Source organism: the organism of the source record quoted next, unplaced genomic scaffold, assembly GCF_019419815.1.
Source record: "Pyrus x bretschneideri cultivar Hongxiangsu unplaced genomic scaffold, Pyrus_bretschneideri_v1 Contig8, whole genome shotgun sequence".
Classification (NCBI taxonomy): Eukaryota; Viridiplantae; Streptophyta; class Magnoliopsida; order Rosales; family Rosaceae; genus Pyrus; species Pyrus x bretschneideri.
This window is the reverse complement of record NW_025999820.1, coordinates 10,770,317-10,831,282: the sequence shown is the minus strand read 5'-3', so window position 1 is coordinate 10,831,282 and position 60,966 is coordinate 10,770,317. Positions and strand designations below refer to the sequence as shown.

General features: G+C 38.2%; 10 protein-coding genes across 15 annotated transcripts in view; 4 read left to right on the top strand and 6 right to left on the bottom strand.

Moving 5' to 3' along the window:
* The first annotated feature begins 276 nt into the window (after positions 1-276).
* LOC103951954 (ras-associated and pleckstrin homology domains-containing protein 1-like) lies at positions 277-2,017 on the top strand. Its single transcript, XM_048575251.1, has 2 exons — positions 277-1,225; positions 1,284-2,017. The coding sequence occupies exons 1-2, from the start codon at positions 277-279 to the stop codon at positions 2,015-2,017; spliced, it is 1,683 nt and encodes a 560-aa protein (XP_048431208.1).
* Positions 2,018-3,091: 1,074 nt separating this feature from the next.
* On the top strand, positions 3,092-5,072 carry LOC103951903 (WD repeat-containing protein VIP3-like). Its single transcript, XM_009363385.3, is given in 3 exon segments — positions 3,092-3,502; positions 4,258-4,698; positions 4,700-5,072. Coding segments are annotated over 3 exon segments (954 nt in total). The 5' UTR covers positions 3,092-3,163; the 3' UTR covers positions 4,874-5,072.
* A 15-nt stretch (positions 5,073-5,087) lies between these two features.
* On the bottom strand, positions 5,088-6,855 carry LOC103951904 (threonine synthase, chloroplastic-like). Its single transcript, XM_009363387.3, has one exon. It carries the CDS (start codon positions 6,798-6,800, stop codon positions 5,208-5,210), a length of 1,593 nt encoding a protein of 530 aa, XP_009361662.1. The 5' UTR covers positions 6,801-6,855; the 3' UTR covers positions 5,088-5,207.
* Positions 6,856-11,074: 4,219 nt separating this feature from the next.
* On the top strand, positions 11,075-23,437 carry LOC103951905 (myosin-17). Its single transcript, XM_009363388.3, has 39 exons — positions 11,075-11,499; positions 12,894-13,022; positions 13,211-13,354; positions 13,461-13,606; positions 13,706-13,862; positions 13,989-14,047; positions 14,411-14,570; positions 14,686-14,835; positions 14,910-15,046; positions 15,141-15,287; positions 15,439-15,540; positions 15,615-15,672; positions 15,768-15,869; positions 16,053-16,090; positions 16,291-16,417; positions 16,503-16,673; positions 17,055-17,186; positions 17,310-17,419; positions 17,521-17,581; positions 18,011-18,188; positions 18,313-18,518; positions 18,654-18,773; positions 18,861-18,959; positions 19,068-19,289; positions 19,682-19,821; positions 20,467-20,584; positions 20,674-20,724; positions 20,821-20,901; positions 20,985-21,155; positions 21,278-21,433; positions 21,543-21,749; positions 22,006-22,143; positions 22,238-22,308; positions 22,420-22,519; positions 22,617-22,673; positions 22,765-22,821; positions 22,919-22,999; positions 23,093-23,175; positions 23,276-23,437. Exons 1-39 carry the CDS (start codon positions 11,497-11,499, stop codon positions 23,397-23,399), a joined length of 4,593 nt encoding a protein of 1,530 aa, XP_009361663.2. The 5' UTR covers positions 11,075-11,496; the 3' UTR covers positions 23,400-23,437.
* A 572-nt stretch (positions 23,438-24,009) lies between these two features.
* Positions 24,010-26,974, bottom strand: LOC103951906 (glycerophosphocholine acyltransferase 1-like). The gene is made up of 8 exons (XM_048575208.1): positions 26,773-26,974; positions 26,530-26,649; positions 26,305-26,362; positions 26,091-26,191; positions 25,386-25,481; positions 25,206-25,298; positions 24,701-24,939; positions 24,010-24,617 (listed from the first exon to the last, which is right to left on the bottom strand). Exons 1-8 carry the CDS (start codon positions 26,857-26,859, stop codon positions 24,257-24,259), a joined length of 1,155 nt encoding a protein of 384 aa, XP_048431165.1. The 5' UTR covers positions 26,860-26,974; the 3' UTR covers positions 24,010-24,256.
* Positions 26,975-35,080: 8,106 nt separating this feature from the next.
* LOC103951907 (protein PLASTID MOVEMENT IMPAIRED 1-RELATED 1-like) lies at positions 35,081-39,477 on the top strand. Its single transcript, XM_009363391.3, has 3 exons — positions 35,081-35,410; positions 35,546-37,802; positions 37,910-39,477. Exons 2-3 carry the CDS (start codon positions 35,602-35,604, stop codon positions 39,066-39,068), a joined length of 3,360 nt encoding a protein of 1,119 aa, XP_009361666.2. The 5' UTR covers positions 35,081-35,410; positions 35,546-35,601; the 3' UTR covers positions 39,069-39,477.
* A 6,295-nt stretch (positions 39,478-45,772) lies between these two features.
* LOC103951908 (ankyrin repeat-containing protein At5g02620) lies at positions 45,773-48,140 on the bottom strand. The gene is made up of 2 exons (XM_009363392.3): positions 47,504-48,140; positions 45,773-47,055 (listed from the first exon to the last, which is right to left on the bottom strand). Exons 1-2 carry the CDS (start codon positions 48,080-48,082, stop codon positions 46,183-46,185), a joined length of 1,452 nt encoding a protein of 483 aa, XP_009361667.2. The 5' UTR covers positions 48,083-48,140; the 3' UTR covers positions 45,773-46,182.
* Positions 48,141-49,646: 1,506 nt separating this feature from the next.
* LOC103951909 (PHD finger protein ALFIN-LIKE 4) lies at positions 49,647-52,051 on the bottom strand. The gene is made up of 5 exons (XM_009363393.3): positions 51,843-52,051; positions 51,616-51,648; positions 50,650-50,878; positions 50,318-50,453; positions 49,647-50,163 (listed from the first exon to the last, which is right to left on the bottom strand). Exons 1-5 carry the CDS (start codon positions 51,952-51,954, stop codon positions 49,903-49,905), a joined length of 771 nt encoding a protein of 256 aa, XP_009361668.1. The 5' UTR covers positions 51,955-52,051; the 3' UTR covers positions 49,647-49,902.
* An 835-nt stretch (positions 52,052-52,886) lies between these two features.
* Positions 52,887-56,309, bottom strand: LOC103951910 (alpha/beta hydrolase domain-containing protein WAV2-like). Of its 3 annotated transcripts, none has more exons than XM_009363397.3 (8): positions 55,908-56,309; positions 55,457-55,492; positions 55,210-55,288; positions 55,002-55,056; positions 54,794-54,910; positions 54,488-54,652; positions 53,874-54,117; positions 52,887-53,411 (listed from the first exon to the last, which is right to left on the bottom strand). In XM_009363397.3, the coding sequence occupies exons 1-8, from the start codon at positions 56,143-56,145 to the stop codon at positions 53,395-53,397; spliced, it is 951 nt and encodes a 316-aa protein (XP_009361672.1). In that variant the 5' UTR covers positions 56,146-56,309; the 3' UTR covers positions 52,887-53,394. The 3 variants fall into 3 exon arrangements, with proteins under 3 accessions (XP_009361672.1, XP_009361670.1, XP_009361671.1); XM_009363395.3 differs by having other exon boundaries at positions 52,887-53,318; positions 55,908-56,308; XM_009363396.3 differs by having other exon boundaries at positions 52,887-53,312; positions 55,908-56,307.
* A 1,600-nt stretch (positions 56,310-57,909) lies between these two features.
* LOC103951911 (nuclear transcription factor Y subunit A-3) overlaps positions 57,910-60,966 on the bottom strand; it is a 3,484-nt gene continuing 427 nt past the window's right edge. Inside the window, exons 2-7 of one of the 4 annotated variants that reach the window (XM_018648589.2) lie at positions 60,843-60,910; positions 59,799-60,084; positions 59,503-59,594; positions 59,339-59,410; positions 58,855-59,016; positions 57,910-58,639 (exon numbers count right to left, since the gene is read on the bottom strand). In XM_018648589.2, coding sequence (XP_018504105.1) covers positions 58,274-58,639; positions 58,855-59,016; positions 59,339-59,410; positions 59,503-59,594; positions 59,799-60,009 — 903 coding nt within the window. In that variant the 5' untranslated portion in view covers positions 60,010-60,084; positions 60,843-60,910 and the 3' untranslated portion in view covers positions 57,910-58,273. Of the gene's footprint in view, positions 58,640-58,854; positions 59,017-59,338; positions 59,411-59,481; positions 59,595-59,798; positions 60,085-60,842; positions 60,911-60,966 lie in introns of all 4 variants that reach the window. The other 3 variants (XM_048575755.1, XM_048575756.1, XM_009363398.3) reach the window with 3 other exon arrangements.

Genomic DNA, 60,966 nt, shown 5'->3' with positions numbered 1-60,966 from the left:
GCCATAGTTAAACCACATCAACATTTTATATTACTATTTATTTTTGTCTTATTATCTCTATAAAAAAAAACAATATAAAATATTAACGTGACTGAACCGTGACCACACAAAACAGGAGGGCACGGGAAATGGGAGGGAGAGAATCTGCCTCCCTCGTCAAAAGCAATGCAATGCAAGTAAACAAAGCCTAAAGACCCACCAAAATCACCACCCCCCACCTACTTGTCCCAACTCACCATCACCACCACCACCTCCACCGCCTCCTCCTCCTCCTCCATGCCTCCCCGCCGCTCACCATCGCCACTTCTAAGTTCACCGTTGCTCATCATCCTGTTCCCCATTATCATCTCCATCATCCTTTTTTACGCCATCCCTCAATTCCTCTCCCTCACCTCTCAACTCCTCCGCCCCACCATTTCCGTCAAGAAAAGTTGGGACTCCCTCAACGTGCTTCTCGTCATTTTCGCAATCCTATGCGGCGTTTTCGCCAAGCTAAACGACGACGCATCATCCTCTGAAGAAGATCGCATTCCCGACACTAATATTCCGCACCCTTTGGACAACATTCGTACAAACAGAGCCAACATATCGGAATCGGAATCAGCTGCATCCCTACTTCCGCAACAATGGTTTGGATATTCAGATAGGAGGACGCCTGAATCCGGCGGCGACCGGTTGAGTAGGAGCAGCAGTTCCTACCCGGATCTAAGGCCACTCGGGCAGGACTCGGTGTGGGAAACTCGGGATCACAACAAGTCGCAGTTTCACTTTTTCGACGACTTCGAAATTGGTGATTACCGTCGTGTCCCGCCAGTTTCACACCAACGGCGACCCAAGGAGTACTCTGATGTAATTAAGGAGATTCCGGTGGATACTTTTGTGCTTCACTCTTCTCCTCCGCTGCCATCCAAGCCTTCGACACCACCACCTCCGCCACCTCCTCCGCCCCGTAATCCGAAACCGAGAAGGACGTATCAGACTGTTGGACGGAGAGATCAAAAGACAGAGAAAGTAGTTAATAAAAATGTTATTAATGAGGCTGAAGAGTTGGAGAAAGTTCGAACTCCGCCACCGACGCCGCCACGTCCGGTCGCGCCGCCGTCACCAATTCGGATTAGATCAGAGTCGAAGCGTAGAAAGAGCAATGTGAAGAAGGAGATAGCGATGGTTTGGGCTTCGGTTCTGTCTAACCAGAGAAAGAGGAAGAAGCAGCACAAGGTCACCGGTACCAGAAACATTTACGAAACCGCTGCTTCTCTGCCTGAACACGAACAACAAGACAGAGAAGGGGAATATTTTTTCACAAGACAGCCACCATCGCCACCTCCTCCACCGCCACCCATCGCCACCTCCTCCACCGCCACCTCCGCCGCCGCCACATTCTGTTTTTCACAATCTATTCAAAAAGGGAATGAGCAAAACTAAGAAAGTTCACTCCGTCTTGACGCCTCCGACTCCGCCACCGCCACCACCGCCACCGCAGCCGGCATTGCGAAAACACAAGAGTTGGAATACTAGTTTCCCGCTGGCACCACCAACTCCGCCGAAACAACCGCCTCCGGCTACTTCCCGGCCGCGACACTCCCCCTCCAGTGGCCGGCCGCCGTTGCCAACAAAGGCGAACAGTTATTTATACGATGGGAAAGTGAATAGCGGCTGCCAGAGTCCGTTAATTCCGGTGGCGCCTGCGCCACCTCCATCGTTTAAAACGCCAGAGCTGAAGTTTTTTGTGCGCGGGGATTTTGTTAAGATACAAAGCGCGCAGAGCTCGCGCTGTGGATCTCCTGAACTGGAGGACGTTGACGACGTTTATGCATCTCCACGTAAGGAAGAAGACAAGAAGTCAAAGTCCGAAGTACAGAGTAAAGTCAACGCGATGGACGGCGGCAGCGGATCCTCCGTGTTCTGCCCTAGCCCAGATGTTAATACGAAAGCTGATAACTTCATTGCTAGGCTGAAAGATGAGTGGAGGCTTGAGAAGATGAACTCAATGAGGCAGAAAATGAAGATGCCCTAATCTGCATGCACTGGTTTTTTACCATTTTCTACTTTCACATTCACCTTCAATCTTAACACTTTGATTTAGAATTATGGTACGCACTGGCAAAGAAAAGATGGAAGGCAGTAGGGCTCTGAATGTGGTTTTTTTTTCGTCTTTTGGAGCACCTTCTGCGCTAATATTCTTGCATACAATCAGTGATATACGTGAAGAGAGATATAAGAAGAGGGGAAATATACTCCCGGTTATATTGAAGATCTATCGGAGGTATACGTGACTAGAGATATAGGAGTCGGCGGGATTATATTTCCGGTTACACTTCAGAATCTCTCTTATGTAGATACCGAGTGATGTGAATTGGATTCTGGGTTCATTGTGTTTTGATGATCTGTGTGTGTATAGAAGGACACAATGGGTTCTGAGTGGCTTTATTTTTTCCTCACCTCTTGGAGCTCGCACTATTTGTATGGATTGGGGGATCTAAATGTGTTTTTGTTCACCTCCTAGAGCCATTTTGTATTAAAGTACAATGTTACATGCATATTGGTTTTCAAGTTTGATCTAATTTTGTTTTCGTGTGCAATCTTTTTTACATGTTTGTATGACGAGAAATTTGCATGAAATGAATTCAGTACAATATTTTGTTTCCCTAAACATACATGTAACAAGTTGTATACAATCATCTCATCCTATTTCTTATTACATTGCAGATATAGCAATGATTGTTATGGCAGATTTAACAATTTTTTTTTATTATTGTAAGAGGAGGCGAGAGAGTTCGAAACAATTACATTAATTTAGGGAATAATGAAGTTTCGAACCCCAAATGCATATCATTATTCTATATTATGAAAGGGAAAGATGAACCAGTCTTTTCTATTGATTAACGAACTAAAGCACTTATAGAAAAGCCCTTCCGAGCAAAAGTACTTACTTCGAATCAGTCTTGAACGAACCTGACGATGGGCTCAAATAAACAAATACGTAAACAAACCCACTCAATTACGGTCCGAAAATTTCGGTAAGGCCCAATCTCAACACCAACTAAAATCTTAACCCAAACATAAAACCCAATAAACTCCCGGAAAAAGAAAATCGAAGACTGAAAAGAGTGACGAAGCAAGCAAACTAGGGTTCTTGTCGTTTCAACAAAATCAATCGCCAATGAAGCTCGCCGGACTGAAATCAGTCGACGACGCGCACGACGAGTCGGTATGGGCGGTGACGTGGGTCCCGGCCACCGATTCCCGACCTGCTTTGCTGCTAACCGGGTCGCTGGACGAGACCGTGAGGCTGTGGCAACCGGACGAGCTGGTTAACCGGGGCAAAATGACCGGCCACTGTCTCGGCGTGGCCTCGGTGGCGGCTCACCCCTCCGGCCGCATTGCCGCCTCGGCCTCGCTCGATAGCTTCGTCAGGATCTTTGATGTTGACACCAACAACACCGTGGCCAGTCTCGAAGCCCCGCCGTCTGAAGTGTGGCAATTACGATTCAATCCCCAGGTACATTTTTGCTATGTTGGAAATTCTGGATTTTATTTTCTGAGTGAATTTTGTGTTTAAATGTTGGTTTACTTGTTTTTGTATCTATGCATTTAATTCTGCTTTGTTTTTTTATTTACTTGGGAAATTATGCTAAAATTAGAATTGGGGATTTAGAATATGGTGTATTTTGTTTGGATGCTTTACTAATAGTGTCAGAGATGCCAATTGGAGACAAACTTACCTACGCGGGATGTGTCGGTATCTCAAGGCAATCACACTCCGTCACCCGTCTTTATAATGCCATGCTTCTTAAATTTCCGACGTGACATTGTGTGATTGACTTTGGGGATAATCTCTTACCTGACATTGCGTGATTGGCTTGGATACCACCAAGGTGGTATCAGCGTTCCAGGAAAGTTCTTCCCGAGAAGTTGTTGATCTCTTTTAGTTCTTCATTCTTAGACTGATATTCAAAGTGGACCAAATTGAGAACCATCTTTTATTTTTTTTCTAAATTAAGTTTGGAGGCGCTGAATTGAAGTATTAAGCAAACCCTTTTGGTTATATTCAAATGACTTTTTGGATTTGTCATTTTGTCCTTATTTAATGGAGATTTTATATGGAACGACCAAAATGATTGATTGTGAACCAATTCAAGGACCAATTCTATCGATTTCAAATCTTAGGGACCAAAGTGATGAGTTATGCAATCTCAGGAACATTTTAGCTAAAAAGCCTATTCAAATTGATGCTAACTTGTGGCTCTTGATCAGGGTACCATGCTAGCTGTGGCAGGTGGGGGAAGTGCATCCGTCAAAGTTTGGGACACTGCCACATGGAATATAGTAGCCACATTGTCGATTCCTCGCCCCGAAGGAACCAAGCCAACTGACAAAAGCAGCAGCAAGAAGTTTGTGCTATCGGTTGCCTGGAGTCCTGATGGGAGACGCATTGCTTGTGGGTCGATGGATGGAACTGTTTCTGTTTTTGATACAGATCGTGCCAAGTTCCTGCACCACCTGGAAGGCCACTTCATGCCAGTGAGGTCTCTCGTGTTTTCTCCCGTTGAGCCCCGGTTGCTCTTCACAGGCTCGGATGATGCCCATGTGCACATGTATGATGCTGAGGGTAAAACCTTGGTTGGGGCTATGTCAGGTCACGCAGGCTGGGTCCTGAGTGTGGATGTGAGCAGTGATGGGGCAGCTGTTGCAACAGGGGTCGAGTGATAGAACTGTGAGGCTGTGGGATATCAGCATGAGGGGAGCTGTGCAGACAATGAGCAACCACACTGACCAGGTATGGGGAGTGGCGTTTCGACCAGGAGGAATGCCTGGTAGACTTGCTAGTGTGTCCGATGACAAGAGTATATCGCTTTACGACTACTCTTGAAGTAGCTGGCTCGGGGAGAAATGAAATTTACCAGGACCGTGCGCTTGTAATCGGTTTGTTTGACACCCTGTTCTGATGTTCTGTGTGTAATACAAGAAACTAGTGTTGGTCTAGGGAATGCATGCACATACCGATTCGACGGATCTTTTACCGTCGAATTGGTGAAGCCTTAGAATTAAATTTGGTTTGATTGTGGTTGCTTCTTGGTTCGAAATTTCAAAATTACTTATGTGGATTAACCAAAAAGCAAACTGTTGAAATCCGAGCATCAACAGCGAAAAGGCATACTTCGTTACATTAATACAAAAAACTTGCTAAAACCCTCGTCTCTCACTTATTCCTTTGGAGCCTTGTTCAACAAATAATCCTTGAGCACATCCATCACCGCCCCGAATTCCGCCTTCACCTCCGTGGGCGGGTTAGCGAACCGGCAAGCCATGTCCGGGATGGCCTTCGAGTGATAGTCAACTTTCGCCTGAGTAAACTTCAGACCGTGAGCAGTACTGACCACCACAGTCCGATCACCGGCTCCAATGACACCACTCTTCCTGAGCTTATCCAATGCGGTTAGGGCAACGCCGGTGTGAGGGCAGATAAACATCCCTGAGGAGTCGGCTTTCGCCATTGCGTCCATCAGCTCCTCCTCACTGGCTTCCTCCACGATCCCATCGCAATTCTTCAGAGCATACACGGCTCTGTCTATGGAAACAGGGTCCCCAATCTGTATAGCAGAGGCGAATGTCGAATTCGCCTTCACCGGCTTGAAATCCTTCCACCCTGACTTGTAATACAAGTAAAGCGGGTTCGCATTCGCGGCCTGAGCACAAACCATCCGCGGAATTCGATCCACTAACCCCAATTCCTGGCACATTTTGAACCCTTTGTAAAATGCATATATGTTGCCGAGATTGCCTCCCGGAACAATGACCCAATCGGGCACCTCCCAATCGAACTGCTGCAAAATTTCAATCGCCGCTGTCTTCTGCCCCTCCAGCCTCAAACTATTCAGCGAATTCGCCAAGTAAATTGGCAATTCGGCCGTGATTTCTCTGATTAGCTTCATGCAGCCGTCGAAGTCGGTGTCGATGCTCAGCACAAACGCGCCGTTCGCGATCGGCTGGACCAATTGCGCCATTGAAATTTTGTTCGCCGGTAAGAAAACAATCGAGGGAATACCTGCGGATGCGCAATAGGCGGAGAGAGCAGCCGACGTGTCGCCAGTGGAGGCGCAGCCAACTCCGATGACGGGTCGTTTGAGCTTCCTGAGCCGGTTGACCTGGCTGATTAGTACCGTCATGCCGAGGTCCTTGAAGCTGCCGGTGTGGCTGATGCCGCAGTGCTTGACCCAGAGATCGTTCATGCCCATAAACTGTTTTCCGAAACGCTCCGCCCAGAAGAGGTTGGAGTTCCCCTCGAACGCCGAAACGATGTCGTCGTCGTCGATCTCAGGGAGGACCCACTCCTTCTTGGACCAGACCCCGGAGCCGTACGGCCACGTGGTCTTCCCAACGCGCGAGTCGAAGAGCCTCCGCCAGTACGCGCCATCAAACTTCCGCAACGCTTCCATGTCGTGCTGGACGTCGAGGAGGCCGCCGGATTGGCTGCGGTAGACGATTTCGTCGAGCGAGTAGGACTCGGGGGAGTCGAAGCCCGAGTTGAACGGGATGTACTTGGCCGAGAAGTTATGGGGGGAGCGGTGGCGGCGGGCCTCGTCGCGGATGTTCTCGTCGGCGGCGCGGCGGGTCTTGTTGGAAGGGGGCTGGGGCGAGGAGGTGTTTGATGCGGTGGAGGGATCGAATGTGGAGGAGGTGCAGGATACGGAGAGTGAGGGGGTAGGGGGGCGTTTGGATGCGAGGTTTTGGTAAAACGCGGGGAGATTAGGGGAGAGGGAGGAGAGAGAGGAGTGGAACAAGGCGGAGGAAGCCATGGCTGAGAGGAAAGAGAGGGGAAGCGTGTGAAAGGAGGCGGCGGGCGTTTGGATTTTGGAGGTGTTTGGAGTGGTGGGTGATCATAAGGACTAAGGAGGAGGAACAGGAGGAGCGAGGGGGTCCTTACTCATTAGTAGGTCCGTTTGGGACACGTGTATAAATTAGGCACGTTTTCGTTTTGTGTTTATGAAACTTATGTAATCCTTTTTTATTTTTGGATTTTTTTAAGGAAATTTTAATGAAAACTTCCGATATTATTTATTTTAACGAAAAATCATATCTTTACACTAAAAAGTCAATTTTGGTACTATTTATTTTACTATTTGTTTTGTCATTTTTATTAAAACTCAAAGTTTTCAAGTTTTTTTTTATTAGTGTTCCTTTTTTTTTTTAATGGGAAATGTATTGAAAATCTCATTTCTTTTTTTTTTTTTGGTGTGTAAAGTGTTGTCAGTATTATTCATTATGTGACTGTTCGCGTTCTACTTTAATAATATGTAATATCTTAATAGTTGAATATCTTTCTACGTAAATTCTATATTAGTAACAAGCACTCTAATGAGAAGGAAATTGGACGTTAATTCCTAGTCCAACGTCTCTCTTGTCTCCCTCTATTTTCTCTTACTCCATACTTTATTTATAACACGTTGATCGTTTCTCAAATTTCTTATCTTAACTCTTGGTCGACTAAATATATGTAAGATACATTAGAATATTAGGAAAACTAATGAAAAAGACTTAAAACTTTGAGTTTTAATCATAAATACAAAATAAAGGTAAAGTGAATAGTACCATGATTGACTTTTTAGTGTAAAAATATGGTTTTTCGTTAAAATGAACAGTACCGAAGTTTTTCGTTAAAGTTCTCTAGAATATTTACTAACTTGTTTACGGAGGGAAAAAAAAAATGAACCAAATTGGTCAATAAAACGATTGATTTGGTTCAATAATACGACTCGTTTGAACTTAAATTGAACCAAACCAGATTGAGATATTAACATTTATACGGCTGGAGTTACAAGGTCTAAAAGAACTAAAGGGCTAACCCAAATTGTGATGTTAACATTAATTTACTTGTAGTTTAGGCCTAAATAGAAACAGTCTCACCATGCTTACGTCTAATATATCAAGGGATTTCCGTTTGTAGAAATTACGTGTGGGTATGCAACAAGCAACTTATCAAATTAGGTTGTGTATGGTTTTGTTGCAACATGTTCGGGTATATAATTTGTGATACACAAAATTTTTATTCGATAATTGCTAGTGATTTTGAAAGCAGAAGAAAATCGAGTACAAAACTTCGATTACATTCGGTGAATCTTTATATATAATGAGAGAGGCAAGATTCAGTGAAACATTCAAAAGGCCAAAAATTGCCCCCCTCTTCTTAAGCTAAACAAAATATTAAAAAAAAAATCCACATGCACGACCACCCCCCACAGGTGCACTTACCAACACCCTGAATCCACCACCTAAGTACCAAATTTTGCAGAACCACCAAAGCTCCCAAAGCTCCCAAAACGCTTCAACCCATCTAGGCCTCCTCTGTACGCATTTGTAGTCACCAAATTCGAATCAATATGGCGCACTATCAAGAGAGAGAGGAGGGTTGGATGATGGGTTGGCTGTCGAGGTTGATTTTTTATTTTAGCATTATTAATTTTAATTTTATTTAGAAGTCTGTGCATGTAGGTCCTTCAAGTTCATTTTGCAAAAGTGCAAACTTGTCAACAAAATATATAATTTGATGTCAGTAGAAAAATAAGGCAAAGGGTTGGGGTTATCAAAACTTCCATCAAAACGTAGGATGCTAGATTAGTAATAATGTGGTTCATATTCGTATTTTACGAGAATCGAACCTAACACATTTTACTCACAAGTAAATAAGACTTGATCGTAGTACTAAGTGACTATTTTTGTTTATTTTAATAACAAAATATAAAAACTTATGTAAACAAAAAAAATTGTAAGTAAAATAACATGTATAAAACAAATTGCCATACAAGAGACTAGTATTTTTGTGAACATGCGAGTCAATATTTATTTATTTATTTTATGAGTCAATTGTGTAAATATTTATTTATTTTTGTAAGCAATTGAGTCAATAGTTAATTAATTGAACCACAAAGATTTTGAATAATATCATAAATTTTGGACCCACCCACGTGACATATGATCCAAATATAACTAAATTCTTTTCCTTTCTAATTAGTAAAAGAAATTAGGAAAAAAATTAGTTCCAAAAGATTATCATAGCTCTAATTTATAATTTGGTTTTTGATCAAAGGATGGTGACCAAAGGTCAGAACAATTGGCGTGGCTGAAACACACTTGTTTTTACTTCAATACATTCTTTGTTAATAGAGTGGATGGATATCACACCCTATGATTTAAATATAACCTCTCTCAAATCCTTTTTTGGTACCTAACTAAGGAATCTCATACTTTGTGGCCATGGGGAACACAAATTAAGCATGCGTTAGCTACTTTTTTCTCACCCTGTGAGAGACCCTCTGTTTGAGGGCGATTCTCACTGTCTGTATTAGTGGTTTTAATTGTGTTCAATTTCAGTATCGCTGATTCTAGTTGCGACAAGGGTAGTGGCCTTTATTTCCTCTATTTCTTTGTCACCTCCTTATCTCCCTTATGTTGATTTTTCCTTATTCTCCATTTCAATTTGCCATTTTCTTCTCACCCCACATGTGTTCTTCCTCCTTGTTTATTCAAGCTTCGATATACAGTCACGCTTCACCACGATTTGTTGCAGCCCACCGAGATGGTGAATAAATCTCTGGTGCTTCCACCGGTTCTGATTCTGGTGTTCCTAATACCATCACCTTATTTTTGTTGTGTGCCTTTGTTGGTAGTGTTGCTCGTGGAATCCCATGAACTTTTTTCACTTGGTCGTTGGTTCTCTTCACTTTGTGGTTGTGCTTGCGGGGCGGGGGGGGTGATTAGGGTTGAATGATGCAATCGATGAGGCGATACTCGGTTGGGGGCATGGAGTTGTGTGGGTCGAGATGCACTGTTGCGGCGGTGGTTGCAGTGGAACTCTCGATTTTTTTAGCTTTCTTTCTGCTTTGGGCCTCAACTTTTGGTTGGACTCTTTTTTGGTTTGTTAGGCTGGCCCACTTTTGCTTGCATGTGTTTTTGTCTTTGGGCCTTTGCGTTGTAAGTTTGTGTTTTGGTAAAGAACTTTACTTTTGTACCAAAAAAAAAAAAAAAAGAAAATGGCAAGCCACGGACACCCAACATACAGTGTGAGTGTTTACACGGAATGTTTCCTCCTGCCCAAGTATTTAGAGGCAATACAAAATTCAGGCGCCAGCGAATTGTAGGCGGATATCGGATTGTCATGTCGTAAAACGCGATTGTCATATCGTAAAACGTAATTCTCTTCCTAAGAATATATTGGTCGTACTCGTATGGCGTTGTTCGAATTACCATTTTAACCTCCATGGTCAATTGGTGAGAAAAAAACTAATGTAGTTGCTCAAATAGGCTTTGTGCAAATTAGTCAAGTGAAGAAGTTGGTAAAATAGTAATTAATTACTCCAACAACACAAGTTCAAATTGAAAATACCATCTTTTGTTTTTACTTTTTAATAAAAATTACGAAAATTTAAAAGTCAGTTCATTACAATTTCAAATAATATCTCAAAAAATCATAATAATTGTGAAATCCATACATTCGTTAATTCTTATGAGATTTTCAATAACCGTAATTGGATTATAAATCTATAAATCTCATGTAAATTTTAATCATTTATACCGTTTTAGCTACATTGAAAACATATTACAATAAGGTAGTTAAATATTTATAAGGTATTACTACCTTTCACTATTTCCGTTTATGAAACCTTTCTATAAATATCCATATTCTAAGTTCTGCTACAGTATTAAGCGTCATCATTGAAGATGAGTGATGCTTATCAAACAGTATATGTTACAGTCAATGCAAATAATAGTTTCTTAACGTATTTTTGCAGTTTGCACATGCGTTTAATCGAAGTCAGAAGAAAAAAAAATTACCTCCCAAAATGAAATAAGGGGTTTTCCGTAATTTACAAAGACGTATCCACCCAAAAAACATAGATTTTGATTCTAATCTGTCGGTTTTGGAGCCGAAAGCCAACGTTTGTGGAGCTCACGAAGCATTTCTTCCTTTCTCTCTCTCCTTTCTCCCTCTAGGACCCCAGCCGACCAGACCAGTAAAATAAAAAAAGTAGAAAAATAATCTCAACTGTCCGAAACGCACAGCCGCAAGCAAACAACAGAGAGTACACAACTTCAAAAACTTTTAGAGAGAGAAGGACTCAACAACTTGGAGAGAGGAAGACTCAAAAACTTGGAGAGAGAAAGAGAGAAAGAGTCAGAGAGACGTAGAAGCTTTCAAAGCTTCTTCGTATTTAAGCTTCCACACCTCAATTTCTAGAGAGAGAAACAAAAAATTCGAAAAAAAAAAATTAAAAAGAAAGCTTCGGAAGAAAGGGGCCGAGAATTTTATCGTCTGCTTTGTACGCTTCCCATTCTCGTCTTCGCCGGCTCGAAGTTCAAATTTGTTTATCGGTATTGCGGCTGAAAGTTCAAAGCTTCCGGTCCGGTTCGCTCCGATCTGACTCGCCGAGTCAGTTGCTGCTTGCCTCGGTCCTGTATCGGATGTCATAGCAGAGGAGATCGCTCTGTGCAATCGATATGGTAACTTGAAAGAAATATGTGGAAATGGTTGATTAGTTTGATTTGTTTGATTGATTGGTTAGCTTAGCTGAAGTTTGATTATGCAAGTTTCATTTTGATTTAGTTTTTTTTAATAGTGAAATTGTTGGTTTGGCTTAATTTGCTGAAAGTTTGATTATCCGAAGCTCTGGATTGATTGTATGGTTTTTAATTTTGTAGCTCAAATCATGTAGCAATTGAAAAGATAGGAAATTTGCAAAAACAGGCACCAAAAAATGTTTAATTTTTAAATTTTGAATTGTCAGCTTTTATTGGTTGCGATGCGAAAGGGGTTTGCGAAATTCAAATTCAATGAATATGCATCGGTAGCTATGGCCGCTACAAGAGGAACGAGTAAAAGAGATGAAAAAAATGTATTGTTGGATTTTGATGCTAAGGGCTTAAGATTGTCTAGTACAGGCATTGTGGTCTAAACAATCCAATTCTACTTGATAGATTCGGCTGAGTTTAGTCATATGCGTAATCAAGTGATAGGTGAAGTGGACGGGGAATAATTTACTTACCATAAGAGGTTCTAATTCCATACGAAATGACGGGGCAAGGTAATTTTGAAATTAGTGAGAGGGTGGTGGTCCATTTTAGTCAATTAACGAGGACTTGGTTGGCTCCCGTCAGGTTTTGCAACTTTCATGCATAATAGTTGTTCGCGGCCTTTCAATATATATAAGAAATGGAGCTTTCGGAAGTAGTGTGGTTAGTTGTGCCATAAACTTTGAGTGTGGCTTTATAGTCAACATTAAGTCAACAGTAAGACGGGTGTCTGTGGCAATGTTGCTGCAATTGTAATTTATTGTCTGCTACTTCTGGTTTTTAGCCGTATTTCTTGTTTTAGTTTCCCTTAGTGGTTTTGAAGTCCGCGAACAATTTGTTGATTTTTTGTTTTTTGTTTTGAACAACTGTTGAATTTTGTTAGATACATGTTGGGGCCCTATTACATTTCTTCATGGATTTTTCCAGCCACCAATATGATTTTAGTGTAAATTTTCACTTACATTTGTATTCTAAAGAATTTTATAGCCATTGAGTACGTTATTTGAATCAACTTTTAAGCTAAATTTTCAAACAGCTTTCCAACAATTTTCGATGAAATACTTTGGACACCTGTGTTATTTATAGTTGAACTTATTATGAACTCACTCATATAAGGTTTACTTTTGGATTGAATTCCTATTCACTCTATTCCATTATGGTAGAAAGTCGTTACTAAAACACTTTGTTGATTTTATAAAATCCAAAAGTTGAGCTATAAAATAGTTCTCTTGAGAAATGTTTCTTTTTCATTTATGTGCTGTTTGTGAACAATAGTTTCTTGTATTCGTTTTATCTTTTCCATTCTAATGTGTTTGTGTTTGCAGGCTCCACCAGTTAACATTATTGTAGGTTCTCATGTCTGGGTTGAAGATCCAAAGGAAGCATGGATTGGTGGAGAAGTTTTCCGTATTAGTGGTGAAGAAGTTCACATACGTACCAAAAATGGGAAAACGGTGAGCCATACTTAATGTATTTACTGTGTGATGAGATATATGATTTTGTTGCATTGGAAACTTCTCTATGCAAATGAAATTGGTTTTTTTTATCCTCAATTTTTAATGTGGAAATTTGATGTACGACCAATCATGATATACTTTATGCTAGGTATTATAACGTTCACTAACTGAAAATCTGGTTGCAGGTTGTTTCAAATATCTCGAAAGTCTTTCCCGAGGATACTGAAGCTCCTCCTGGAGGTGTAGATGACATGACAAAGCTGTCATATTTGCATGAACCAGGAGTTCTGAATAATTTGGCAGCCAGATATGAACTCAATGAAATATATGTAAGATACAAAGTTTTCTCTGTTCGTTAGTAGTGCTGGAGGAATTTTTGAGTTGAAATGAAAAGTTTTTGACTGTCTTGTTGTATTATCCTTGTATATCTTCCAGACATATACTGGAAATATTTTGATTGCAGTAAATCCATTTCAAAGGTTACCACATTTGTATGACGTACATATGATGGAACAATATAAAGGAGCCCAATTTGGGGAGTTAAGCCCTCATGTTTTTGCAATTGCTGATGTTGCTTATAGGTAACTTAAATATATCCTATCAGGTGCAATATTTATGTTCTCAGTTCCCCTACATTTCTTCCCATCATGTTCTTACTATTTGAGTATTTTATATAACAGAGCAATGATCAATGAGGGAAAAAGCAATTCAATTCTGGTTAGTGGAGAGAGTGGTGCTGGTAAAACAGAGACAACAAAGATGCTTATGCGATATCTTGCATACCTTGGAGGTCGAACTGGTGTAGAAGGGCGGACAGTTGAACAACAAGTTCTAGAAGTATGATGAGACTATATTCTGCCTTTAGACTGTGGTCCATAGATTATCTTGAAAATTTAATATTGTTTATGTTCAAATGGGATGAATATCGTTACCTGGATTAATTTTCTGGTTGATTATTCACAGTCCAATCCAGTTCTTGAAGCATTTGGAAATGCCAAAACTGTCAGAAACAACAACTCCAGGTGAGTATTTTCATTCCCGAGCTTGACAAGTCGAATCATGGTTTCACCAATGCCAGAAAGATTGTAGTGTAAATGTGTCTGGTTCCCATATCGTGCATTTAACTGTCAAATGAATGATGGACAATGCGCAAGAAGAAATGCAAGATAATAATATAATATATATCTAACAGTACTGTATTCTATTGTTAATAAGGAAGAGAGATTGTCTTGAGATTGTCTTGGATACTGTGTTGGCCAGCCACACAAGCCTACATCACATATCTTAATACATAAATCATACAACTGATGTCAGGGAAATTTGGTGTACATCTTTCCCTTTTCACAGTTTACTCTCTCAATGTCTGTTCTGTTTGCACATTGCAGTCGGTTTGGTAAATTTGTGGAGATTCAATTTGACAAGAATGGGAGGATCTCTGGGGCAGCTATAAGGACTTATTTGCTTGAAAGGTCTCGAGTTTGCCAAATCTCAGATCCTGAAAGAAACTATCATTGCTTTTACCTTCTTTGTGCTTCGCCACCTGAGGTATTTAAAATGTATTTGACATTGAACCACACACCTCACCATCCGTCATATGTTTTGCTGTTCTATACCTGTGATGGATAGTTACAGTTTATTGTTGCTTCTTAAAATCTTTCAGGAGAGAGATAAATTTAAGTTGGGAGACCCCAAACAATTCCATTACTTGAATCAATCCAGTTGCTATGAGCTGGATGGAATAGATGACGGTGAAGAATATCTTGCAACCCGAAGGGCTATGGATGTAGTTGGGATCAGTGAGGAAGAGCAGGTCGGTGTTATCAGATGTGCTAAGATAGATTGTGTGGTCTTACATTCAGTTTGATAATAATTCTTCTTTTCCAGGATGCAATTTTTTTGGTAGTAGCTGCAATTCTGCATCTTGGCAATGTTGAATTTGCAAAAGGAGAGGATATTGACTCTTCTGTCATTAAGGATGAGAAGTCTAGATTCCATCTGAAGACGACAGCTGAGTTGCTTAAGTATGCTCCTTTTATCATTTCCTGCATTTGATGCATTTTGAATCTCATATTATTACCTTTTTATTAATGACATATCAATTATTCTTTATTGTAGGTGTGATCCTAAGAGCTTGGAAGATGCTCTCATTAAGCGTGTAATGGTAACACCAGAAGAAATCATCACAAGGACTCTTGACCCTGTTTCTGCATTGGCTAGCAGAGATGCCTTAGCCAAAACTATTTATTCACGTTTGTTTGACTGGTAATCCAACTTCCTTACAGTGGTTTTGTTTGTACGTGTTTGTTGTGTCCATGCATGTTTAGCCATGAACATCTGTTGTCGTATAGTATCAAACACATGTATTCTAACCACTGTTTTTGGTTCTTACGTTAAATTCTCTTTAATGCAACAGGCTGGTGGAGAAAATTAACATCTCAATTGGTCAAGATCCAAACTCAAAGACATTGATTGGAGTTCTTGATATTTATGGGTTTGAGAGCTTTAAGTTCAATAGGTAAACTTTCAACTTCAAATATTGTTTACAATGTACGATCTGGTCTTGCAGCTGACAAGTTTCCTTTTCCATAGTTTTGAGCAGTTCTGTATCAATTTTACAAATGAGAAGTTGCAACAACATTTCAATCAGGTCAGAAACTTTTGGCATAGTTCTCACTTCCTAATTTTCATGATAATAGTTTAGTTCAGTCTTAATCAAAATCTTTTGGTAATTGCTTGTTGCAGCATGTCTTTAAGATGGAACAGGAAGAATATACAAAAGAAGAAATCAATTGGAGCTACATCGAGTTTGTTGATAATCAAGATGTGTTGGATCTGATTGAAAAGGTGACAGATTGGTGCTTGCTGCATTCTTGTTTATTATCCAAAATGGCTACTATAGTTTACATGATTACAAACTCATAATGTGGGATTCCTTCATCTGAAAGAATAACAGAAGTCTACGGTTTCCTCATTCCATTTCACTTGAGTTATTGTTTAATCTTTTATTTTTTTCTTTGCTGTTTCCAGAAACCTGGAGGGATAATTGCACTTTTAGATGAAGCCTGGTATGTAGATAATATTTAATCATGCAATTTTTTATGAAGTTGATGGAATCAGAATTCTTACCTTCATTAGAAGTTAACTTGCTCTAGTTTTTGTGCTTTTTTATCCTCTAATTTTCATTTTTATGAACAATTGTAGTCAAGCTTGAATTCTTTAAATTTTTCCTTTTCGTTGGACTCATGTTTGTCTTTTTGCTTCGCAGTATGTTTCCTAAATCCACACATGAAACATTCTCTCAGAAGTTATACCAGACATTTACAAAAAACAAGCGCTTTATCAAACCGAAGCTTTCTCGTACTAGCTTTACCATATCTCACTATGCAGGGGAGGTATACATGTTGGGGCCATTATGCATGTCCAGTACCTCTATATATTATTGTAATTTATGCTAAACTTTCATCAATTGTTTTTCAGGTAACTTATCTGGCTGATCAGTTCCTTGATAAAAACAAAGATTATGTGGTTGCAGAGCACCAGGATCTGTTGACAGCCTCCAAATGCCCTTTTGTGGCGGGGCTATTTCCTCCACTTCCAGAGGATTCATCCAAGTCATCGAAGTTTTCATCCATTGGATCACGCTTCAAGGTATTATTTGGATCAAGTACTCTACACTGTCTTATAATTGTGTGGACTATAGTTTTTTTATTGAATTAGTATCCACATTTTAGATTTAAATTTATGGTAGTGAGTCGGAGGGACGCCATAAGTCTAAACGAGGATGAATTCTTATCCTTGACATTGCAAAGTTGTCTCAAATAACACCCAAAAGTTTGATTTATTGAGCACCATGTACTCTCTTAGGTCACTTTCTCGAGCACTGAGTCTGTTGCAAGACACGATGTATGGAATTGTCTGTACAGAACACCTTTACTTTAAATTTAATATTCAGCTACATCTTAATATATTATATTATTGAAAACTTTTTGTTATGGAGGCAACAGCTGAGATTATCTCTTGAAAATGCAGTTACAACTACAATCTTTGATGGAGACCTTAAATTCAACAGAACCTCACTATATCAGATGTGTGAAGCCGAACAGTGTCCTCAAGCCTGCCATTTTTGAGAATTTTAACATTATACAACAATTACGATGTGGTGTGAGTATGATCTGCCTATAAATTCCTCTTGTCCTTAATTTCTACTGCATAACCTGCAAAAATAATCATCCGAAATCCTGTGTTTCTGGGTAGCTTATACCAGTCATTATTATTATTTTTCAGGGTGTTCTTGAGGCAATTAGGATCAGCTGCGCTGGATATCCTACCCGACGTACATTTTATGATTTTCTTCTCCGCTTTGGGGTTCTTGCTCCTGAAGTTTTGGAAGGAAAGTAAGTACACATTTTTATGCCAGGTGAAAGACAGATTTTTTTTATCTATAGCTTTCATTTTCAACAGAAATGTTGAATTGTTTTTACTTTTGCCTGAACAGCTGCGAGGACAAGGTTGCATGCCAAATGATCCTGGATAAACTGGGATTGACTGGCTATCAGGTGATTCAAGTTTTTATGTTCATTGATGATACTACTTAGCTACAGCAGTTAGGCAGGCTTGGGTAGTGCAACCCATATACACCCTATATTTTATACCCGAGCTTATCTTTAAACAATGCCGGCTTGAGATGAGGTCATTACTGCACGAACCCAGGTTGTAGGGCTGACATCCCTGTTCTAATAGGAGTTGACGGGGACCCGACTATCCATGCCTGTCAGCTGTCCCTAGCAGGCTAATAGCTTTCTGAAATTTCCTCACTTTTTCTTAGTTCTTAATGCTATCAAATAGATCATGCTTGTGTAACCTGTTTGAACTTTCTATATGTATGCTGTTGTTTTCTGCGTAATTCACTTGATTTTTCATATTTTGCCAAGCATTTTGTCAATGTACCTTTTGTCTGATAATCATTTTGTTCAACTCCTTGGCAGATAGGCAAGACAAAGGTCTTTCTAAGAGCTGGTCAGATGGCTGAGTTAGATGCAAGGAGAGCAGAGGTACTTGGAAATGCAGCCAGAACTATACAAAGGCAAATCCGTACATATGTTGCACGCAAAGAGTTCTTTGCATTACGCAAAGCTGCTATTCAATTGCAATCTTATGTGAGAGGTATCATCATCTATTGGCATTTAAATAATAACCTTTGGCCTCAAACACATCATATTAATTGGTTGTTCAACCCAGTGGTATTCCAAATTATAACTGTATTCTTGGTTTTTATAAAAAAAATCAGGAACATACGCTCGTGAGATATTTGAGCAGCTGCGACAACAAGCAGCAGCTGTCAAGATACAGAAAGATTTCCGACGATACATTGCCAGGAAATCATTCTCGACAGTACGGTTGTCTGCAATCACAATACAGACAGGGTTGAGAGCAATGACTGCGCGAAATGAATTCAGATTCAGAAAGCAAACTAAGGCTGCAATTCTTATCCAGGTCCTATCATCACTCATATTCTTACTGTATTGTTTTAAATTTCGTAACGAATTCTAGAAACTTCTATGTTTCTGTTAGTGCATCTTGTTTCAGATGAATTAATATTGATTAGTCATTCTTGTTGATTGCTTCCAGACTCATTTGCGTGGTCACATAGCCTATTCTTACTATAGGAGTCTCCAGAAAGCTGCATTATACACGCAGTGTGGGTGGAGGCGTAGGGTTGCCCGGAAAGAGCTCAGAAATCTCAAAATGGTTTGTATTACACTCCTTAATGTGATTTGTTTCTGTAGGAGGATCTAAGGCATCGTATCAATTACATTGTGGTTTAAATCTGTTCAGGCTGCAAGAGAAACAGGGGCCCTCAAAGAAGCTAAGGACAAACTAGAAAAGCGGGTGGAAGAACTTACATGGCGCCTACAACTTGAGAAGCGATTAAGGGTAAATATGTTTATATTTAATATCCATTTTGGTTGGTGTTGTTGGTTGGTGAGAGAATGTAGATCATTTAATAGCACCTAAATTAATGTGTGATGAGTTAAATTGCAGACTGATTTAGAAGAGGAAAGGGCCCAAGAAACTGCTAAGTTGCAAGAAGCTTTGCATGCAATGCAAATACAAATGGAAGAAGCAAATGCCAGAGCAATTAGAGAACGAGAAGCACTTGAGAAAGCTGTTAAAGAAGCACCTCCTGTCATTAAGGAGACTCCTGTAATAATTCAAGACACTGAAAAAATTGACTCATTATCTGCTGAGGTGGAGAGTTTGAAGGTGGGAACTCTTAACTTGGATGATGAATACCATCTATCTGTCAATGAAGTATCTTCTGTTAGATTTACCAGTTTGTAACAGATAACCATAACGATGACAATAATGCATTTTCAACTAAAATAGACAAATAATAGTTGATCCTGATGATTGCTGTATTCCGAGGAGGTCATATCTCTGTAATGCAGACAGTCACATTGAAAATGCAACCGGTTGTGCATTTTAGGTTTAGGACTGCCAATTGGTTGGGTTAGCTTGAAGCCAGATCTATTTGCCCTGAATTAATTACCTGAGTTTTGTTAAGCTTATGTTCTTTTGCTTAAAAGTTGTTCTAATTATATCATGTAGAAAAGTTATGGTATGTGCTGACTTAATGACGCCTTAAAACTTTACAGGCCTTGCTGCTCTCAGAAAGACAGGCAGCGGAAGAGGCAAGGAAAGCATCTATTGATGCGGAGGCTAGAAATGCAGAGCTGGTCAAACAATTTGAAGATTCATGCAGAAAAGTGGATCAGCTTCAGGAATCTGCACAGAGGTTTGTAAACACTTGTGATAATGGAATTGTCAGGTTTCTAGTATGTTATAATGACGATTATGCTTCATACACCTGGCTGGCTCGAGATTTTCCCATCATGTCCAGCAGGTTAAAATGCAAGCTCACATTTTGTTGGTTGTTAACGACCCTTCACTCACTTTTATGTTTATTTTTCCACACCGCCCCTTTACAATTACTACTCACGTTTTTACTTGGAGGTCTTTTGTTTTTCGCCTGACTTAAAAGGAACTAAAAAGATTTAGAAAATGTTTTTGGGCCCAAACGCATTTATTAATAATTATAAAGAGGCCCCAGAGAAAAGGTGGAAGAAAATTATGCTAAAAAGAGCTCAACTTGGACGGCAGAACAGTTGCTTAACCCTCATCCCATTCTTCACTCAATTTTACATTTTTTCCCTTTTTGCCCTTTACATTTTCGAATCAGGCTTTTTTAACCTGCTATCAATTGTCACCTTGATACGCACTATTCCCTCTGCCTCTCTTGTCTCGAAATGTGCCCTCCTTTGGTTTTTTTTTTTTTTTAAATTTTATCCAAAGCATCTCTCTGTCTCTCTTTGTCTCTCTCTCTGTCTCTCAATTTTCTGTGAAGTCATATTCATTGGACTTGATTTATTCTCCATATCAGGCTAGAGGAGAAGCTTTCGAACATAGAGTCCGAGAATCAAGTACTTCGTCAACAAGCATTGACCATGTCACCGACTGGAAAATCTCTATCTTCAAGATCAAAGACAGTGATTATTCAGGTATCTATTGAATTTAGGATCATTACCATTCTGCATTTATTTGCATTGTCATTTAAACTGATAGGTTGAGTGTTTCATGAAATCCGCAGAGGACACCAGAGAATGGGAATTATGTAAATGGAGTATCCAAGGTCACATCGGTAAGTGTACTTCATTGCTTTAACGAATGAAAGTTTTGCAAATCTTTAGAGGATAAGAATTTATTTGTATTGCTTACCGTTTGCTATATGCTTCAGGATATGACTCTTGCCTTATCAAATGCACGCGAACCTGAGTCAGAGGAAAAACCACAGAAATCTCTAAATGAAAAGCAGCTGGTAAGTGGCTATTGGCATGTCCTGATGCCTTGGTTTTTCTTTTTCTCTTTCTAATTAGTTTACCGCGATCCACTCGTTTTCAGGAGAACCAGGACTTGCTAGTCAAATGCATATCACAGGATTTGGGTTTTTTCGGGGGAAGACCAATTGCTGCTTGTGTCGTATACAAATGTCTTCTTCACTGGAGGTCCTTTGAAGTGGAAAGGACTGGAATTTTCGACCGTGTAATTCAAACAATAGCTTCAGCCATAGAGGTAAGTTACTCTGGGTGGTTTTAAGAAATCACAGCCTGTTAGTCCAAACTTTGTCGTACCTTCTTACTACATTTTAGAACAAGTTTTGAATATTCTTAAACTATTGGTTTTACGTACTGCAGGTCCCGGATAATAATGACGTATTAGCTTATTGGTTATCCAATACCTCAACTTTATTGTTGCTGCTCCAGCACACACTAAAGGCAAGTGGTGCAGCTAGCTTGACACCACAACGGAGGAGAACATCATCAGCATCTCTTTTTGGAAGGATGTCTCAGGTACAAAGCATTTACATTTACTTATCTTCTAATTTAAGTAGTTTGTTGTTTCGTATTGTACTTATCCTTATTTTTCTACCAATCTTCATCTGTACCCTCGTCTTCATAGGGGTTACGGGCTTCTCCTCAAAGTGGGGGGCTCTCATTTCTTAATGGTAGAGGACTTGGTAGACTGGATGACTTACGGCAAGTTGAGGCCAAGTATCCTGCATTATTGTTTAAGCAGCAGCTTACTGCCTTCCTCGAGAAGATATATGGAATGATGAGAGACAATTTGAAGAAGGAGATTTCACCATTGCTCGGATTATGTATCCAGGTGGCTTACTTAACTGTTTTATGGTTCTGTGAACAAAAGCATGCTCTTTGATGTTATAGAATCCATAGCCATAAGTGAGATAAGAAAGAAAATAAAAGAAGGAATTGTGTCTGAATATGCTAATAAAGGAGGAATTGAAAACTTTGTTCTTGTTGCCCGTGTTTTGGTGTTGTAGATGTTCTCCTCCCTAAATAATGGGGATACCAACTTGGACAACTGGAAAATTTGATTGATTTTGCTTTTTTGTACCATGCAGGCCCCCAGGACATCACGGGCAAGTTTAGTGAAAGGACGTGCCCAAGCTAATGCTGTCGCTCAGCAAGCTTTAATTGCTCATTGGCAAAGCATTGTGAAAAGCTTGGACAGTTGCCTGAAGACAATGAAAGCAAATTATGTGAGTTATATGGTTCCCCATAGAACGTAAAAAAAATTGTGATCGTTTCTTGGGTGAACAGTAATTTAATCTTATATTGTTTGGCGAATCGCAGGTGCCTCCCTTCTTGGTCCGCAAGGTGTTCACTCAGATATTCTCATTCATCAATGTCCAGCTATTCAATAGGTAGATCCAATCAGTCCTTTCCCTCTCTGCGGCATCCCTTCCCACTCCTTTTTTCGTCCACCACTCTTTGTTTAGAGGTCTTCTGGCATTTAATTCAATCATTTTCTGCAGTCTTCTTTTGCGGCGCGAGTGTTGTTCGTTCAGTAATGGGGAGTATGTGAAAGCGGGTTTGGCCGAATTAGAACAGTGGTGCTACGGGGCAAGTGAGGAAGTAAGAACCATGAACTTTATTTTATGCATTCTTTCATGTCTTTACCCTTTTTTTACAAATCTCTCATGTCTTTACCTTAAACCTTTTTTGTCAACAGTATGCGGGATCAGCTTGGGATGAACTGAAGCATATTAGGCAGGCTGTTGGATTCCTAGTAAAATTTCGTTTCTATGATCTTTTCATTGCAGTAAATGGTAATTCTCACTTTTTGCACAATTTGCTGACCGATTTTCTGAAAAATTCAGGTTATACATCAGAAACCGAAGAAGACCTTGAATGAAATAACGAATGAGCTGTGCCCGGTTCGTGCCTCTTCCTTTGAAATGTCGGACCTCTTTCTTTTCCCGTATTTGTATGTTTCCTTCCTTCTGATGTTATTGCTGCTTGTGGCTTCCTCAGGTGCTTAGCATACAGCAGTTATACAGGATCAGTACAATGTACTGGGATGACAAGTACGGTACACACAGTGTGTCCTCAGATGTAAGTCGACTTCAGATGGCACCGACATATAGCCTCTGTCCGCTGATGTATGTTAAAACATTTCGGTTCTAAAATTCTTCCTCGATGCCTCAGGTTATTTCAAGCATGAGAGTTCTGATGACTGAGGACTCCAACAATGCTGTGAGCAGCTCTTTCCTATTAGACGATGACTCAAGGTACTGATATTCGTGATCCCCGAACTACAATGTAATTATGTATTGATTATCCATCTGAAAATTATCTCTCTTCGCTTAAATTCGATGAATTTCCATGCAGCATACCATTCTCGGTGGACGATATCTCAAAGTCAATGCAACAAGTAGACGTAACTGACATTGAACCTCCACCATTGATTCGTGAACACTCTGGGTTTGGCTTCTTGCTCCCCCGGTCTGAATGATGTTCGCGATCATCGTCTCTCATGTTCCGCTCGCGTCTTTGTGGTTATGTCGAAAGACACAGCACATCAGGTGATGTGCTGAAACCTGTGCATATAGTTTCATTGTTTGTAATCATCAACATTTGTGTATAGAGCTTGTTTTATCTGCTCATGCCATCCATTTTGGTTTGGATGGCGGAGTCAGTTCATTCTTTCCCTCGAGTTTTGTCAACACGAGGGTATTTTCGTAGGTTGCCGTGTCACAATTTATGTGACGATGTGCCTGGAAACGGGCACTGGCGCCGGTAGCTCCTTTGTTTGGTTTTTAAGGTCGTCTGCCGGTTTTTGAGTGGATTTGTAGGCCATCATTTGTTGTATGTGGAAGCAAGTTGTAATTAAGTTGTGTAATGTTTTTTTGATTACTTCTAATACTAGATGGAAGCTTTTGTATTAACAAGATTACAGAATATAAATTTATTGGATTTTTATTTTGTTTGACCTCTTTTCCTCAAAATTGCTTTCAATTGTTCCTTATTTGTGCATTACTTTTAAGAACTCAAAGTTCGGTGCTTGTAAAAACTCGGAAGTTAGAAGTTCGAGTCGTGGAAATAGTCTTTTTGAAAAGCAAGGGTAAGGCTATGTAAGATAGGCGTTACCCCTTCTCTGACCCTGACTAAGCAGGGAGCCTGACAGTTTGGGGTCGCCCTTTTATAATATTTGAGAGAGATAACTAAGGTTCTTGCCCGTAACGGTCCGAATTTCATTTTTTACAAATTTGTACACAAACAAATCATTTCCCATCTGTATGGAAAACAAATATGAACCTCCTACAAATAAAAGCTAAGTTCTAGGAATACAAAATTACACAGCCTACTACTTCACAGGACTTTCGGGGATGCCTCGACTGGATTACTCGTCCTTCGATCACACTCCAACGATTGATCTCCCTGAGTTTGTGTTGGCTGCACTTCCGATTTCTTCTTCTCCTTGAGAATCACTTGCCTCGGCATTACCTCCAGCAAGAAACTTCCTCCGTTCCATACAGTTGCGGAAACCTTGAGTATTTGGAAGCTAACGTGCAGTTCATATGACAAGAAGATTGGGACTGTGAGCGCCATTGTCGCCACAGTAAATACGCCTTGGAGTAGAATGTACATGAGCAAGCGATTCCGATCCCCAAGCAAACCGCTCAAGCGCCACCATACGTTGTTTGCTTTCTGCGCCTTCTTTGAGAGCTCCCTGTTGGAGATGAAATCAGAATCGAGGAAGAAGAAAGAGAACCAAAATGCGAGGGATGATGGGGAGAGAGAGGTAGTAAGAACCTGTAAGAAGTCATGACTTCGGGATCTCTCAACAGCCTTTGCCGACGTAAAACATTGACAATGAGGAAATACAAGGCCTGCCAGAGGGTGTAAGCAAACAAGGGGACCCAAAAGAGCCATACCCAAAGGTAGGATTTGTCTTCTACGTAAGGCCACAAAGCTCTGCGAGAAGTTCCTTCCGGATGCATGGCTGCAAAAGATGCTGGATCCCACCATCGAATGGTGAAGAAAACTAACCCTGAAATAAACCTATTGCATCAGGGGCATGACATTAATGTATATTTATCGCTAGAGAGTATGCAACATAAAGTTTTCGGGGAAGCTCGGACATATATTGTACTAAACTTTGATTTGGAGGTTTGATTTGCAGGCCATGACTGCCGAACTAAGACACATACTTAAAATGCATTTACTAGGTTGGCCACAACTAAGGCATGATCAACCTACTGATTGGATCTAAATTTTTGAATCTATAAGAACATGTAAGGAAACAATTGACTCACCAGGGTAAAAGATGTATGAGGACACTAACAATTTTGTCAAGAGAACTAAAAACCAAGCTACAACGCCAAACGATCAATGCCCATGCTAACGGCCCCTGGTTAAGCATTTGAAAAAATCAACAATTGTACAAGTGAATCGTTACTTCACCACAAAGTAAAGCAACTAAGGAGTTCTTGCTTACCTCAGCAAATGAGAAACAAACCATGAAAAACTTTTCGTTCCTTGGATAAAGAAGCAGGTCAACCAAAAATATCGTATTGGCATAGTAGCAAAAGTCCTAGAACATACAAACAAGTTTATTACTTCCTCAGTTTTCATCATAATTAATCCAAAGAAAGTAAAAAGTACATAAGCAAAGGATGATAGGAGCATGATAAGTTTCGACAATATATAGAAATAGTTCCACCAAGATTTCAATCAGACACATTAGATTAGAAGCACCATAAAATTTCTTCTACCATCTATAAGAACATAGAACTAGGGTAACCCGAACACTTAGCCACTGTTCTTAATTTCAAACCAACTGTTGCTTCCTCTCTTATCTCTAACTTTTTATGAAGTATTCATTCTTCTTTGTCAAGGTAGGTAAGACAATAAAAAGGAGAAAAGAACAAAACCCGTTAGAACACACCCAAAATTTTTCCCACTGTCATCTTGGAATCCCGTATCAAGCCGAAAGATGTATTGAAGATGGCAAACCCCCCTATGATTTAATTGTTTTACGTGAATGGTTATCACTATCGTCCAATGTATACGACCAATACCCTATTCATCCAAATGCGGTAACAATTTACTAACAGACAGTTAAATCACTACTAGAGGTCCACATACATTAATTGAATAACGGATGCATTTAACGAAATCAATATGAAATAGCAAAGCATACCAAAAGATAGTAATGCCACTTCTTGAACCGATAGTATATCCAACGAAGAGGAACAAAGATGACATAGAACAGACAATATACATATCGAGTATCTTGCGGTCCTGTTAAAAGATAAAAATGTAAGAAACAAAAACGCGATGTAATTGCTTTTCTCAAATAGTAATTACTACAACCATTGCACCAATCAACCATTTCACCAATCAAGAAACCTTACTTGCTCCTAACAGGAAGCAAAATCCACCGAAACCGAGAACCCCCACAAGATACGTCACCTAAAGCATGTAAAAAACAACTTATATCATAAATTTCCAACACAAAAATTAACAAACCCAATACATTCACTTCACACAATTACACAAACATAATACATATTATTGAATCAAAATTTAATCACATGAAATTGGTTTATAACTTTTTACATAAAAGTTGAAGTGCTTACCTTGTTGATGAACTTTTCGTGTTCCTCAGCTTGCTTGACGATCTTCACAGCCTGCTTTGAGAGGATCTCTTTGGTCTGAACCGCTTGTTTCGACAAAATCTCTTTGGTTTGAGCAACTTTCTGGAAAAACCAAGCATTGCCAAATCAACAAAAACCAAAAGCAAACACAACCCAGAATCCAAAGGGAATCAAAACAACGAACTTTGCAACAAAAAGACAAAAAGGAAACGAATTTGGCCATACCTTTGATCGGTCTTTCAACCCTTGCCTCACTGCTTGGTGAAACGAATCCCCATTTGTTTCCTCCATTGGGTCGTCGCCGTTGGACATTTTTGCTATGGAGAATCAGAATCAGAGTCGGAGAGAGAGAGAGAGAGAAAAGGGGAGGGAAGAAGGAAGGTGGTGCTTGAGAACAACACAAAATCCTGTTAAGTGCTCTTTTTCCCAAAAAAAACAAATAAAGGAAGTTTTAATGAAAAGTACTGTTTATTTTAGCGAAAAATTACATTTTTACGTTAAAAAATTAATTATAGTACTATTCATTTTACCTTTTATTTTGTCTTTACTGTTAATACTCAAAATTTTCATGCTATTTTCATTAGTTTTTCTAAAAATAAAAAAAAATTTGCATGTTTCTAATTGTAATTTTGCATTACGAGGTATTTATTTATAGAACATGTTCAATCATGAGCTTAATTTTCTTATCATTATCTTAATATTTCGCGTATTATTCACGCTATTAATTCATGTACAATATTAAAAACACTAATGATATAATTAATTTGTTTAAAATTAAGTAATTCCAATGTGTGATATAGGTTGCAAGTGAATTCAAAAAATTGAATCTACATAATGGAGTTTACAAATTTTATGGAAAATAATGGAGTAGTGTAGTAGGGCTTTTGAGTTTTTAATATAAATGCTAACGAAATTTTCTCAAAGTAGAACTTTTTATGAACTATCTGATATTTTACATTTTAACATTAATTTTTGTGTCGACATTATAAAATATTATACCAAAAATATAAAGTGCCAGAAAAACAATGAAGAATTCCATTTTTGAATAAGATGAGATTTTCAATTTTTAATAGGTACCAAATAATTACGGAGAACTTTAATGAAAAGCTTCCGGTACTGTTCATTTTAACGAAAAACTACAGGCCTGTTTGGTATCATATTTAAAAATTTTTATCATTTCTCAAAACATTTTTTAAGAACATTTATTGAAAACAATTTTCTTTAAGACTCAAAAACTTGATTGGTTTGCAATTTAAAAATTTTAAATCTTATGACTTAAATTAGAACAAAGAGATCTAAAAAGAAGGGGTTGCAAGAGAGGTTGAAAGAGGAGAGAGAAGGAAAGAAAGTAAGAGATGATTGAAGGAAAAAGAAAGAAGAGAGAGGATCGGACGAGATAGAGAGAAAGATAAGTGAGAAAAAGAACCTAAAGAATGAAGAGAGCGGATTGGAGGAGAAACGAAAATACATTTTTACACTAAAAAATCAATCATGATACTATTCATCTTACCTTTTTTTTTTTTATCTTTATTATTAAAACTCAACATTTTCAAATTTTTTTTATTAGATTTCTATAATTAGTTGTATTGGAATGTAACCTTTAATATCAGAATCTTTCTTTTTCTTGACGCAAAGAAATAAAAGAATATGCGATTCGACGTCCTGCCACGCGTAATTTCTCCACAGGTCAGCCTTGACTTTAAAGGATGACGAAAGTATCTGCATACGTGGCGCAGGATGATTGTAAGTTGGATCGTGACAACAGTACGCTGGATGCAGGGGATTAAAGAGAAATCCTTTGGCCTGGGCTAGTGGGCCGAGCTCGTTGTTCAAGGAAATTAAAACATTTCTGCATGAGAATCAAGGCATGGGCTTCGATCAAACGCAAAAGTTGGAAAAATGCTCACGTCGCATTTTCGAATCAAATTATCCTTTTGCTGTAAATTTATAAAGCTGGCTAAAGCATTGTGCTCCTGTAATAGACATTAAATCTTTTAATTTTCCGATAATTTTAGATGAATTTAATGAAAACTAGCATATACATACATAATTTTAGATGAATTTAATGAAAACTAGCATATACATACAAGGTGCGTGTGAAAATTTTTTAATTTTTGTTTTTGAAGTAGAAGGAGCGAGAAAGAGAGTGATAGAGAATGTGGCAGTAGGAATTTTTTTTTAATTATTATTTTTAAATTAGAGATATGTTAGAATTATATGTAAATGAGGCCTTGAAAAAAAAAGGGTAAAATTTGGTTGTGAGAAATTATATTTCTGCCCATATTACTTACTCATGTTCAATTTTAATTAGAGAGTTAAACTGATAATTTTATAGGATTTTAGTTAACAATGAGTGCTTTATTAATATATAGTTTAGATATCGCTTATAAACATAAAAAAAGTTTGAAGTTTTAATTTTACGAACAACACACAATAAAAAATAAATCTGATGTCCTCTAATGAGTCATAATTTATGAGTTTTTTTTTTTTAATTCATTATTATTAAGGGAGAACTATTCAAAACTATTACAAGAAAAAAGGGGAAGGAGGAGTTTCTAATCCAGATGCATGGGTAGAAACCCAACATCCTATAACATCTTATCCACTAGGATATTGAACCACGTAACTTATGAGTGAGATATGGTTAAGTGATGTTTTATGTGGGTAAATGTTACTCGTTAATACATTATGAGACCATAGAATAAATTTTATAATTTATGAATGTTTGATCATAAAAAGGTTACAGGTCTGAATCGTGAAAACAATCTCTTTGTAAAGTAACTTTAAGAGTGTGTACCATAAACATTTTTTCCTCTTAACCCTTTCAAAGCGAGAAATCTTGTTAACTTGGGTAGTTCTATACAAAGGGTTGATCATCATCGACTTAAAATGCTAGTGATTTTGACCGTCTTTTTTAGACTTCTACCACTCCACGTGCAAGTGTAAAAGAACAACCAATTAATTATTTCAAAGTGCAAATAGTTAAAAAAATAAGAGCGAAAATCGCTGTCAACTCACTCAGAACAAATTAAAGTGTTTTCAATCAAACATGTTTATGGCATTTGGGTGGGATAATGCTTGTGTTCCCACATTAGGGAAATTTGGTTATCTTTCACTTACAATTAATCAATATTTACTGTCCGAACATTATAATTGAAATTATTTTTTCTTTTTATCATTACTTAAGATCATACATGCAAGAATTAAGAGATCTTTTAATGATGCATATGCATTAAACAAATTGACGATCCATTATGAAGATGCTATTTACATGCAAAATTATTAATTCTTTAAACCCGTATGGGTGACTTAACGATCTTCAAATTGAACTCTTGGAGAGCTTTTAGTCATTCATATGTATGAAACAAGTGGACAGTTTATCATAAAGATCCTACTTGTTACCAAAATTGTTAATTGGTTTAACAAGTACGAATGACTAAATGATTTTTAAATTTTGCACATATAATCTTTAAATGATGATAAAGAAAATGAACAATTTCAATTATAATGTTCGAACAATAAAAATTTGTTAATCGTGACATAAGCATTATCCAGTTGGGTATAAAAAAATGAGCAAATGAGCAATAATTGCATAAGGGGATAAACAGAGATGTCACCGGTTGGAGCATCTTTTTAAAATTTGTAATTGGGTGGCTCTCTTGGTTCTTGCTTTTTTTTTTTTTTTTTTTTTTTTCTTAGGTCTCATGAATAATTGATTGAATTTCTAATGACAACAACAACAACGTGTTTTTTTTTTCTTTCTTTTTTGGAACAAAAAACAACAACAACGTGTTATGTGTGAAATAAATTATAAAGTCATATTTAAGTTTGTGCATGAAAATCATTAGCAATATAAATTTTTATTTGTTAAATTTCAATAATTGAATCAAAATTTTTAGCTACAAAACACGAACAAGTAAGAACTAATTCAAATGATTGAATCAAAATTTCTAAATTAGGGAGATATTAAGTCAAATTTAAAGTTAAACATATATGTCGTATCTTTTAAAGGTGAAGTCTCACATCTCACCCTAAAATTATATCGAAAGTCAAATATAACTTTTAATTTAGCTGGTTATATATTACATTTGATTCCAAATTTAACTTAATTCTTCTACAATGAACCAGAAAATATCAGGTAATATATGATTACAAATTTTCCAGCCCATGAGAATGGAGATATATAATTATAATGACATGACAATAATAAAATTATTTTTGTTCTGGTAAAAATATATTTTTTTTTTATGTTAGAAGAAATTATAGTAATGGTTCCTCAACTTTAATACAATTTGAGTAATGGTTCTTCAACTAAAAATACATGATTATTGGTCATTTAACTCATCAAAACGTGCAGTTATAGTCATTTTCATCAACTCCGTTAAAACTTTCGCAACATGAGTCATGCGCCATGCCTGTGAGGTTGAATCAAATGACAAATATTGAAAACCAAATTAGAAAAATTATAGCAATAGTCGCTAAACTTTAACCTAATTGGAGAAACGATCCTTCAACTTTAACCCAATTATAGCAATGGTCACCAAACTTTAACCCAATTGTAGCAATGATCCTTCCAACATGACTCATATTGATGAAATTCTGACGAAGTAGACGAAAATGACTATAACTACACGTGTTGATGAGCTAAAAGATCAATGATCATAATTTTTAGTTGAGGGATTACTAATTAGTTAAAGTTAACGAATCATTGTTATAATTTTTACTTTATTTTATGCAAAGGATAGAAATATACCCAAAAGAATTCACCGCTAAGAAAAAGCTAGGAATATGATAGTGACTTTTTTTAATTAAAATCCTAACGTATATGGTCTGGAACTTTCAGCATCTTATGATGCTTAGCTCTTTGTGACGCGAATCTTAATGGGACTTGGCAGGCATATCCGAAAGGTTTGAAATGATCGCTATTAAGAAAAACTAATGAAAATTCTTTAAAAACTTTGAGTTTTAATTATAAAAACAAAATAAAAGGTAAAGTGAATAGTATCAGGATTAACTTTTTAGTGTAAAAATGTGATTTTTCATTAAAATGAGTACCGAGAACTTTTTATTAAAGTTCCCTTTCTACCATGGGCTAGAGAGCACAAGAAACCACTTACAACATTGAAAAATAAGACACAAGTTATGTAAGAACGGCGAAAGTCGCATGTTTTTTTAATTCGTATGTTTTTTTTTTTTTTTTGAAAGAGATCAATTGATGACTTTATCAATCCATCTTTTTAGGTGTCGGGAAGACTTATAGAAATATTTTAACCTCCCATGAATATTAGTGTGTGATTCACCAGCATCAGAAATTGAACCTAGAATATGTCATGTAGAATATAGGTTTGAAATTCGTCCACAACCACTAAGCAACCTCATGGTGGGTTTTAATTCATATGTGTTAGTAAATGTAAGGAAAGCCATGAATCAAAATAATTTCAATACCGATGTGTTAGCAAACACTGAAAAATTAAAAACCTGATAATTCAAATTCTCATTCCAAGTAATTAAAGTGTCATTTATAATCCATATATAAATGAAAAACTTGGAAACTATAGATGGCATTTTGGTGGTTCCTTTGCCATTTAGCTCAATGAAGCATTCATTGACCAAAAAGGAGTAGTTTGCCAAACCATGTGAATGGTTATGGAAGCAAAGTATATATCTTTAATCTAATTGAAGACAAAATATTTATTTTTGGGCTAATTTCAGGGGTGCCCACAAAACCCTTTTATTAGGGGAAAAAGATCCTTTCCGGATCTCTTCCATCAAGGTCCTCAGATCAAGTGATTCGGGCCCTTGAAACTTGATCAAACGGCTAAAGTTATTATAACTTTTAAAAGAGAACTCTGTTTTTAGCCGTTAGATCAAATTTTAAGGATTCGGATCACTTGATCCGAAGACTTTGGTGAAGAGATCCGGAGAGGATCTCTTTCCTTTATATGATTACAAATGAACCAAATATAGCTTAATTTTTCTACAATGAACCAGAAAATATCAGGTAATATATGATTACAAATTTTCCGGCCCATGAGAATGGAGATATATAATTATAATGACATGACAATAATAAAATTATTTTTGTTCTGATAAAAATATATATTTTTTTATGTTAGAAGAAATTATAGTAATAGTTCTTCAACTTTAATACAATTTGAGTAATGGTTCTTTAACTAAAAATCCATAACCATTGGTCCCTTAACTCATCAAAACGTACAGTTATAGTCATTTTCATCAACTCCGTTAAAACTTCCACAACATGAGTCACGCACCATACATGTGAGGATGAATCAAATGACAAATATGGAAAACCAAATTAGAAAAATTGTAGCAATAGTCGCTAAACTTTAACTCAATTGGAGAAACGGTCCCTTAACTTTAACCCAATTGTAGCAATGGTCGCTAAATTTTAATCCAATTGTAGCAATGGTCATTCTAACATGACTCATTAACTACACGTGTTGATAAGCTAAAAGACCAATAATCATAATTTTTAGTTAAAAGATTACTAATTAGTTAAAGTTGACGAATCATTGTTATAATTTTCATTTTATTTTATGCAAAGGATAGAAATACACCCAAAAGAATGCTCACCACTAAGAAAAAGCTAGGAATATGATAGTGATTTTTTTTTAATTAAAATCCTAACGTAGTATCGTCCGGAACTTTCAGCATCTTGTGATGCTTAGCTCTTTGTGACGCGAATCTCAATGGGACTTGGTAGGTATATCCGAAAGGTTTGAAACGAGAAGGGGTATTCTCTACCCTCATATTCTTATTTTCTTCTCTCACACATTGTTTTTATCTTATTATCTCTATAAAAAAAATCAATATAAGATGTTGATGTGGCTTAACTGTAACCGTTCAAATAGAAGAGCATAGAAGGGTAGAGAGATTAGAAGGATAGAGAATCCTCCTCCTTGAAACGATCCTTATTAAGAAAAACTAATGAAAATGGATTGAAAATTTTAAGTTTTAATTATAAGGACAAATAAAGGGTAAAGTGAATAGTACCAGAATTGACTTTTTAGTGTAAATATATGATTTTTCGTTAAAGTGAACAATACCAGGAGTTTTTCGTAAAAATTCTCTTTCTACCATGGGCTAGAGAGCACAAGAAACCACTTACAACATTGAAAAATAAGACACAAGTTATGTAAGAACGACGAAAGTCACATGTTTTTTAATTTGTATGTATATTTTTTTTTCAAAAAGAGATAAGCTGATGACTTTGTCAGTCCACCTTTTTAGGGGTCGGAAAGACTCATAGAAGTATTTTAACCTCTCCTGAATATCAGTGTGTGATTCACCAGCGTCAGAAATTAAACGTAGTATATGTCGTGTGGAATGTAAGTTTGGAATTCGTCCACAACCACCAAGCAACCTCGTGGTTGGTTTTAATTCGTATGTGTTAGTCAACGTAAGGAAAGCCATGAATTAAAATAATTTCAATACCGATGTGTTAGCAAACACTGAAAAATAAGAAACCTGATAATTCAAATTCTCATTCCAAGTAATTAAAGTGTCATTTATAATCCATATATAAATGAAAAACTAGGAAATTATAGATGGCCTTTTGGTGGTTCCTTTGCGATTTAGCTCTATGAAGCATTCATTGACCAAAAAGGAGTAGTTTGCTAAACCATGTGAATGGTTATGGAAGCAAAGCATATATCTTTAATCTAATTGAAGACAAAATATTTATTTTTGAACTAATTGCAGTGGTGCCCACAAAACCTTTTTATTAGGGGAAAGAGATCCTCTCCGGATCTCTTTCACCAAGGCTCTCAGATCAAATATCCAGGCCCTTAAAAATTTGATCAAACGGCTAAAATTATTATAACTTTTAAAAGGGGCCTCTATTTTTAGTCGTTGAATCAAATTTCAAGGGTTTGGATCACTTGATCCGAAGCTTTGGTAGAGGAGATCCGGAGAGGATTTCTTTTCTTTATTAGTAGGTAGTTGAGGAAAGTTAATCAAAATTAACAAAAATTAGGACCCCCACCCCACAAAAGAGGAAGAAATCATAAACCTTTTCTCCTTTACGCATATATATGCATATCTTTGGCTTTTAGAATGAAATAAATTAATAGAAAATCAAGAGGGAAGGTTAAACAAGAGTTTGAAGGAGAAAGGGGCGTGTGATTTTCTAAAGATGGTTCACATGTTTATTTGCTTGGAATGAGACCCTTAGTTGATCTGATTTTTTATTTTGTAAGTATTTTTACGAATTTTAATGTGGAATACAAATAATTCCGAAACAGTTCGTTGTGAATAATTCAAATACACATGTTTTAAACATGTCATATAATTAACCCTCAAATTTTAAATTCGTCTTAATAAGCCACCAAAATGAACCAAAAAGGAAACAAACAAAAAGAGAGAACAGAAAAAGAAAGAAGAAAAGGACTAGATTAAAAGGATGCAAAAAATATAGGGGTAAGGAATGAAATACAATCAAATCTCAGGTTCTCTTTCTAAATTACGTACTCTGTTTTTGTTTTTATTTTTTATTTTTGGCTTTCAAAATTTTGTTTTCATTTTTGTTTGAAAGAGGCAACGGCAATTCAGAGAGAGAGACTCAGAGACTCGGGGAGAGAGAGAGAGAGAGAGAGAGAGAGAGAGAGTGACAGAGAGTTTTGGCGACCGAAACGCTGCTCAGAAACCTTCGAAACTCTCCTTTTCTTTTGGATTTCGGATTTCGGATTTCGTTCCCTCCTCCTCTTTAAATTCAAAATCTTCTACACTTCTCCTCAAAATTCCAGCTCGGAATTTCAAGCAAGCGACTTGAATCGTGCAATTTAGGGTTTTTGTTGGTTCTCGATTCACCAGCAAGCTTCTGTTTCCCAGCCAGCTCAATTCGGTAATTAAAGTTTCACTCTTCATTAATTTTCTAAATTTTCAATTAAATTTTCGACTTTTCGCAAGTTCTGTGAGAAAATAGGATTGCCCAATAAATTTGAATTCTCAAAATTTTCCCCTTTATGTGAATTTGCAGAATTGGGTTTTGCTTAATTTGATTGGAAAATTGTGTGGAAAGAAAAAAAGTAAAAGATGTCAAATTTGGAAGGTGGGAAGAAGAGGGGCGGAGATTCCGGTAATCGGAAATTGTTGAATGAGATTGAGAGTATAAGCAAGGCTTTATATGTAGACAAAAAATCCTCTAAGAGTTCAATTCCGGCGGGGAGTAAACCGTCAATGTCTCTAGGGAAGAACCGTTTACCTGATCCGAAATCGAAGAATAAGTCTGGTGGTGAAAACTTGTCAAACAAAGAGAAGAGGTCCTTTTGGAATTGGAGGCCCTTGAAAGCGAGTACCCATATCCGAAACCGTAGGTTTAACTGCTGCTTTTCTCTTCAAGTCCATTCCATTGAAGGGTTGCCCTCCACTTTGAATGGAATTAGTCTCTGTGTACATTGGAAGAGGCGGGATGGGATTTTCGTTACTAATCCAGTGAAGGTAGTTCAAGGGACGGCAAAATTTGAGGAGAAGTTGGCTCACACATGCTCAGTGTATGGTAGTAGGAGTGGACCCCACCATTCGGCAAAGTATGAAGCGAAGCATTTTTTGCTATATGCTTCTGTGTTTGGTGCACCAGAACTTGATTTGGGGAAGCATAGGATTGATCTCACGAGGCTGCTTCCTCTGACATTGGAGGAGTTAGAGGAGGAGAAAAGCTCGAGGAACTGGACGACGAGTTTCAAATTATCAGGAAAGGCTAAAGGTGGTTCATTGAATGTTAGTTTTGGGTATACAGTGCTTGAAGATAATCCCAGAGCAACAGGAAATAGCCAGAATGTTCCTGAGGTATTGATTTCGAGGCAGAATAACTCAAGTATAAAGCGTTCTGGAACTCTTCCTAATCAGCAGTCACGGGCCTCATCTCAATCCATAGAGGGCATAAAGGATCTTCATGGGGTTTTGCCAGTATCAAGGTCGGAACTTTCTAGTTCAGTGAATACACTATTTCAGAAATTTGATGACGAAGAGAAGTCAGATACTCCAGTTGACAAGCATCTTGATCCTATGAAGACGAGTCTTTTCCCATCATCTAATTCTGGTAAAGAAGTAGAAAATGAGTGTGAAGAAAACGAATTTCCCGTAGTTGAACAGGGGATAGAATTACCATCAAAGGAACTGGCGGAATCAGAAGTTGTTACACAGGTTGCTGATGCTTCTCCAGCAGAAAGCCATTTTTCTGAAATCACCACTGGTGTACAAGTAGCAGTTGAAGATGAAGCTGAGCTTGAATCCCAGGCTGGGGAAAAGGGTCATACTGATGACCCTGTGGTAAGTGAGTCCACTTCCAACAGAGATGCCTTGTGCACCAAAGAATCACTCATGAATGAGCTAGAGTCCGCTCTAAGTATTGTATCTGATTTGGAGAGTGCAGCACTAGAATCTTCACCTGAAGACCAAAGATGTTTTGTGGAAGGTAAATTAGATTCAAAACTAAATATGATGGGGAGATCGCATAGCTTGGATGATGTTACAGAATCTGTTGAAAACGAGTTCTTGAACATGCTAGGGATAGATCATAGTCCACTTTCCTTGAGTTCTGAGAGTGATCCTGAGTCTCCAAGAGAGCGTCTGCTAAGACAATTTGAGAAGGAAGCCCTTGCTGGAGGTACTTCTTTGTTTGATTTTGACGCAGGCATCAGTGACCAAACAGACTATGGCTACACGCCTTCAACTGAGACTGGTTGGGAGAACTTATCTGATAGTTTTGATTTCTCCTCTGTGATTCAAGCTGCAGAGGAAGAGCATCAGATAGCAGCTCAGGCAGTAAAAAGTAAAGCAAAGGCCAAAATGTTGGAGGACTTGGAGACGGAAGCATTAATGCGGGAGTGGGGCTTAAATGAGATGGCCTTTGAACATTCTCCACCAAAAGGTTGTGCTAGTTTTGGAAGTTCGATGGATTTGCCTGCTGAAGAACCGTTAAAATTGCCTCCTCTTGGAGAAGGGTTAGGTCCTTTTCTTCAGACAAAGAATGGAGGGTTTGTGCGGTCCATGAATCCCTCACTTTTCTGCGAGGCCAAAAGTGGCGGGACCTTGATCATGCAGGTTTCTAGTCCAGTTGTGGTACCGGCAGAAATGGGTTCTGGGGTAATGGAGATATTGCAGCATTTGGCATCAGTAGGAATTGAGAAGCTTTCTATGCAGGCAAATAAGTTAATGCCCTTGGAAGATATCACTGGAAAGACAATGGAACAAGTAGCATGGGAAGCTGTGCCTGCTTTGGAAGGACCTCAGAGGTTTGTGCGTTGTTTTTACACTCGATTTTGAAGCTCGAAGTCCAACACTTCTAGTACATCTTTGGTGTGAGTATTGTTTACTTTATTGCGTGTCGTTATTGCTGCAGGGAATTTGTGGCACAGCATGAATCAGTTGGGCATCATACATCGGATGGGCTAACCAGAGCTAAAGGAATTTCATCTGGGACTAAGTCTAATAAGTTAAGTTCGAGTGCGGCTGGCAATGAGATTGGCTTAGAATATGTCTCTCTAGAAGATCTTGCTCCTTTAGCCATGGATAAAATTGAAGCGCTCTCAATTGAGGGGTTGAGAATACAAGCCGGGATGTCCGATGCAGATGCACCTTCAAACATCAGCGCACAGTCTGTTGCGCAAATCTCAGCTCTCCAGGGCAAGGGTGTCAACGTTGGCGAATCCCTTGGTCTGGAAGGAGCTGCTGGGATGCAGTTGTTAGACATAAAAGACAGTGGCAATGATGTTGACGGATTAATGGGCCTCTCATTAACTCTTGATGAATGGTTGAAACTCGATTCTGGTGAAATTGATGATGGTGATCATATTAGTGAACGGACTTCTCAAATCCTTGCGGCTCATCATGCAAACTCTTTGGACATGATTCGCGGAGGGTCAAAGGGAGAGAGAAGGCGTGGCAAAGGAGCTAGAAAGTGTGGCTTGTTGGGGAACAATTTCACAGTAGCACTGATGGTGCAACTTCGTGATCCACTACGAAACTATGAACCTGTTGGGGCACCAATGCTTTCTCTTATTCAAGTAGAAAGAGTGTTTCTCCCACCGAAGCCAAGAATATACATCTCAGTTTCAGAACTGAGGAAGAATGATGAAGAGAGTGATCAGTCTGAGTCAGTGGGAAAAGAAGAAGAAATAAAGGAGGAGATGAAAGATGAGAAATTGGCCGAAGTGGAAGCTATTCCTCAGTTTAGAATCACTGAAGTCCATGTTGCAGGTCTGAAAACCGAGCCAGATAAAAAGAAGCCATGGGGTACTGCAAACCAGAAACAGTCCGGTTCCCGCTGGTTGCTTGCTAATGGAATGGGGAAAAGCAATAAGCATCCAATTATGAAGTCAAAAGCTGCTCCAAAATCTTCTGGTCCAGCAACAACAAAGGTTCAACCTGGTGATACCTTGTGGAGCATCTCAGCACGCGTTCATGGTACTGGAGAAAAATGGAAGGAATTGGCAGCACTAAATCCGCATATAAGGAACCCCAATGTTATTTTTCCGAATGAAACTCTCAGATTAAGCTGAGTGGTTGGTGAATCTCAAGGTGAATTTCAATTTTTGAATCGGTTAGTGCTTTTGACCTTGTCATTACACAGCTGGGTTGTCGACTAATCTTGTAGTCACATGAACATAGACATAGTTGACCGATAGACAAGATGAGATGAAGGGGAAAAGGTTGTGTTGTATCGTCGTCTTTCTGTTGTAAATCCATGTTATGTGAATACAGGCTTGCAAGCATTGTAATGTATGCCCGTCTGAAGGCGCTGTGTTCAATTCACAGCCGTCGGCAGGTGATATTTGTGTGCGAAAGTGTCGTAGCTGTTCTTGGACCTTACTTGCAGAAATATTCAGAAATGCGGTTTGTGGTGTGCGCTTGTTGGATTCGTTTGAGGGAAGTGAATAGGAGTTTTGATCATCGTGTTTATATTTTTTATTTCCATTCCTCTTTCACTCAATTGTCCCTTTATGCAACGGTGTATGAGTACTCTAATTTACAAGAAGGATGATTAGAACTTGGGTGCAAGGGTCCGAGACCCGAAGAAGGAAGGCGAAAACAAGTTTTTAGTCCATATACCTTGTCCATGTATGTTCAATAGCATCGAATTTGGTCAATGTAGTCTGCAAACTTTTCCAATCCGACGACGTCCTTCAATTTCCGTTTATTTCTATAAAACTACAAGACTTTTTATCCAAAATAGTTCATGAGATTTGCATAACTCCTCACTTTAGTTCCTGAGATTTGAAATCAATAGAATTGATCCCTGAATTTGTCCACTATCAATAATTTTGGTCATTCCTTGAAAAATCTCCATTAAATAAGAATAGAATGACCAAAATACTCTTAATTTTTGTCAAAACATTTTGGCCCATTGTTTATTAAATTGAGGTATATTTTTCATTTTGATCCTTATGTAACATAATTTTGCACGGAATGACCAAAATGATTGATAGTGGACAATCTCAGGGGACCACTTCTATTGATTTCAAATCTTAGGGACCAAAGTGATGTGTTATGCAAATCACAGGGATCATTTTAGCTAAAAAGCCAAACTACAAAGACATGTAATAGAAAACAAATTATATGGACAAAAGTGAAAATCTAATAACTTGCGAGGATTGGTGTTGCAATTTAGCCAAGGAGGTCATTTAGGGCACCCAAATATTTATAGGTGGGCTTTTAGGACATTTGCAAACATTAGGATCACATCCAAAGGTCTTACAACATTTTCCTTAACTTCCACACTAAATATTTCACGAAAATCCTGCTCGGTGGGTGCAACAAGATGCGATCTCCACCCACGAAAAAAACAAGACGGGCTCGACGCACACAAACGAGGCAGCCTTGGACGCACGGGTCAACCATTGTTGCATGTACGAACCAATTGTGTTGGGAGTAAGGCATTTATAGGAGGTAGGGTTTAGTTTAATTCCTATGTGTTAGTCATGGTTTCCCGTACAAACCATAAGTAGTGGGGGCTGAACATTTATAGGGGTATGTTTAATTTTAATCCCACGGTTCGATTGTTGTTGTCTGAATAAAGCATTGGTGTTGGGGGTGGGCATTTATAGGCAGCTATCAATAGGGGTAGGGTTTTGTTTTAATCTCAAGGGTCAACCATGGTTGACCGGACGAAGCATTGTTAAGGGGGGGATGTGGCATTTATAAGCTTCTATTAACCATGATAGAATTCACACTAAAGTCATAAGTTTTAAATAAATAAATATCTCTGCCGTGGGAGAAATTCGAGTGCGCGAGCACTGAAACAGGTTGAACTTAGAGTGTATTATTAATACGCCCCTAAACACTTGAACTCAAGGTGTTACTATTCACACACCCTTAAACCCTAAACCTCATGGGCCTCCACGACTTCTGCTGTGCCTTGGCCATTCCCAAGGGCATGAGTTTGGGCTGCGTCTCCCTACGCCTAAACCATTAATTTTATTTATTTTATGTTTTATTGTTGTTAAATTTTTGTTTTTCCCATACCACAACATCAAACTATCATCTTCGTATTCTACAAAACGTATTTTTGATGAAATTTTTTCTTATAATCAATGTTAAAAAATTTGAAAACAAGAATATAAATATAAACCTAAATCTAAAGGTTTTTGAATCTGAATAAAGTAACGTAGGAAGAAAAAAAAATCAATGGAAAGAGAGGAAAAAAAATAGAAAAGTATACGATCGGTAGTTCTTTACTGATTCTCTAACACAAAAGTCGCTATATTTACAGTGACATCCTGAAATTCATGTCGCTAGAAAAAAATAGAAAAGTACACGATCGGTAGTTTCTTACCGATTATTTTCGAAAAAAGTCGCTATATCTATAGTGACTTATCCCGTTTAAAGTCGCTATGTTTACCTCGACTCTCCTCAAGCCATGTAGCTAGCTTCATACCGATCCCCACCTTCAATTTTTTTTCTTTTTCAGTTTATTTATTTATTCTTTTGGTTAATTTTTCTTTTATTTCTCTTATCATAACAAAAAATTATCATATTCATGTTCTTCAATATATATATTTTTTGTGAAAAATCTATTATAATTCATATTTAAACACTTGAAATCAACAATTAGAACGTAAATTTAAAGATATTTTTCTATTTTTCAACTTTAAAAATCAATAAAAAATACTTCTGGAACCTAATAAACAGTAGGATCACGTCTAAAGGTCTTCCAATAATTTTCTTAACTTTGACGAAAAATATTTCCTAAAACTAAACATTTCAATTTTTTTCACAAAAAATTGTGAGTTATAACCCATAGTTTTCCAATCGATTTTGAGAACTTTTATAACATTCGTGGTAAGTCAAAGTTAGAGTCACTCGCACAACATGTTTCCTAAATTTAATTTAGATTTTGGACACCAATTCTTGGTGTTGTTAACCGAGTCCTGAGTCAGCTAAATCCAAATAGAGAGATTTTACATTTCATCAATTTAAGGATCTTTACTACGGATGAGTCAAATAAGGATATTCACTCAGGAGAAGTTTATAAAAAGAACTAATTTCCATTAAGTATCTTCTTACAGAGTATACACACATAATTATAGGCTGAGGAGGAACTCTCCCAAACCTTTCGTAAAACTATCAGGGGACAAGAGACATCTTCCTCTTTTGTCCATTACATACGTAAGATACGGATGAATCTCTTTTACATCAATCAACTTTACAATACTCTAGATGAGATTCCTTAATTTACAACATATCAATTACTATTATATGATTCCTTATGTTTGGTTGTCACGTCTTGACTTGTCCCCATCCACCACGCTTCCACATGCTTTAGTCTCATCCATCATTAGGTCAATATTCATCATCGAGTTCATCTAAGTCATCATATCTTCCCCATGAGTATTGTTAATCCCAAAATAACTGTTATTGATTCATGTTGCCATGTGTGTAGCTGTGGTGAGCTTCTTGGAGTTATATGGACGAAAGTGAAAATTTGATAACTTGCGGGGACTGGTGTTGCAATTTAGCCAAGGAGGTCATTTAGGGCAGCCAAAGTTTTATAGGTGGGTTTTTAGGGCATTTGCAAACATTAGGATCACATCCAAAGGTCTTACAACATTTTCCTTAACTTCCACACTAAATATTTCACCAAAATCCTGCTCGGTGGGTGCAATAAGATGCGATCTCCACCCACGAAAAAAACAAGATGGGCTCGACACACACAAACGAGGCAGCCTGGACGCACGGTCAACCATTGTTGCATGTACGAACCAATTGTGTTGGGAGTAAGGCATTTATAGGAGGTAGGGTTTAGTTTAATTCCTATGTGTTAGTCATGGTTTCCCGTACAAACCATAAGTAGTGGGGGCTGAACATTTATAGGGGTATGTTTAATTTTAATCCCACGGTTCGATTGTTGTTGTCTGAATAAAGCATTGGTGTTGGGGGTGGGCATTTATAGGCAGCTATCAATAGGGGTAGGGTTTTGTTTTAATCTCAAGGGTCAACCATGGTTGGCCGGACGAAGCAATGTTAAGGGGGGTGTGGCATTTATAAGCCTATGTTAACCATGATAGAATTCACACTAAAGTCATAAATTTTAAACATAGTAACCCCATCTTAAAATAAATAAATAAATTTCTTTGCCGTGGGAGAAATTCGAGTGTGCGAGCACTGAAACAAGTTGAACTTAGAGTGTATTATTAATACGCCCCTAAACACTTGAACACAAGGTGTTACTATTCACACACCTTTAAACCCTAAACCTCATGGGCCTCCACTACTTCTGCTGTGCCTTGGCCATTCCTAAGGGCATGAGTTTGGGCTGCGTCTCCCTACGCCTTAACCATTAATTTTATTTATTTTATGTTTCATTTTTGTTAAATTTTTGTTTTTACCATACCACAACATCAAACTATCATCTTCGTATTCTACAAAATGTATTTTTGATGAAATTTTTTCTTATAATCCATGTTAAAAAAAATTTGAAAACAAGAATATAAATATAAACCTAAATCTAAAGGTATTTGAATCTGAATAAAGTAATGTAGGAAGAAAAAAAAATCAATGGAAAAAGAAAAGAGAGAAAAAAGAAATAGAAACGTATACGATGGGTAGTTCCTGACTGATTCTCTTCCTTAAAAGTGGCTATATTTATAGTGACATCTTGATATTTAAACACTTTTTTTTCATACCGATCCCCACCTTCAATTTTTTTTCCTTTTCAGTTTATTTATTTATTTATTCTTTTGGTTAATTTTTCTTTTATTTCTCTTACCATAACAACAAATTATCATATTCATGTTCTTCAATATATATTTTTTTGTGAATAATCTATTATAATTCATATTTAAACACTTGAAATCAACAATTTAGAACGTAAATTTAAAGATATTTTTCTATTTTTCTATTTTTCAACTTTAAAAATCAATAAAAAATACTTCTGGAACCTAGTAAACGGTAGGATCACGCCCAAAGGTCTTCCAATAATTTTCTTAACTTTGACGAAAAATATTTCCTGAAATTAAAAATTTCAATTTTTTTCACAAAAAATTGTGAGTTATAACCCATAGTTTTCCAATTGATTTTGAAAACTTTTACAACATTCGTGATAAGTCAAAGTTAGAGTCACTCGCACAACATGTTTCCTAAATTTAATTTAGATTTTGGACACCAATTCTTGGTGTTGTTAACCAAGTCCTGAGTCAGCTAAATCCAAATAGAGAGATTTTACATTTCATCAATTTGAGGATCTTTACTAAGGATGATTCAAATAAGGATATTCACTCAGAGAAGTTTATAAAAAGAACTAATTTCCATTAAGTATCTTCTTACAGAGTATACACACATATTTATAGGCTGAGGAGGAACTCTCCCAAACCTCTCGTAAAACTATCAGGGGACAAGAGACATCTTTCTCTTTTGTCCATTACATACGTAAGATAAGGATGAATCTCTTTTACATCAACTTTACATACTCTAGATGAGATTCCTTAATTTACAACATATCAATTACTATTATATGATTCCTTATGTTTGGTTGTCACGTCTTGACTTGTCCCCATCCACCACGCTTCCACATGCTTTAGTCTCATCCATCATTAGGTCAATATTCATCATCGAGTTCATCTAAGTCATCATATCTTCCCCATGAGTATTGTTAATCCCAAAATAACTGTTATTGATTCATGTTGCCATGTGTGTAGCTGTGGTGAGCTTCTTGAGTTATATCATGGATGTGTATGTCATTTGCAACATGTGCTCCATAAAGGGGGGCAAGTAATTTTAGTGGACAGTATGAAGACTCATCCTTGAGTCTTTGATACGGATTCAAAGAAGCTCCACTAAAATTGACGTCACCATCCATGAGTTTTTGATATCAAATATTTATTGGATGGTGACGTTAATTTTTGGTTGCATGAAAGAATCTCTCATCCTAGAAGACGAAGCATAACCTTGATGTACTAGCATAAGAGTTTTAAATCCATTTGTTTCAAGAAATAAACTTCGATATAACTATTTGACTAAGAGATGGGAGTTTGCGCTTGCAAAGTCCAGAGTCAATGACACGAGACTGACTGCAAATGAGTTTCCACAACGCGCGTTGCAAGCACCACCTTCCTAGTTCTAGCGCTAGCTAGCGCTAGAACTTGGAAGCAGCACCGCTAGCGCTAGAACTAGGAAGCAGCACCTCCTCCTCCTTCCCCATTTGGATACATTGGAATTGGACAGGGACACCAAACGATGCGAGGACGGGGACTCAAACTTGGGTTCAGAAGGAGAGCACACTGCTCTAACCACCTTGGCTAAACCTAGATTTGCTACTGAAATCTCTTCTTTGTAAAGAATAAATGTGGGTTTATTATTTAGTTGTTATAGTTATTAAGGATAATTGTGGAAAGATAATTTTGTGTTTTCAAAACTAGGCTCTGTAACAAGCCGAGTCAAATCAAATATCACTCTAGCTTGTTTAACTTTTTTTTAGCTCAAGCATCAAGCTAGGGTTGGAAGAAATTTTGGAAAGATCGTTCCTACTTGAAATCCAAAACCTCGGAGTTCCACTAGAATTTACCCAAGACTTTCAATAACTTTTGCTTTCGGAATCAAAAACTTTACCCTCTCACATTGGGTTGTACTAGCTTAAAATCGACTCAACCAAAACTATAAAAATCTCGTACTTTTATGAGAAGTGCCCTAAGAATTACCCTCTTACCTTGTATTTCTTTATTAAGCAGAACCTAGCCAGATAAAAAAGAGAGGAAATGGCAGAAAATAATGAGAGCAAAAAATCAAAATTATCTCCAAAGAATATCTTCTTCGAGTCTAGTATCCCTCAAAATTTACAAGGATGGCAGATAGAACACAAAATACAGAACAGCATGCCATCTCCGAGCCACGAAGATTCGTGACCTGCACAATTTGAAGGACAGCATTCAATATACTGCCATTAACAGAGGAATAGTTGTACAAGAACGGAAAGTTTACCCCTCCAACTCAAATCATCATACAGTAAAGGCTTCAACTGCAATATCATCATCCAAATTTGTTGCTAGGAGACTAATTTGACACCCAGTATCAGAACCAGATACCACGCCCGGATTAATGAATTTAGTGTTAAACACATCCGCAATACTGCAATGACGAGTTCTGTGTTGTGAAGCGATAAAAGAGCGAGAGCTGTTCACTTTAATCCTCGGTTCTCACCTCTTCGAGTTCAAGTTCATCATCAACGTTAGATGGCTCCACATGTTTTGGCTTAATATAACCATACTTTCTGAGAATCCATAGATTCATACGAATAACATTGCCAAAGAAAACAACCACCATTAAAGTCAACCATGTCCAACCTGATATCTCGGTTACCTTACGTAACAGGATCTGCACATGTTCGTCATTAGGTGACATTTGACGGAAAGAGATGAAATATGTTGCTACTAGAGTTGTGACAGCAACCCACATTATGACCATTTGTATCCACATCCATCTCCTCCGTCTGATAGGTAGCCCGCTAACGAGCAGAAGAATTATGCTCAGGGATGCGAGGAAAGAGATTGTGTTAAAAATCATTACTAGACCATATTCTTTTCCCTGCTTATATGCCATGACAGATGTTCCTACGGTGTGAGGATTCTCCACAGGGTTGCCATTTTCATCGACTTGCAGGTCATCCTGCCAAACACCTCCCGGAGGGGTTATCACAGCTTGGAAGGCAACAGTTGCAAGGAGAGATGCCACCACCATCAATGAACTTCTCTTCCTACCAAGCCAATCAGTAGGCTTCTTGTTCCCACCCGGTTTCATAGACTCACTCACTTTCGAGGACAGTGCTAAGCCTCGATGTCTTAGTATCTGACGTTCTTTAGTTGGAGCGCGAACCCAGTCGTGCTCAATGTTACGTATATCCCTTGCACTCTGAGCCCCAGCACCTCGAAGGAAATCCTCAATCTCCATATCCCTCAAATCTCTAGGACTCTGCATCAGAATGTCTAAAGCCGTAGCGCTGTTTGCATTCAACGCATTCACATTCACTCCAGTTTCAAAAAGCAAGAATTTGATAATCTGCACAAATTCAAAACACCACTTTAGTAAAGAAAATGAAACCAACACACAAATTCAGTCCCCTTAAGAGATGTATAATCATGTACAGGAAGTATTTATCAAACACTCAGCAGTAGTTTTGAAATGCTACATCTTTATGTTTCTGATATGAACTCGAGTTGAAAATTAAAATGCCTTTCGCCTTGGTATGATTGGAATGGATAAGTTTCCGTCATGCCTTTTGCCTCGGTATGATTGGAATGGATAAGTTTACGTCATGACTAATACATGTTCTACCTTCAACTCCGACAAGATTTGAAATCGACTATCCATTTCTTGCATCGACATACATTGAACCTAGTGAATTATTCAATCCGGACAACGAACCAAGCCTAAAGGTAGCTAGCTAATATCAGTAGCGCTTGAGCGTTAATCAGTTAGTAAGTTAATATGATTAATTATTGTGTACCTCGATTAACTTCTTGGCCACGGCAATATGCAAAACGGTGTTACCATCACAATCCTTCCAATTCATAAACTCATCATCATTCCCAACTGCCTCAACCAAAACCTTCAACCCCTCCAACCGATTACGCCCAACGCACAAGTGCAGCGCCGTCTCGCCTCTGTCCGTCAACGCCCGAGTCCACTCACTCCCAACTCCGACCAACTCACCCACCACCTTAACCCGCCCCTTGGCAGCCGCGACGTGGAGCGCCGTCCTCCCGTCTAAGTTCCTCACCGCACACGCCCCAGGATCCGCCAGAACCAGCTCTTTCACTATCTCCACGTGCCCCTTCGCTGCCGCCAGGTGGAGAGGCGTTGACCCCTGCGAGTCTAGCTCGGAGGCCAACTCGGGGTTGCGACTAAGTAACTCGGTAACAAAAGCCAGGTGACCCAGCATTGAAGCTACGTGAAGCGGCGTCTCGGCGACGCAGGAGACTAAAACTCTGTCGGAAACAAGTGGGTCCTCTGCGATCAGATCATTAAGCGCCCCCGTATCTCCCGCCATGGCTGCATCCATAAGCTTCTTCTCCATCTTCTCCATCTTCTCCGCTCGTTTTTCTGGGTCAGCTGAAAAGTCGTCAAGCTTCAAACTTTTGCAGCCATGAAGTCGACTAATAATCAGAAATTTTTTATTACGATGGTACCACTTGTCTTTATTTAAGTGATAAAAAATTTATTTTGTAAGTTATTAATTTTTTAATTCACATATCTCATTATTTATATAATAAAATGTGATGTATTATCTTGTATTTTGATCATATTAAAAAAAAAATTATAATAATATTGAGATTTCAATGGATGTCGTAGTCTGAAAGCTGTTGCTGAATAAAGAAATAAAAGAAAACCCAAAAACAAAAATTAATATGTTTGCATACAAAAATTGACCAAAACGAATCAAAGTTCAAATTTGAATAGTATTCTAAAGAAAAAGAGGAAAGATGCCTTGCTATGGTCAAACGTCTTTAGGTGAGATGGTACGGCACTTGGGACTTTTGGAATGAAAGCTTCCAATTTTGCAAACGAGACGACTCGGAAAATTCTACGGTGTTTCGTGTACGTTGTACTTTGAAGTCTTTTACGGTTAATATTTAGTCATTAAATCTTTGATTAAGAATTTTACAGATAAAATTTCAATGTGTAATAAGTATTTTTATTCGTGTTTGATTCTTTTTCATTTTTATACATAACGTCGAGCGTTACGTATGAAAGAAATCCTGGCACCTCTTCCATTCGTCATTCCACTCACTTTTTGACATTACAGATAAAAATCGTATACAGTACCAAGAACAAGTAATCGTCGACTTGAGAGGCACATGAGATACGCAGTTTAAAACCTTGCGGTCTTGCTCGGGCAATTTCCCTAAGAGCTCCGAAGAGAATGTCAGTCGAGAGCGCTCTCTCGTGTGCGCCGTCCACCATCACGGCACTGTAGCTCTGCAAATCTGCTTCTTCCCCATCGATTATTTCGCCCAGCAACACCGCTTTCGTCATGTATTTGATCACCGAGACATCTTCTTCTTCTTCTTCTTCTTCTTCTTCTCCTTCTTCTCCATTACTAGTTTGCTATTAGTAGTATTTTCAGAAGACAGTAGTGGTTTATCAACATCCTCAAAATTAAAGGCTTTTCCTAGGATTCCATCAAGACCCCTAAACCCTAGTTAAGCAAACGATACAGGGACGGGGACTCAAACTTGGGTGTAGAAGACGAGCACACTGCTCTAGGCACCTTGGCCAAGCCCATGTTTGCTTTTGAAGTTTCTTCTTTGTCAAGAATACACGTACGTGGGTTCATTATTTTCGTTTTTATCGTTATTAAGGATAATTGTTGGAAAGACAGTTTTGTATTTTCGGAAATAGGTCTGTAAACAAGCTGGGTCAAATCAAATATCGCTTTGGCTCATATAACTTTTTTGAGCTTAAGCTAGGCTTGGAAGAATCTTTCCTGCTTAGAATCCAAAACCTTGGAGTTCCACTGGAATTTACCGTCAGAGTTTCAGGAACTGTTGCTTTCGGAGAATCAAAAACCTTAACCTCTTACCGCAGTAAGAACAAGCAGATGATGAATCTGGTAAAATGCATCAGATAACAAATATCAGATTTTGAAATTTGACAGGCTAATTTAGGGCCATTAGCATTTGACAGAACTGCATAAAATAGACATAGCATCCCCGTTTATAGATCCTACTAATTACGAGACATTAACATCATCCAAGTAACAAGATCACGAAGAACAAAGTACTAAGTAGAAGGGTTATGCCACCATGGCTCACACGCCGATACCTTTACTACGTAGTCAGCTTAACTCTATCCAACATGAACTACTTACAAGGGGGGCGGACGCACAAACCCCCCATTGTAATTTCAAGGCCGGACTCTCTTGTTGCTGCATGACGGGCACTTGTAGTGCTTGATGTGCTCAGCTCTGGCAGGGGTTATCTTCACGCATTTTCCATGGAACCACTTCTCACATATGTCGCAGCAAATCCAGAATTCATCAGCAGCATAGCTCTCCCCACATGCACCACAGACAGTCTCGCCGTGCTCATCATCACCTTCCTCATCCAGACCCTCGTCCTCATTCTTTGGCATTGCTTTTGCATATTTGACCGATTCAGAGCCTCTCTGTTCTCGGATGGAGAATTGGCAGCAGAAACAGGTATTTAATAACCAATGTAAGATAAACCCGTTACAAAACACAGAGAGAGAGATCACTAATTAAATCGTTTTTCTAGTTGATCATATAGAGTCATAGACATATAAGAAAAATTCATTTTACCCCTTTAGAGCTTGACTTAGGCCTATGGATGCTGTTATTTGAAACTGATGACTTCTCCTTTGACTGTCTCTTTTCAATGCCCGCCACAACCTCGAAGATAGATGGCAGATCATTCATCAGAGTGAAGAGACGTTTCCTGCATCAAAATTTGTAATGAACCTAGTTTTCAACCCTCTTCAGAACTTATAACAACTTTGTTTCTTGAGATTTGAAAACACTAACAATAGGCAAAAGATCAACGAGCAACAACAAGAGCAACTTCAAAACAACCTTATTTTCTTGCAAATAGAAATAAAAGCATCAGACATACGCAAGAAGGGAGATCTGCACACCTTTCAGTCTTGTCAAAACCGAATCTGGCACCAAAGTAGAAAGCCACTGAAAGCAACCATGCGTCGCTGTGCACAGCTACCAGAGACAACCAGTCCCTTTCTTGCATTCCATCTCGGGCAAAGTTGATGCCCAAAGCAGGTTCCGGGAGCTCTGGAGGAACTTCTTCAGCAGGTAGATTAACTTCCCATTCTTCGTTCGGGAATCCATACAAACAAAGATTCTCCTTTTCTGAAACATTGACCAATCAATTACCAATTGGTTAAATTATCAAGCAGTATCTTAAGTACATTATCCAAATCCCACAACGATCTTCCATTTCCGATGATTAAAACAAGATAAAAAATGCAAGTGAAGGCTCTTTTTAGCAGTTCACTACAGGCAGGATCCAATCAAATACAACAAAGTCTAACTTGATCCGAGTTGAATGACCCCGGAAGGTAGGTTTTTGAAACGCGGTTACGAAATCAATACTCTCACTCAAACAAGGAAACCACACAAATTCCATGTCAATCATGTCATGTAAAAATGATCAACGAAAAACGAAACAAGAGCAAGCCAACGGGACAACCTAAGCATTTAAAAAGGGAGTTCGATACCAGTTTATTTCCCCGCCCCTTAGTGTAAATATATCGTTTGTATCAAAAAGACAAAATGGAGGGGGAGAATTAAAAGGTTCAAGCTACAAAACTATAAAAAGCAGCTATATTCTGCAGATACAAAGTTAGAAAAAGCAATAATTTTACATATTAATAATTTATAGTGACGCAAACCCAATGCATAGGCATTCTAGGATTCATACCCTCGACTCAGGATAAGGCTGTAATAATTTACAGTAAAAAAAAAAAAACAGATTAATAAAATTGCAAGGCCATGGAGACAAGGGAAAACAGTAATTAACCAGAAAAATTGACAAAATAAAAAAATAAAAAATCAGAAACATAGAGAGAGAGAGAGAGAGCACTCACCAGGATCACATTGCTGGTAAAAACGCTCAACATCTGCACCAAAATAAATAAATAAATAAATAAAGTTAGAAAAATCACGAAAGCATTTAGAATGTGCAGAAATAACAGGAAATTGGAAAAAAAAAAAAAAAGGTTAAAAAAAAACCCTAACTAAACGCCAAAATATGAAGTGACAACAGTTAGAATTAAAAAAAAAGAAAAAAAAAAAAGAAAGAAGAGAGGGAGACCAGTGGTGAGAGCTTTGATCAAGCCGGCTCGACGGCCCTTGAAGTCGGTGAAAACCTCCTCCACAGTGCGGGGGCTGTACGGTGCTATTCCTCCTTCTACTTCCATCACCATCTCCGTTCACTCTCCTCTCTCTCTCTCTCTCTCTCTCTCTCTCCCTCCCTCCTGAGAGCGAAATTGACTAATTGAGCTTTAGTAACTAGCAAAGAAAATTTAAGAAAGCAGGGGGGAAGGTGGGGGTAGAATCGTATTTGGCTGGAGTAGCCGAATCGTAATTACCGATTTATTTATTTTATTTTATTTTATTTATGGAGGAGGGACGGCGCAGAAAGAGAAGCCATAAAATCCCAACCGTATATTTGTTTATTTATTGGTTTTGGTAAATTAAAAAACCAGCAAAACCCAATAAATAATATAAATAAAATTTTGTTTTCTTAAAAAAGGAATTTTGACACGTGGTTACGTGAAATTGGCAGGAGCTGTTCATTAAAAACGGTGGTCCCCATTTTAATTTCCCAATCGTTTGGATCCGCGAAGGTGATTGGACCACGGATTAGTGGGTCCTATGTTTACCTGTGGGACAGTGGGATTAGAGGGGCCATCCACGCGTCGTGATTTGGACCGGAAGATCTTGGACTAGAGCTCGTTTGGTACACGGTGGATAGAAGGGGAGGAACACCTCCGTGACCGTCGGCTGGCATTGAGGACTCATTGCGTTCATGAATCAGAACTTGGAATTGACAAATATATCCCTACCAAAATAGAGAATATTAAGGCTCAGCGATATTGGAAGGAGTAATCGAACATAGAACCTCAGATGAGGGGTAAATAAAACCTAACTTATTTAGATAGACGACGCCAAATTTCATCAAAGCGTATGTGGATACAGGGGAAGAATTTGTTATGATCAAATTCGGTTTGCTTCATTTGTTTCAGCAACTACAGGGGAAGAATCCAGTTTTCCGGCAATGAAGCCGATTTTAGAAGCTCTGCTTGGTGTACGATCAAAACAATGCACATAATCTCAATCGCATCGTAACCGAAAATACAAAAGACTCAAATCACATTGCTCGCCTGAGACTCAAATTAAATCAGTAAAAGGTATCAAATAGGCCACTCCGAAGCCACTCACTACTATGGTCTGGTGGTATTCCTCTATAAACCAAACAATTTTCAAAGCAACATTTGTCCCAACGGACCACAAATGAGATACAATACAAAGTTACAAACGGTTCGGTGCACCAACTCGACATATACATTTAGTGACTTCTTATTTCATACAATGGGTCAGTAAGAACGGGGATTAGGCATTGAGCGTGTATGTCAGAAGTCATATAGTATATCCCAAGGCATTCACATTTTCTCCGAATCTGTCTCAAGTTCATAAACCAACAAAAAACCTTCGACAGGGAAAACCTGAACAGGTGCAGCAGGTCCTTGTAGAGCGACTCCTCAAAGCGAGCTTCCAATTGCTGCAGCTTCAAAAAAAAAGGTACAGATTGTGTTGAGTGAAGAGCCAATCAGATTGCTTGAAGAAGTCTAAAATCCATCCAATCACTTTGCCCCCACATCTGAGAGTGGAGGAAGAGAAGTAAGAATTGAGAAGCATGGGAGAAGGCAAGCACAAAAGAATGCTCAAAGATGTCTAAAATCCACCCAAATCACTTTGCCCCCACATCTAGGATAACTGACGAATGTAAATAATGTAATCGAAAAACAGTATAAGGAACTTCCATCCTTCAGCTCCACAAAATATAGTGTGTTTGAGAAGTAACCCGCCACAGTGGTACACAGTCAAACAATTACGTAGTCTCAACCAGAAATCAATAGGCGGTAGGCCCACATCCATTCCAAGTTAATCCTTGAATTACATAGTTCAGTATGTGAAAAATGATCCAATATGAACTTTCCCACTCTGTTCATAATTCTTACAAATTTATTATCTTATTGAGTGTCCTTTTCCTTCATTCAACTTTTGTGTGTGCCCTGTATGTGTGTAAAGAATTTGGAAGACTCCATTAACCAAAACTTACCGCTATTACTGTGAGAGGATTCATCATCTTTTTTCGCTGGAACATGTTGTTGAAGAAACTCCTGGACCGTTCTCCAATAATCGTCACCACCAGCAAGCCAAGTATCCATATGCATGCCAGTGGGAAATTCCACAAAAACACACTGCTTATTATGGGCAGCTGCTTTGGCATACAGCATTTGTAAATGGGATGGAGGAATCATCTCATCTTGCAAGCCGGATAGAAAGAGGATTGGCTGCTTAACCTGCATTTAGATAGTCACACGTGAGGGACAGAACATTAAAGTAATGACAGAAGAAATGTGTCTCCTCGCATTTTGTTGATCTTGAGGCGATTGCTGTTTAGAAAGGGTAGTTTTTTACATCTTTCATGTTTTATTGTTACTAACATTTGCTGAAATGCAATACTGGTGCAGGTTTTGTTGAAAACTTGACTTAAAATACGGTTATTTCAACCAGATATCCTGTGTAGGATCAAGCATGGACCAGTACAATCAGAAAACTTGAATATGTAGAAAATTGAAAAAGACCGACGATAAAAGTCTACCATATGTTTCAGGTTTTCATGTCTAATTGCAGGGTCAAACAAGAAATTCTACCACCAAGAAAGCTCACCTCACCAATGACATCAATTGTACTCCAAGGAGAACGTACGAGAAAATTAAGTACTTTAGGACCTTTTGAACCACTGCCTCCAATGAACCACTTCAAGAAAGGAAATAAAACTCCAGCCAAGTCCAAAACAGATGTGAAAGTGTTTTCCAGTATCAGTGCAGCAACCTACAATGCATAAGCATAGAAAAACTATCGCAGCCTACCAACTCAAAATATAAAATTTAAGTACCTTAAATGGTGGCGAAATTTGCAATACTCGAAGGAAGTGAAAAACATTAAGTTGCAACAGATTTAATAGAGTGATACCTTATCAGGGTTGTTTTTCGCAACCACAGCTCCAACTGCACCCCCAAGTGACCTTCCAAAGACAACTATTCTAGATGTGTCAATGTCAGTCCTCTGCGATAGGTGATCCAATGCAACCTAACAGAAAGAAAGAAAGATAAGTATAAAACAGCGCTGAAACATGAAAATAAGAGTAGAATCATCATACAACTGTAAGTGAATAGCATACCTGAGCATCTTTTATGATCCCGTGCTGAGAAGGATATCCTTCACTTGCTCCATAACTGTTGTTTATATAGATGAAAACTAGCATGAAATAATAGTATAATACTATTGGTATACATAAAATAGCCCAACTTTTCTTTCCAACCATCACATATCACTCAAATTAAGCTGGTTTCAAGATAACAAAGCAACAAGAAAAAACCCGCACATACCCTCGATATGAAAGCATAAACACGTTGCATTGCAGTTTTTGTAACATTATGTGGACCATTTCAAGACGATGAGCAATATCTGCAGGCCAGTGGTCAAGGCCAATAAAGCAAAAAGAACCCCCAATTCCCCATTAAGTTCATGAAAGTTACATGTAAACCCGAATGAAAAACCACGAAAAACAACACACGATGTTAATGTCCTAATTATAGTAACAAAGTCAACGACTATTCATAAAGAAAAGGATACTTCCAGCATTTTCTTGGAAAAACAATAGGGTTGGACCTGCAAAGCAAGCAAAGTAACTTTAGAAGCCCTCAAAGAACATCAGAATCTTACAATCACAGCTGTGCCTTGAGTTCTAAGAAATACTGAAAAACTCGAAGGTAGCTCAAAATAACAGTTTAATTTTTGAAGTAAACACCTAATTACTTGTAATTAAGACGAATTATATACAAAATGAATAGGGATTACTGTGTGGAACGCATGCATTTCTAGTGAGCTGTAGGCTAAATTAACAAAAACAAACACAATTCGCTAGCTGGTTTGAGTAATTCACTAAGCCCCATAACCAACGAAACCCTAATTGTTTCAGCAAAACCAAAAACCCAAATCCAATTCAGCAGAATTCAGAGCTCATCCAAATCAAAACAAAACATGAAAGTGAAAAAAGAATCGGGTATGGAGAAGCGGATCGGACCTCGGCAGAGGGGGAAGAGCTTGATGAACCAAGCGTGGAGGCGAACGCCGTCGGAGGACTGGAGCCAGACGTCCTCGTAAGTGAGGTGGAGGCGGGCGGGGGTAATCGGGTAGGACTTGGTGAGACCCGGCAAGACGGGGACGTAGACGAGGCGCTCCTGGAGGGCGACGAGCAATGCCATGCCGGCCACCACCAGGCCTCCCACTCCATAGATCAGCGCGCTCACGTACGACACCATGGCTGCTGGGTGTGTGGAGCTTTTTGCCGGGTTTGGTTTTTCGGGTTGTTCTAATCTCCAGCTCCTTCTTTAACCATCTGGAAAGTGCAAAGTGGAAAACTGAATTGTCGTGAGAATTGAATTTTTGCGGGTTGAAAATTCTGGATTTTTTTAAGAAAAACTAATGATTTGAAAACTTTAAGGGTGAACGATAAAGATAAAATAAAAAGTAAAGTGAATAGTATCAGATTTGATTTTTTAGTGTAAAAATGTGATTTTTCGTTAAAGTGAACAGTACCGTGGGATTTTCGTTAAAATTTCTATTTTTTTAAAACGATGATAGGGCCTGTCGCTTGGTTTGCAACTATACTATGATATTTTCTGTAGTACTTCATGGTCTCGAAATTTTGTCGGTCAGTCGAAAACACGTTCCAAAACATGTGTTATAATATAATTAGTTGAATTTACTTTTAAAGTTTCTAATTATATGAACATACTTGCCATATAATACTACGGTCTAATAGTATTCATCTTCACTTGTAAGTGAGAAGTCTTAGGTTCGATTCTCGCCAAAGATGAATTTGAATCATATTATTGCTAGCTCATTGTAAGGTTAAGCTCATATCCTCCCCTTAATGTAAAAAAAAAAATTATCATTTGTTCAAAAAAAAAACATACTTAATAAACCAAGCCGTGCTTCTGGCACATTTAAAACTCTCTCCATGGTCAAATACTTCAAAATTTTTATGCTTTTTTTTTTTTTTGTCAAAACTAGAAAATCAAGGTCTAACGCTTAAACTGAACAAAACCAAAAAAATCAAGATTTAACGGTTGAGAAATTCAATCAGAAGCACCATAGAATTGACCTAGGTCAAGCCAAGTTAGTAAAGTACTAGTAAATTAGAGTAATTTAGGGCTTATTTGGTATATTTCTTAAGTTCAACTTTTTTAACTGAAAAACACTTTTTGAATTTTAAGTGTTGAATTCTTGTTTGGTAAGATTCTTAATAAAAATTGAATTCAAAACTAACTTAAAAACATATGTTATTTCTTAAAAATACTAAAAATGAGTTTTTAGAGTTTTTTCTGCTTTCTTCTCAACATCTTTTTTTTTTGCTCTCTCTCCTAACCCTTTCTTTTTGAATTTTTTCTCTCCAAACCCTCTGTCCTATCTCCCCATGTCACATCCTATCCTCTCTCTCTCTCTCTTCTCAGCCTTTGTCTCATCACCCTCTCTTTCTTATCACTCCTCACCTTCTCACTGTAATTTTTTGCTCTCTCCCTCACCTTCACCTCCTCGCCCTCTCCCTGTCTTTTTCTCTCCTCACCAACTATTTCCTCTCTCCTCCAATTTCTACTCATGGTAGTTTGAATTCAAACCAAAAAATTTATTTTCAAAAACTCAACCAAATTGATTTTTGAAATTTTGAGATTTAAAAGAAAATTATTTTTAAGGGATGTTATTTGAAAATTATTTATAAGAACAAAGTTTTTGGATAGGATATCAAATGGACCCTTAGTTTGTCAAATTATTTGGGAAAAAATAATTCGATACCAAATACCATCATGATACATTAGCGACATTTTGTCGAGGAGAATCCTTGGCTCCGTACGTGTAAAGAAAATTACTTAAATTAAACATCAAAAAGAGTAATTTGGAATTGTTCTCTTACAGACAAATCACAGCTTCGCGTAAAGAGTAATGAAATGGGTGCGAGTCCCAGGTAAGGAATTGTTCCGAGAATGCTTCAGCATCAAGTTATCAACTTTTAACCCAGAAAAACATTATCATCCAAACTTTTTTAACCCAAATAAATATATAAATAAAACATCCATCATCTGCAAGGAACTTGCCACACAAATGTAAAGTCGTACATATCGGAATCGAATCAAACCAAACCGTTCTTTCGCGACATTCACGACGCGCGACGCAGTGCTTAGTCGATTTGAATCAAACACAATCTCATAACATCAAGGTTAACAGCCTAGACTTAGAACAATAGGGAACACATATGAAACCTACGAGATTACAGCATCTCTAGATGCCACCATTTTGTTAGAAGCACGAAGGGTGGAATGTCAAGTGAGAAAAGCCAAGGATGAATTGCCTAACCGGTGAGAACAGGACGGTCTTGTTTGCGCTGACCTCTCACCGGACAACAGAAGCACAGTGCTGGTTTCCAGCACGCATAAACCCGCCAGGGAACTGCATTGCTCCAGTCATATGGGGAGGGATGCCTGAGAACCTGCGATCTGGTTGCTGAAAGTTGTCATTGGTGTTGGAAACACTAGTCATGTCTGAGTGGAGTGCAACACTAGGGAGGAAATCACTGCTTCCCGAGTGATTACTTTCTGTGCCCCCTGTATCTTTCTGATGTGAGTTGATGGAGTCCGAAACATGGTGGGTGTTACTGGAGGGGTTCTGGTCTGACTGCTGTTTTGTGCTGAGAAAACGTCCACCAGAGCCCCTTACCCTATTCACGGCATGAAGATGGCGAGACTCATGGAGATAAGGCTGCATTGATTTAAAAGTGACATCAAAACATGGGTTAAGGCACGGTTTGGATGGATGAAGTATCATTTGTTACACAACCGCTGATTCTCTTCCATTGACAAGGTCAGGATGAGTAACATGAGATTCTGGTGTCCAAACTAAGAACACGTACTTCCATATAGAACCAAATGCAGCAAAGGAATCAAAATGAATAATAACTCGGTAGACGTACATACCTTTCGAGCTTTGAGGAGTTTGTTATGAGCCTCCAACTTTGCACGGGACTGTCTCCTTCTGAGGATTCCGTGGTATTGTTTTGCATTGACGTAGATGGGTCCATCTTGTGCCAGATCGGGAGGCAATAGAACTCGTGTAGGTGCCATCCCAACCATATGGGACTGAATTAAGTTAAATTCCACTTATAAGCTCATAAAAGGTAGTGACAATCACAACAAATAATGAAAAACTAATTAGCATAATCTGGACGATGGCACTCAAACCAACATAAAATTGGATGTCTCCAATCAGATGCACATCTTAAGCGTTAAAACCAGCATCATTTCCTTTGACAAAATACGGTGAGAGAATATAATCGGACACCTTCTGGCAAATTAACAATGTCCACTTTAATGTAATTGTTTTCAGATATGACTGAGTGGGGGAAGCATTGTAACTACAAATCAACGGAAAATGAAAACAATGTGCTCAATAAAAACTAACCATCGCCTGTGGTCCATATGCAGTCAAGAACCCGCTGAAGTAAGGGTCGACATAAGGATATGGTACACAACCCTGGAAGAAAGAGACGCACAAATTAACATCCATCTAACAGGTTAAATTCCGGGTATAACAGCTCAACCTACCACTAAATTTCCGTGACTAACTTGAGAAGGATTCAAAATGAAATCTTGATTACTCTGCAAGAGAACTGGCTTCATGTTGCCTTCTGCATCCTTATCACATGTTTGAACTTCACCTGGGTTCAAGGGCAAGAACCACAGAAGAACTAAGTACACGAAAACAAGGGGAACACAGAATGATATACAGCTACTACACATGAACATAAAGCATGTACCATACGGAAAAAATGATAAAGGTTTTATATGACAACTATCACATAGCATTCTCTTCTTTTAAACGTAACTTTTACAATAAGATCATAAACCAGGAGTCTGTATACCAGAATCTGATGAATTGCTTGGATCTTGAGAGTGACCGATTGATTGGGTTATGGATGATGATCTGTGGTCTGTTTGTAGTTGGAGTCCTAAATGCTTTGCGCCATGATGAACTTGTGGCGGAAATTTCGCTTTGAAGCTTACATCTTTGGATAAAAGTTGTGGAACTTGTTCACTTGGATTCCACGACATGGAATTAGTATAAAGGGGCATTGCCACGGAACTCTGGTTGAAAATGTTCTTGTCCAACTTTTGAGTTGTTGGTATAGATAATTCTATCGTCGTGTCCTGAAACACATGCAAAATCGGAAAGATCCTTAATGAGGATGTAAGCACAACCTCACACTCACAGATTATCAACTACAACTAAATACATACACACACGTAATGGCTATGTATGTAAGCATACAATCGCGTTCTTCATTATAACACCTCAGCAATCACACCAATATCGCAAACAAAACAACATAAGAAAACTCACCGACGAACTGGAACTACCCAACAGATTATTCTATCCTAACCACATATTCAACACATATCAAATGATTAATATATTATTTTGGCCGGGCAGAATCCACGGCATCTCTCCTATTTCGAACCACATTTACATCAGAAAACGGCATCTCTCCTATTTCGAACCAGATGTACATCGGAAAACGAAGCATTTACAGCAAGCAAGTTGGTGTTCCTGTTTCTACCGTTTAAACGAAAAATCAGACTCCAAATACTCAGAACACGCTAAGAACACCAAGAAGTGGTTTTTCCAAGTTTATATAGATTGCAATTAATATCTCAATTACCATGTAAGGAAAAAACAAGGTTTAGAAAACCAGATCCAAAATGTCAGTAAATACTACAGAGAAATTTACATGCACTTGCAGCATCAGTATGCAACAAATTAGACCAGCAAAAACAGATCAATGGGAGATTAATCCGGAAAATTAGTAAAAGGACTTGAGATAAATAATAAAGGATGAAAATAAATAAAATTTAAATAAAAACAGAAAATATGCAGTAAATGTACAAAAATGGAAATAAAAACAAACCCAAAACAGGTATAAACCAGAAACAGGTAAAGGAGACAACTTTTCTACTTTCCCATCTTCAGAAGCACCTGCAAACAAAACTAAAAGATCTCAAAATCCACATGCAACCAGTAAATAGCAAATA

What these genes read in the sequence shown, in the direction of transcription:
- LOC103951910 (XM_009363395.3), bottom strand. Translation starts at nt 56,145, where the DNA reads ATGGTGTCGTACGTGAGCGCGCTGATCTATGGAGTGGGAGGCCTGGTG. An exon ending in GCTCTTCCCCCTCTGCCGAG is followed by an intron (nt 55,493 to 55,907) that starts GTCCGATCCGCT and finishes CTTGCTTTGCAG; the next exon opens with GTCCAACCCTATTGTTTTTC. An exon ending in CAATTGATGTCATTGGTGAG is followed by an intron (nt 54,118 to 54,487) that starts GTGAGCTTTCTT and finishes ATCTAAATGCAG; the next exon opens with GTTAAGCAGCCAATCCTCTT.
- LOC103951907 (XM_009363391.3), top strand. Translation starts at nt 35,602, where the DNA reads ATGTCAAATTTGGAAGGTGGGAAGAAGAGGGGCGGAGATTCCGGTAAT. An exon ending in GCTTTGGAAGGACCTCAGAG is followed by an intron (nt 37,803 to 37,909) that starts GTTTGTGCGTTG and finishes TTATTGCTGCAG; the next exon opens with GGAATTTGTGGCACAGCATG.
- LOC103951904 (XM_009363387.3), bottom strand. Translation starts at nt 6,800, where the DNA reads ATGGCTTCCTCCGCCTTGTTCCACTCCTCTCTCTCCTCCCTCTCCCCT.
- LOC103951909 (XM_009363393.3), bottom strand. Translation starts at nt 51,954, where the DNA reads ATGGTGATGGAAGTAGAAGGAGGAATAGCACCGTACAGCCCCCGCACT. An exon ending in GATCAAAGCTCTCACCACTG is followed by an intron (nt 51,649 to 51,842) that starts GTCTCCCTCTCT and finishes ATTTTGGTGCAG; the next exon opens with ATGTTGAGCGTTTTTACCAG. An exon ending in CTAAGTCAAGCTCTAAAGGG is followed by an intron (nt 50,164 to 50,317) that starts GTAAAATGAATT and finishes ATCCGAGAACAG; the next exon opens with AGAGGCTCTGAATCGGTCAA.
- LOC103951954 (XM_048575251.1), top strand. Translation starts at nt 277, where the DNA reads ATGCCTCCCCGCCGCTCACCATCGCCACTTCTAAGTTCACCGTTGCTC. An exon ending in GAAGCAGCACAAGGTCACCG is followed by an intron (nt 1,226 to 1,283) that starts GTACCAGAAACA and finishes ACAACAAGACAG; the next exon opens with AGAAGGGGAATATTTTTTCA.
- LOC103951908 (XM_009363392.3), bottom strand. Translation starts at nt 48,082, where the DNA reads ATGGAGAAGATGGAGAAGAAGCTTATGGATGCAGCCATGGCGGGAGAT. An exon ending in TGGCCAAGAAGTTAATCGAG is followed by an intron (nt 47,056 to 47,503) that starts GTACACAATAAT and finishes GAATTTGTGCAG; the next exon opens with ATTATCAAATTCTTGCTTTT.
- LOC103951905 (XM_009363388.3), top strand. An exon ending in ACGACAGCTGAGTTGCTTAA is followed by an intron (nt 15,047 to 15,140) that starts GTATGCTCCTTT and finishes TCTTTATTGTAG; the next exon opens with GTGTGATCCTAAGAGCTTGG. An exon ending in GCTACGGGGCAAGTGAGGAA is followed by an intron (nt 22,520 to 22,616) that starts GTAAGAACCATG and finishes TTTTGTCAACAG; the next exon opens with TATGCGGGATCAGCTTGGGA.
- LOC103951906 (XM_048575208.1), bottom strand. Translation starts at nt 26,859, where the DNA reads ATGTCCAACGGCGACGACCCAATGGAGGAAACAAATGGGGATTCGTTT. An exon ending in AGTGGCATTACTATCTTTTG is followed by an intron (nt 25,482 to 26,090) that starts GTATGCTTTGCT and finishes TGTATGTTCTAG; the next exon opens with GACTTTTGCTACTATGCCAA. An exon ending in TTTGTTTCTCATTTGCTGAG is followed by an intron (nt 25,299 to 25,385) that starts GTAAGCAAGAAC and finishes ATGCTTAACCAG; the next exon opens with GGGCCGTTAGCATGGGCATT.